At 28.9% G+C, this 72,089-nt stretch overlaps 3 protein-coding genes and 3 pseudogenes across 4 annotated transcripts; 4 read left to right on the top strand and 2 right to left on the bottom strand.

The window, feature by feature from the left end:
• Positions 1–18,249: 18,249 nt before the first annotated feature.
• LOC111276255 (epidermis-specific secreted glycoprotein EP1 pseudogene) lies at positions 18,250–19,686 on the bottom strand (annotated as a pseudogene).
• An 8,309-nt stretch (positions 19,687–27,995) lies between these two features.
• On the top strand, positions 27,996–30,415 carry LOC111276547 (L-type lectin-domain containing receptor kinase V.9 pseudogene; annotated as a pseudogene).
• A 2,526-nt stretch (positions 30,416–32,941) lies between these two features.
• Positions 32,942–37,953, top strand: LOC111275906 (phosphoacetylglucosamine mutase-like). Its single transcript, XM_022861534.2, has 9 exons — positions 32,942–33,180; positions 33,270–33,532; positions 34,831–34,950; positions 35,034–35,176; positions 35,249–35,497; positions 35,967–36,385; positions 36,463–36,638; positions 37,196–37,292; positions 37,517–37,953. Exons 1-9 carry the CDS (start codon positions 33,120–33,122, stop codon positions 37,675–37,677), a joined length of 1,689 nt encoding a protein of 562 aa, XP_022717269.2. The 5' UTR covers positions 32,942–33,119; the 3' UTR covers positions 37,678–37,953.
• On the bottom strand, positions 37,917–39,512 carry LOC111275907 (epidermis-specific secreted glycoprotein EP1-like). Its single transcript, XM_022861535.2, has one exon. It carries the CDS (start codon positions 39,463–39,465, stop codon positions 38,134–38,136), a length of 1,332 nt encoding a protein of 443 aa, XP_022717270.2. The 5' UTR covers positions 39,466–39,512; the 3' UTR covers positions 37,917–38,133.
• A 4,907-nt stretch (positions 39,513–44,419) lies between these two features.
• Positions 44,420–45,904, top strand: LOC111275908 (EP1-like glycoprotein 2). The gene has a single exon (XM_022861537.2). It carries the CDS (start codon positions 44,465–44,467, stop codon positions 45,839–45,841), a length of 1,377 nt encoding a protein of 458 aa, XP_022717272.1. The 5' UTR covers positions 44,420–44,464; the 3' UTR covers positions 45,842–45,904.
• Positions 45,905–65,889: 19,985 nt separating this feature from the next.
• LOC111275909 (protein LIGHT-DEPENDENT SHORT HYPOCOTYLS 7 pseudogene) lies at positions 65,890–68,191 on the top strand (annotated as a pseudogene). Its single transcript, XR_016333832.1, has 2 exons — positions 65,890–66,698; positions 67,795–68,191. The product of XR_016333832.1 is annotated as a protein LIGHT-DEPENDENT SHORT HYPOCOTYLS 7 pseudogene (transcript).
• The last annotated feature ends 3,898 nt before the right edge of the window (positions 68,192–72,089 follow it).

Below are 72,089 nucleotides of genomic sequence, written 5' to 3'. Positions count from 1 at the left end.
AGAGAAGTTTTAAAACCTCAAGCTGTCTGGTGAGCCTTGTAAAAATGTCTCGGTAATGGAACATGAAATAAAAAGACACATCCAATAAATTTTCTTTGTGGCATATTATTGGTTTAGTGTTTGTTCAAGATTTGCATTTGTAGGAATTTGCAAAATAGAGAGTTACGATTTTGAATTTTATCTTTTGTAGTTCATTTAATATTTTTTGTGGTTATTTCTATCATGTTTCGCATGTGAAACTAATAGCATAGTACATGCACTCCATCTTGTACCTAAATGTCAAAGTCAATTTCATTTGATTTGCATTGTAAATGCTTTGTATCCCATGCATAAAATATGTTAGTGCATAAAATATGTTAGTGCATCTCATATAAGTATGTTTCATCAATCATATTTATGCCTTTCATTACTCATGCAGTATGATATTGTATTTCATATATATAGATTCATGAATGATATGATTCTATAAAATGTGCATTGTACAAATAGCATTTCATGCAAGCACACAATCTCTCATAAAATAAGACATTGCATTCCATGTATATACATTCACATAATTTCTATTGTGCATACGGTGTATTTCATATAAATGTGTCTCGTTACTCATATGCTGGGTCATTACATACACTTGAAAAAAGATATGATTCCCATTGTATTCACATTATAGATACACTTCATTTAATATAAATATGTCCTGTTACATGGTGAACATACGTGAAAAAAATATGATTATCATCAAACTTTAATGGTGCATGCATTGCATTTCAGTGAGGTATGCCTCATCTTTATTGTACATACATTCACAAATTCATGGAAACATCATACCATTCATGTATTCTTATAAAATCTCTTCATTCGATGAATAAAAAACGCTCCCTATAGGTGAAGAAAATGGGTCCTAAGGTTCTTGCAAGAAAAAATCATAACGGAGAAAAGTTTGATGGAGCCTAATTTTTTTCAAATTACTCTTCTTTTCATCTAAATTTGGCAAGAGCATCAAAATGTTAAATATATGAAAGGATTGAACATCTTAAAGTGAATAAGCCCAACATGAAAGATAACATTGTGGACATAAAAAACATGATTAATGATTACAGACAACATTTGGCCTGTTTAGCTTTGTACCAATTCTTGAAAATAGGTTATTGTTTCTAAAAAAAGAAGGGCTTTTAATTTTTAGATTTTCATAAATAATAATATATTAATTGATTAGATTTGATTTGTAAATATTATTTTTTATATTTTCTAACTTGTGTGTGATGTAAATTTAAAAAAATTAATTCGTAATTGTTTGAGAATAAAGTCTCATCTAAGTGGTTTTCGAGATCTTCAAAAAAATTTTTTTTGGAAAACATAAGCATTTTCAAAGGAAAATATATGTTTTTGTAAATTGTGAGAATCTCAAAATAATTGGTGATTACTATTAAAAAATAAACTTATCCAACACCTTCACACTTTGTCTTGAGTGTTTCTATATTTCAATCCTTTTGAACAATTTTACTTACCACTCATAATTTTTTAAGATGTATGAACTTTAACTATCATTTGATATATTGAGATAATAATCTTTTCTTAGGCAATTAACAAAAGAGGCCAATTTTGAAAATTTTATTTTGAATTTCAAAAATCAAGCAAGATACTGTTTCAAAATTTTAATTGATAATTCAATGTGTGTCAAAATTTGCCAATATGATTAAACCATCCAAATTCTTTCGATGATCATAAACACGAAAAATGCCTAAACTTTCTTTCTCAAGTAGCTTTTGTTTCATGTCTTAAGGTATATTGACTAAAATAAGCAAAATTCCTTCTAGCCTAAGACAATTTGTTTTATGCTTTAATACTTTTCCCTTCATTTTACCAAAAATGTCAAATAATTTGAAGCCAAAATGAGCATTTTTATGAACTGTACGATCAAATTTGAGACATCTTATACAACTTGATTTTCATCGTTATAAGAACCTTGAGTGAAAAATAAGATGGGGAATTAATCATGCAAAAACGATTGATGGTTATAACATAAAAATTAAGAAAAAATAAAAAACATAAAGAAGCCTTTTATCTTTTTCTTCAAATAATTTGCTCTTCTAACTAAGTGATCGTATTTGAAATGATGAATGGTCATATTTTTTTATCATTCGCATATAGAAAAATTATTCACTTATTACCCATTTAAGCTTATTAAATTTTTTATTCCCAAAATAAACCCCAATTATCGTCTTTTACATTAGGGAGCAAAATTATGATATTTTCAAGAGTCCAACTTTAAGAAAAGTGTTTGATATTGAGAACATCTAACATGCACCTCGAAAAAGAGAGTCTGGGATAAAAAATGAATGGGACTATAGTTGAAATCGTAAGAATTCAAGAAAGTAAATTACTAAAGATGAAGTCAAATGTTAAAAAAAAGAAAAAAGAGCAAAGAAAGAAAGACATACACCTCGAAGATAAGAATTTAGAACAAAAAGTGAATAAAGTTATAGTTAGAATCCAAAAATTCAAGAAAGTATATTGCTAAAGTTGAAGTCAGATGTTTAAAAAAAAAAGAAAAAAAAGAGTAAATAAAGAAAGATATGTACCTCAGATATGAGAATCCGAGAAAAAAATGAATAAAACTTCAGTCAGAATCCCCAATATAAAAGAAGATAGAATTCAAGAAAGTAGAATACTAAAGATGAAATCAAATGTTTCTAAAAAAAAAGAGTAAAGAAAAAAAGATATGTATATCGGAGATGAGAGCGTAAGACAAAAAGTGAATAAAACATTACTTATAATTCTAAGTAAAATTATTGAAATAAGTATATTATTAGGATTTAAGACTTAATTGTCAAACTTTTAACTCAAATATTTAAAATTATATAACAATAATTACATTCAAGTGATTCAAAATTCTTTAATTTAATTTAATTTATTACTTTTAAGTTTATTTAATTTATTTATGTTATATACATTACAGCAAAATTACGTATTAGCGACAGTTTTATAGTGGCCTTTTACTTATAAACGTCACTAGCTTATGTGTTTTTATAAAACTTCAGGCGTTTATTATCCAAACGCTACTAAATATTCAAATAGCGATGTTGGTACTTATAAATGTCACCCAAGACTTGATATTAGAGGTGTTTCTCGATCAATACGCCTTGAATATTTTTTATTAAAAATTTTAGTAAATAGTTAATGCGTATTTTTGGTAAACAACACCTTCAATAATCATGTCATAAAAAATTATATGAGATTAATGAAGGCGTTGTCTACAAAAAACACCTTTAATATTTGGACCAAAAATTTCCTCAAGCTTATTGAATTTATTTTTTTCATAAATACATTCAATATTAAGCTTATCAAATTGTTTGGATCATACGGATGTTTACCATAAGGTTGTTGGTTTGATCTGTCTTAGCCTTTTTTTGGGTTTAGGCACATATTATTTGTTATTGATTATTCTATGCATTTTCTTGGCAAAAATGTCTTCACCAATTGCTTTAAAAAATTTTTCATAGAATATTAAAGGTGTTTTTCATGGAGAGACGCCCTTAATAATTGATAGAAAAAATATGAAGTCGATTCTTGAAGGCGTTTTTGATCGAACTCACTTTCTATAATCCAATCAGTAATTTTTTTTTATTTTTAAAGGCGATTTTGTAAGAAACACCTTAAATATTCCATAGAAAAAACTTGGATGGGATGGTTGAAAGCGTTTTTGGCTTGAAACGCTTTTAATATTTCCAACGATAAATTTTAATGGTTGAATTATTGAAGACGACTATATCCAAAAATGCTTTCATAAACATTTTGTTAGGGATTATTGAAGGCGTTACCTATAGGAAAAAGCTATTCATAATCCATTCAATTAATTTTTAGTTAGTATTATTGAAAGGTTTTTTTGCCTAAAATACCTTTAATATTCCAAACAATAATTTTTTTAGGGGATTATTGAAGATGATTTTGGTAAAAAATGCTTTCAATGTTTTATGTTAGGGGTGATTGAAGGTATTTTCTTGCTAAAAATACCTTCATTAATTGCATCAAAAAAACATAATTGATACTTTATATGTGAAGTCAGTTATAGGTTTATGCTAGAAAAACGTTTGCTGTCAGTTATATATTTATGCCCAAAAAAGATTTGGTTTATATATTTGATACTATGAATTACATTTTGGAATTTGCATAATAAACATTATTGTATTTCAAAAAATTAACCACACATCCAAAATTAAAACTGATAACGTTGTCATATTAATATACTTTTATGAAATAATCATACTCAATAATTTATTAAGTACACATAGTGTATTCATATTAAATATAAGAATAATATTAAACCAATACCCCCAATGTACAAACTTAAAGTTTCCATTCAACATGGCATGTTGAAAACATTATAACAATTTGTTCCATATATATTTACATTCAACCAACAATGTCTAACTTGAAGGTTTATCAACATTGATAAATGATAATACATAATCACACCATTCTTTACGGACTTCGTCCAGCTCTTCTTTCGTGAAGCTTTCTTTACCCTTTCACTAAAAAAAAATATCATAAGTAAATGTTAAGAAATGAGAACATAATGTACCATTTTATTTTTTTGAATATATAACGAGTTTATGAAATTTATACTAACCTTGAATGGTATGATCATAAAATCATATAACACTATCTCTCACATAAAACGAAGGACATAATATCCATATTCAGTATTACCAGGTTGACAAGGTACCTAAAAATTAAATTGAGTCGATTTAAAAAATATTTATCTAAACAAACTTAGCATTAAAAAAATAAATTTGACATTTACCGATAATGACACCCATTTCAATTTATTTATCTTCTTATTGAATGCAGATATCACCCTAAATTGAAAAGAAAACAATTAGTGGGAACATAAATAAAATTTTTTATGAAGAAACAGAACATATATAATATAATAAAATACTATAATACCTCTTTATAAAAATTTGAATATCAGGGTTAGGTATCATCGTTGGATTAACTGAATTAAGAAAGTATGGCGTTAAGGATTTGATGTCAATCACAATAAGCACCCAATGATGACTGTAAAATAATAACAATGATATACTCAGAATACGTATTAGATCATAGAATGAAGCAGGTTGGAGTAATTAAAGTTGGAATATAGCTTACTACGCATTATACTGGAGCAAATAATAATCAGTTAGTCTTTTCATGCATAGGATCACATGATTAGCATGATACATGATTGTGCCACTCTGCTCACTAATGAAGTTAAGGTCAATGAATCTAAATCTGTTCGTCAACTGTTTCTCTTTCAGCTTTTTATTTAGGAAGCTACATGATAACAATCAACACTGCTAGTTAGTATTACACCCTAATACTAACTTATTACATATTGAATGTACACATTTGTATTTATAAGCTAACCTCATATAAGCAACGATTTCAACAATTGATAATTCATCCATTTCACAAAATTCCTCATCCACACCAATGAAAAAAAATGATTGTTTATCAAATAAGTCTTGCTTAGACTCAATGGATATGAAGTTTTCGTCGATACAATTCTCCAACGAATATTTTGTTAACTTATCCATGAAAGCCTGGGCAAGGGTCAAACTTTGAGTCTAAACATCCTCTTACAATATTTAATGAAATATAAGTATTAAAACTAAATCAATCAATAAAATAAATAAATTAATATTCAAATTATAAACAGTATTATACTTCTTGGGTGGTAGCTGATGATGGGATGGCTTTCTTACTTGCAACAGAAGCTTCTCGTACAAGGACAATACTATCAGGTCGGGATACTGGCATAACCTGCTGCATTGCTATCAACATGGACTCCAAAGCAGCGAGTCTTTGTTGTTGGTCATTGAGGCATTAATCTTGGTCATTAATTTGTTGCTATTGTTACTCAATTATTACTTCATATTGTGCATTTCTCATTCGTGGGATTTTTTGTTGTTTAGCAAAATACATTGATGGCAAGACAAATTTACCAACCCCATGAACCCGATCAGGCCTTTATTTAGTGCCTAATGCTAAAGATAAAAGATCTTCACCATACTAGGTTGCCAGTTCACTAGATTTTACTTTGGCAGCATAATAATCTTGAAAGACAATAATAAGTTGGGTTGTTAAAACAAATCTACACAAGCTAGTATACATTCATGCATACAACCATAATGACAATCATACATTATATCAAAAAAGTAGTTATACATACAATCTTTTTTGCTATTTTTTTAGTTACTTCATCTGTGAAGGATCCATATTTTCGTAAATGTCCTTATTTTTAGACATCTTATCTAAAAATTTTTGTATTTGAGCTCACCGATTTTTATTAAATTACCACAATAAAAGAATCAAAATGTATGAAATGAATGTTCATAAATATTCATTAATGAGTATAAAATAAGTGTGCGAATACATACAAGCTCATATTTCACATTTGCATATCCTTTTCTTACTGTTCGATGGTGATATTGCTATTTGACCCAAATGTCCCGATGTTGTTATTTGATTTTCTACAAAATTCAAAAATTACGTCAATCATATATGAAGATGAAAGGCTATATTGTATAAAGACTTATAAACTTGGACTAATTTGATAATGGGTTTGTGTACTAAGAAATCTTTTGAAAGTTGATATTGAACAAAATTTATCCAATCTTCAACACTTATGACATCTGTATATGCCACAAGTGGAACAGCCAAAACATTAATTTCATCAGCCAGTGGTAAAATATATTGGGTTGTCAATCTACTTTTAAAGTCTCTGAAAGCTTTTCGACCATATTACAACACAATCATTTAACACTCAATTGGGACATTAAACCGTTCCTAAATAAGTTAACACAAATAGTATCAACCCATTGAATTTCAATTAAATGATCATATAACAAATTTTATGAAATAGTTGAATAAACATACCACAACGGACTGCCATATCTCATCATTTAGATCATAAAAAACTCATCGCCAATTGGTATACGTAATTGAAATCCTCCGATGGACGATGGCTCCAATATGAGTAGCCATCTTGGTAGTTCCTTCTGACATAAGTTAACCACTTTGATTAAAGTCAACATGAATATTTGTGCCAATCACTTTGATTTGTTTATTTGGGCCCTTTCCCCTTTTTTTTTGGCTTACACGTCTTTATTCTACATGTTCATTAGAAGGAGAATGATGTAGTTTGGAGTTTATATTACCTGTAATATTGATCATAATTATACGAATTACACAATATGACCCTCTAAATTGATCATTGTACTTAATTTAATACAACCAATATCGTACTATGTGTAGAAACAACATTTAGCACACTATTAAGCAATGTGCTCATACATATCCTTCAGTAAACCACTCAGAAACACCATTCAGCCCTCTAATTTCATTCAAACCCATTCAGTAAAACAATATTAGACAACAAGGTTCAGCAAACCATTCAGCATAAAATATTATTCAAACCCCTAATATCATACAATACTATTCGACAATATAATATCAGTCAACAAGGTTCAGCAAACCATAATATTGAATGTGTACTACATAGAAACAGCATACTTGTAATATGAATAGAATCTTGGACGACTATGCTGACGGTGATGTTAATGAAAATATATAAACGCATATGTCAATATTAAGGAACTGAAAAATTTTTTTTATTAAATATTGTAAATAATACAGTAAATTAAAAAAAAGACTTATCGATTAAAACAGAGTTCGTAGCAATGATTTGTTGAATGTCAGTGGCAACGAATAGGAGAAAAAAATAATGGTCTGCTAGAAATGTGTTTAAGGGTTTAGTTTGTTTGGTTGAATAATGCTGCTTTTAATCATTCTGTGTACCAGCCTTCTACAAATTCCTATGTTCTAGGCAGGAAAATGAATGTAAAATTAATTATTAAAGGCATTTCCATGGAACAACGCCTTCAATAATCACGTGAAAATTTTATTAAAGATTATTGAAGGTGTTTTTTTTTATTAAAAAGACGTCTTTAATTATAAGCCTTTAAAATTATCCAACCAACTTATTAAAGGCGTATTTTATAAAAAAATACCTTTTCTAATTCTTAAAAATTATTAAATATTTTTTCAGTAAAAAACCACCTTTAATAATTATGGATTTTCAAAGTTTATAACAAATTACTGAAGGCGTTTTATAATAAAAGATGCCTTTAATAATTCAAAAATTTTTTTTTAAAAAAATTATTGAAGGTATTGTTATCTGCAACCGCTTTTAGTAATTATATACAAATTGTGATAGGAATTATTAAAAGCGTCTTTCTTGGATATATGCTTTCAATAACAATGTTAGAATTTGTGTGCAATATATAAAAGGTATTTTACAGTAGAATACACTTTTAATAATTTTAAAAATATTTAGTGAGAAAATTTTGAAGATGTCTGTTATTAACAAATGCCTTCAGTACTGGATTATTAAGTTTAAAAGTATATTGAATGTGCCTTTTCGAATAAACACCTTCTATAACCATCGTGGTATATTGAAGACCTGTCATAATAAAAGACGCCTTTAATAATCCAAAAAAAATTTTTAGAAAAATTATTGAAGGTGTTGTTATCTGCAACCACATTCAGTAATTATCTATAAACTATGATAGAAATTATTAAAGGCATATTTCTTGGATATACGCCTTCAATAATAGTGTTAAAATTTATGTGATGGTATATAAAAGGTATTTTACAATAGAAGATGCCTTTAATAATTCTCAAAATTTTTAGTGAAAAAATTTTGAAGGCGTCTATTATTAACAAATGCCTTTAGTAATGGATTACTAAGTTTAAAAGTATATTGAAAGCACTTTTTCTAATAAATGCCTTTCATTACCATCGTGATATATTAAAAGCCTGTCATAATAAAAGATACCTTTAATAATCTGAAATAATTTTTTTAAAAAAATTATTGAAAGCTTTGTTATCTGTAATCACCTTCAGTAATTATCTACAAACTGTGATAAAAATTATTAAATGCGTCTTTCTTGGATATATGCCTTCAACAATGGTGTTAGAATTTGTGTAGCGGTATATAAAATGTATTTTACAGTAGAATAAATCTTTAATAATTTCTAAAATTTTTAGTGAGAAACTTTTAAAGGTGTCTGTTATTAATAAACACTTTCAGTAATGGATTACTAAGTTTAAAGGTATATTGAAGGTGTCTTTTTTAATAAATGCTTTCTATTACCATCGTGGTATATTGAATGTGTCATAATAAAAGACGCCTTTAATAATTTGAGAAAAAATTTTTGAAAAATTATTGAAGGCATTGTTATCTGCAACTGCATTTAGTAATTATATAAAAACCGTGTTAGGAATTATTAAATGCATCTTTCTTGGATACACGCATTCAATAACAGTGTTAGAATTTTTGTGACGGTATATAAAAGGCATTTTACAATAGAAAACACCTTTAATAATTTTTAAAATTTTTAGTGAAAAAATTTTGAAAGCATCTATTATTAACAAACGCCTTCAGTAATGGATTACTAAGTTTAAAGGTATATTGAAGGTAACTTTTTGAATAAACACCTTCTATAATCATCGTGGTATATTGAAGGCATGTCATAATAAAAAACACATTTACTAATCCGAAAAATTTTTTTTAGGAAAATTATTGAAGGCGTTGTTTTCTGCAACTGCCTTCACTAATTATATACAAACTGTGATAAAAATTATTAAAGGTGTCTTTCTTGGATATACGCCATCATTAACTGTGTTAAAATTTGTGTGGCGATATGTTCTAGGTGCCTATATTATATTTAAAAAATATTTATGAGGGAATTATTGTTGGCATTTTTTGTTAGTAAACGCCTTCCATAATTATGTCAAATAAAAATCTTCCCAAACTTAGCGCATTCAATCACCAACTTCAAGCTTCGTCAACATTATTATACTATTTCTCTTTTCAAACTAAGTACAATATACTTTCTTTTTTCTTTCGCTTTTAGTATTCGAGCATTATCTTTTATAACTCTATTTTGACTATTCATAACTTATTGACTTTAGCTTTTACTTCATTCGACTATTCTTTCAGCTTTTGTAATTCATAATTTTCTTTTTGATGAAAAAATTTTCTATAAAACCCACTTTATTTCACCTTATGTCAACCCCAACTACAAATACTCTTAGGTACTGTCTACATTAGTAGTAGAGTTTTAACAATTGTAATATCTGGCAGCTGATAAATTACTTTATAACAAGGAGTTTTCATTTTGTGTAAGTACTAGTCTTGTTATTATCTTTTGTTTAAAACATAGTAAATTATGCAATTGTACATGTTTATTTTCCTATTAATTATTTATATACATTTGGTTTGATAATGTAGTAACTAATAAATGGATAAGAGTTGGATGCAAAAGTCAAGATTAAGTCAAGAGTACAGAGATAGAGTGAAAAATTTTCTTAATTTTGTATTTGAGAATACAAGTGAAGATAATATGATATTATGCCCATGTATGAAATGTGCTAATATTGAATGGCAAATGCATCAAGTTATTTATAAGCATTTAATTTGTATTGGATTTCTATCCAAATATGTTAATTGGTATTTTCATGAAGAGTCTGTACCATCAAGGTCTTTAACTGTAGCTCCTTCAACATCAACAGCTCCCCATCACCAACATGATCCTTTTATAGCAGAAGACATTAAAGGCATGTTACAAGATGCTTTTAACATTCATAACCAAAATTGTCATAATCTTTCTCCTCAAAATGAAGGATTTAATCAGTTCAATGTTGAAATGTATAAATTTGGTGAACCTGGGATATGTGTATGTGACCAACAACCTAGAGGAGAAGCATCAAAGTTTTATAGGTTGTTTGAGAAGATGAATGAAGAACTTTTTGAAGGATAAAAACATTCAAGGTTATCTTTCTATGTTCATCTTTTTCACTTGAAATGCTTATGTGGATGGACGAAAAACTCTTTGACTTTATTATTACAGTTTATGAAAAAAAAATTTTTTACAAAAATTCTTGAATCTTATAAGGAATTAAAGAAAATGATCAAGATTTAGGTCTCAGATATGAAAAAATTCATAGTTGTCCTAATGATTACATGTTGTATTAGAAGGATAGAAAATCAAGAATCTTGTCATTTTGTGGTATTTCTCGTTGGGTCGATAAAAATCTCGATGAAAGGTTGAATGATGATGGTGATGAGGTATGTGTAAAAAAAAAAAACATGTTAAAGTTTTACGCTATTTTTCATTAATACCAAGATTTCAACGACTCTACATGTCTTTCAAAACTCTAGATTCAATAAGATGGCATAATGAGAAGCAAACAGATGATAGATCATTGAGGCATCCTTTAGATTCTTTGACATGGAAGTAATTTCATTTTAGGTTTTTAGACTTTGCATCTGATCCTCGAAATGTTATGCTTGGATTGGCATCTGATGGACTCAACTCGTTCTAAATAATGAGTACTTCTTATAGTACTTGGCCAGTTGTATTGATTCTTTATAATTTATCACCATAGATTGCTGCGAAGTAATAATCTTTTATATTGTCTATGATAATTTTTAGAAAAAAAAGGTCTGGATAATGATATAGGCATCTACTTACAATCTCTTATTAAAGAGTTAAGGCAATCATGGGAAAGAGTCGAGACCTATGATGCATCAAAAGTAAAAAATTTCAATATGCGTGCTGCTTTATTATGGACTATCAACGATTTTTTTGCTTATGCAAATTTATTTGGTTGAAGTACAAAAGGTCGTTATACTTGTCTATGTTATGCTACACAAACATATTTGACATGGTTACGTAATGGTAGAAAGTTCTGTTATATGGAACATCATCGATGGTTAGATGATAATCATTGATTTAGATTTTAAAAATATCTCTTTTATGGAACTGAAGAGTTGAAGAGATTGCCTTTACCCATTAGTAGGTCTAATATCTTATCAAAGTTAAAAGATATTAATTTTATATATGAAAAAATGACTCCATCAAGAAAAAGAGTGAGGAACATCTTTGAAGATGTCTAGCCTCGTATTACGCAAGTTGGTGATAGTTATACAGAAGTTGGTGATCTTGATGTTCAAAGTGATGAAAAAGATGATGAAGTAGATGACCCTAATAAGTATGAGTTGTGAAAAAAAAAAGTATATTTTTCGAGTTACCTTATTAGAAATATAACTTATTACGTCATAACCTTGATTTGATGCACGTAGAGAATAATGTTTGCAAAAATTTTATTGGGACAATTCTCAATGTGAATAGAAAATTCAAAGATGACTTAAAGAGTCAGCTTGACCTAGTTGATATAAAGATTCACCCAGGCCTTCATTTGATATTGCTTCATAATGGTAAATATCGATAGATTGCTGCTTGTTTTAGGATTTCTAAAGCTGAAAAAGATGTGTTTTACAAGGTTTTGAAAAATGTCAAAGTTTTGGATGGCTATGCATCAAATATATCAAGATGTGTGAATATGAAAGAGCGAAAACTTTTTTCATTAAAGTCACATGATTATCACATTTTGATGCAAGCCTTACTTTCAATTGTTTTATGTTTATCAATGTCAAAGCAATTGACTTCTGTGGTAATTGAATTGAGTAGCATATTTAAATCTCTATGTCAGAAATGTACGAATATGGAAGAGCTTGACAAAGTTCAAGATCGAGCTGCGATTACTTTATGCCATTTAGAGAAGATCTTCCCTTCAAATTTCTTCACTATTATGATGCATTTGGTTATCCACCTTTCTTATGAAACAAAGGTTGATGGGTCAGTTTATTATCAATAGATGTATCCTATTGAAAGGTATTATTTGTTAATAGATTGATTACATTTTTATTGATTATCAAGCCAATCTACTTAAAATAACATATGACTAATGTTTTATGTTATAGATTTTTGGGGAGGTTAAAGTTTTATTGTTTCAACAAATATTATCCGAAAGGTTCTATTGCTGAAGGATATTTAGTGAAAAAGTGTATGACATTATTTAAAAGATGTTAAAATGAGATTTAATAAACTTACGAGAAATGTTGGTATGCAGCATACTGACTCGGCCTATAATTATCTTTTTCAAAGTTTTGGATAACCCATAGGTAAAGCTAAATTGGTGGAGTTAGATGATAAATCTTAGGCACAAGCACATCGATATGTTCTTTTTCATCATGACTCAATTGAATCATTTCGCACGTAAGTTGTTTAGCAAGGAAATTATTCATTACATTAGGCATAATTTATTATGTTTTTTTATTATTGTTAATACTTTATCATGATGCTTTATAGTGAGTATAGAAATAATTTGAGATATCCTGCACATTATCGATGATCAAACCTTCAAGAGGTTGATAAGTTGTTCGCTGAAAACTTTCATGAATGGTTAGGAGCAATTGTAAGTAATGTCATACTTTCTATTATTTTTATCTACATAGAATGCTTATGGTAAAAATAACATTAATAAAATATATATTTATTCCACTTTTATAGGTTTGGAGTGAAGGCTTGTTAGTGAAGAGGTGAAGTGTCTTTCACATGGTTTGAACCAAATTGTGAAACGATACAAAGGTTTCATCATCAATGGATTTAGATTTGACACTAAATCTCGTGAGAGATTTAGAAGTACACAAAATTCAAGAGTTGTTATGACTTCATTAACCACTTGCTATGCTAGTACTAGGGACACAAACCCTTTAGAGGGAAATGTTGACTATTATGGCATGATTAATGACATCATTGAGTTAGATTATTATGACAAGTGGAAAGTTATCTTATTTCGGTGTGATTGAGCTGATATGAATAGTACAATGGGTTTTAAGAAAGATTAGTATAGATTTACACTTGTAAATTTTTCTTGATTAATTCACACTAGACAACAACTCATCGATGAACCTTATGTATTTTCATCTCAAGTCAAACAAGTATTTTACTTTGAAGATCTGAAAGAATTTGGTTGGTTTATTGTTATTTGAAACACACCTAGAGACTTATTTGATATGGGGTTAGATACCAAAGATGATGTTGAACATGAAACTGAATGTTATCCTTTTGCTGAACAAAATTTGGATGAGAATATCTCTAATACCTATGCTCAGTGGGTCTATGAAGATGTTACTGAAAACATTTACGAACCATGATTTCGTGCATCTATAATTTGTAATTCGAGTGTTCAAGACATAATATAGTAAATAATAGTATGTAAATAATGTGACATTCGCTATTGTATAATTATTGTCTTCTAAATCATACATTATATTTTGATTTAATTAAATCGATATGTTCTTTATATATCGTAGGTTTTGATTTCTTAAATTGAAAATGTCTTTATATATCTTTTGAACTAATATTTTTTCTATATTCGTTTCTATGATGTAGGTAAGCTACAATGTGAAGAAGTAGGTTGAAAGGAAAACATATTAGAGATATTAGTTCAAAACCGTCTGTGGTACTTATAAATACTGACTATGGACTAAATCATTTGGAGGCAAATAAGCGTACTGTCGGATCTAACTCCATTACTTCTAACCCTTCAACTGATATTGGATTGGGCAATACGGGAGGTCCAAGTTTAGATAGTACCCCATCAATTGATTATGTTTTAAATTTGAATGCAAGTATGATATGCTCTAATTTTAGAATTCGAGTATAATGATAAAAGTATTACGATTTTACAAATATATTTTATATTTGTTGTAGTTGATAACAATGGTCAACGGAGGACCAGAGATCGAACAACTTTGAAGGAATTATTTGCATTATCTCCTAACGAGCATATTGTAGTGTTTGCAAACTCTGATAAGCAACCAATTGGTGAAAAGGCTCAACTATTAGTTGGATTTCTAGGCATGCTAGCCCATAATGGAATGAAATTGCCTATTTATTAGAAAACATGGCATAATGTTCCAGAAGAAGTTAAGGTCGATATGTTAAACTTTATTGAGATATTAGTATAATTAATTAGATATATTCAAATTTTTTATTTTACATTTTGTTTACTTATTCAAACTTTTCTTATGGTATTATTACAGTCAAAATTTGGACTTGAAATACCAACTTCATTTGTGCTTAAGTCATTAGGAAAGAAATAGAAAGATTATAAGCATAGTTTGAAGAATAAGTATTTTGATCGAAATACTACTGTAGAGGCGATGATACAAAATCTATCCCGTAATGTGATTAGGTGGCAATATGAACAACTTGTTAGATTTTGGTTCTCAAGAAAAGGAGAGGTATTAATTTATAACTTTGTATAATATAATGAAATGATGAAAGTGTTTGATGGTTTCAGTTGGTAATATTTGTATTTCTATCATAGACGCAATTATTTTTTATGACAGGAAAGAGAACAGATTGGGATTAGTAGCAAAAAGCAATAGAAATATAGTCACACAAGTGGATTAAAAAGTTTTGCAAGAAAGCAAAAAGAAATCGTAAGTTTATGATAATTAACTTATTCCAATGAATGAACTTTTTCTGTCGTTAAAAGGTAAATATGAAAATTAACATTTATTGTTCTGTTTTAATAGATTTGATTATTTCAATACATGATATTAAACTTATCGAAAGTTTTGAACTTAGTTACATAGATGATATGTATGAAAAGTTACTATTTACGTATATTTACGCCTTTATTATCTGGTTGTTGTTATTGTTGTATTTTAACAGTTTCGATAGCTTCAATAATTGATATTAAGCTTTTCGATTGATTGAACATGGTTTCTATGATTGATATGGGAAAAAAAGTTGTCAGTTATGTTTGTTTGGGAATACTTTTGCATATAAAAGGCAAATATATAAATAAATTTTGGATGCCTTCCAACACATTGAATGGCTTCAATCTTTCATATTAAATCAGGAAAAAAAATTGAATTTGGTTTTCATGATTGATATGTGTGAAAGTCTAAAATGCTTTTATTCTTTGCGTATGTTTAAGATTATTGTGTTGTTACAGGGTCAAAATATAAATAAAAGAGATTAAAATTATTCAAAATTTTAATACTTGATTGACAGGATTGATATGCATAAATAAGTTATAGTTGATATGTATTCTATCAAATAACATATGTTTTTGTATAGAAGAATGAGATGGACGGTCCAATTAGACATGCGAAACTTTTTCGCTTAAAACATATAAAAAAAGATGGATCTTACATGAATGTCGAAACACAAAAAATTATGATAATTTGTATCATCTATTTTAACATAAAGTAAATATTAACTCTTTTTAACATATAATCAATTAATCATTAAACTTGATAATTGTATATGACAAATTCACAGGAGAAAGCGAAAGAAAAAATGGCTACTGAGATTGAAGTAGCATCTGAAGGTTTTCTCAACATGCAAGAAATGAAAAATCGGATATTCATAAAAGTTGCTGAAAAAGAAAGGCATTGACGGGTTCGAGGCCTTGGATTGGGTCCAACACCATCTACCTATTATGGACATAACTCTCCTCAATTTACACTCTTAACAAGTCAGTCTTTGTGAGACATTTCAATATTGAGAGGGAGTTACAAACTATGCAACAACGTTTTCAGCAAATTGAAGCAGAAAGAGAACAAGAGCATGCCAAAATTGAAGAAGAACATGCTAGAATGGAGCTAGAACGTGCAAAATTTCAACAGTTGCATGATCAATTCGATCATCTTATGAATTTTATGCAACAACAATTTTCAAGAAATGATCTTGGTGCTCCATCAACTCAGGTATTATATTTAGTAAATATTAAAATTTTTAAATAAAAAATAAGCATACAATGAAGTGTTAAAAATTGTATGGTATTATTCAGTAGGTTATTGAGCATGCTATTGACAAATGTGAAAATTTTTTTTCATCAATTGGCAGCCAACAAAATGTATGTAGTCATTAATTTCATACATTTTAATTTTTTATTTGGTTAATGTATTTACAATATTTGAATGTTATTATACTAATTATTAAATTTTGTATTAATTAGATGTATATTTAAACGTGAATGAAGTTAATATTAATTTCAGTTTCTGAATTTAAGCTCTTTACTGAATATAAAATTTATTATAAAAAATTTAAAAAATATATTTTTATATAATAGCGGCATTTGTGTTGGCAATGCCACTAAATGAATAATTTAGTGATCTTTGTAGCATAAAACATCACTATAAGTAACGGCACTCTTCCAAGCAAATGTCGCTAGATAGGTGGCATTTTTTATAGAAACGCCACTAAAGCAACGGCATTTTTCTTATAACAACACCACTGAATTAATGACGAGTAAAAGATACAAAACCGTAAATATTAAGGCATTTTCAGATTCAAACGCTTTTAAAGTAACGGTGTTTTCTGTTATAAACGCCGTAAATGCAACAACGTTTTTCTCATAAAAACGTCACTGAAATAGCGATGACTAAAAGATACAAACACCGCTAATATTGAGCCATTTTCATATTCAAATACCTCTAAAGTAGTGGTGTTTTAAAGATATAAACATTACTAAAATGACGGTGTTTCAGATATACACGCCGTTAATATTGAGGTGTTTTTTTCGAAAATGCTACTATTTACCACGAAGCATGTATAGGCAGCACTCTGCATGGTATTTTTTCGCAAACGCTGCAACCTTGTAGTGACATTAATAAACGCCGCTAAATGGTACAAAAAAATGTCGTTAAAAACCAAAACTCCTGAAGTGATATTAATGTAAACTTTGTCAAAATACAATTATAGTAAAAGGAATTTTTTTAACATTCCTATTTTTAACTGTTACCTTTTTATTTTGTAATGTTTTTAAGAAATAATATAAATTTTTTGAATATCAAATGTGATAAATGCATAATATTCATATATCTCTAAAAAAAATCAAAATCAATAAATCAAATAATAAAATTATACGTTAGCAGAGATGTTGCAATCACAGACTCAAAGACGGCACCAAAAGAAGGCTCGAGCTTAAAGGTGGACGTACCGCTGGAGGGTGGCTTGGAGAGGACGGCATAGGGACCGGGGCCGGCGGGGATTATTGGTGATCAGATAAGTTCTTTCTTCTTATGTGCTGCCAAGGTGCAAGAACAAGAAATAGGACGAGAACATAAAAACATTGGCCAACGGTCAAGGTTGCTTCTTGTCCGTAGCCAATGGTGCGATTTTAATTTTTTATAGTCAGATCGCAGATGGAAAAGAGACGAGTAGTAAAGACACCAAATTATCATGTCCGCCCAAATTATCTTTAAAAAGAAAAGAAGCAACCTTATAATTGCAAAAATTGAGATAATTTCTTATTAGAAAAAAGATTCCAGACAGTCAGATAAGATTAAAAGGAGTGCTTCGGAAAATTAAAAGTCATTGGTCTAAAAAAACCATACATTTTTCACTTAATTTATTGGATACAAGAAAATGCTAAAATTGTAAGCAAAGGAACCTAAGCCTGGCTTATTAGTTTTTTTGGGGCCTTGATGTAACCCGCATGGGTTGAATTAGCCACCTTTGTTAGGGTTTTGAGATCATAGGAAATCCAACACCTTGATGTCTCCTTGTTGTAAAAGTAACCCAAACACTTGCAATCCTTAGTGCATTTCTTGCCACATTCATCCTCTTTAATGGGTCCATTTCCTCTAGTATAAGTACTCATGAAATGATCAACCCCTTCAAGCTTGTAGTAGTAAAAATCATTCTCTTTACTACTAGTTAACTTCTTGGGCTGACAATCTTTGCTCCAACCCATCAGCCCCTTTGGTAATGGGCAAGCTATGCATTGACTTTCCTCGCAAAGCCCAAATTTCCCACATCTCTCAGGCAATTGGCATTCACTACGCCAAAAAGAACCTCTAAATAAAAGAGTGAAGGTTACTTCCCATGCACTCTCAAAGACAAGATCATAATAAGTGTAGATCTTAAGGTTTCCATCCAATCCAAGGCGCAGGAACGATAACGTGCTGTTGTAATTTGGTCTTCCCACCCGAAGAGTCGCTCCAATAGACGAATTAGCTACGTGATACTCTAAATTTAGCCCATAGGAATAACCATTAAAATTTTCCGGAGCAGAATAGAACTTTACATATTCTAAAGGACCCTCGTTGACATTCACCCAAGAGGGATGATTGAAGTAGAGAATTGGCTTGGGGGTATTTGGGCTCTTATAGTACAAAACTAGTGCTTAGGATACCATGACTAGGCTATAAGGTCCCTCCGAATTGTCAATATCAGAGGCCCGACTCACAAGCTTGGTTCCACCACCAAGCCGAAGGGACTGGCCCGCTAAGAGGGTATCAGTTGGATAATCAAAACTTTGCCAAATAAAATTACCTTTGGAATCATGAAGCACCATGTTACCATTCGGGAGCAATTTGAACCCCGTCACACCTTTGTTAGTAGTGTTAGTTTGCCAAGCGATCCGACTATCTGCATCTGCCAAGACAAGGTTTCCATCACGTCCGAACGTCAACGTGGCATTTTCTCGAACCGGGTTGCCACGGTTGGCTTCCCAAACCCACATGAACAGTGATTCTGAATATTCAAGTCCCATGCGTAATGCCAGGGTGTATGCATTAGAAGTGGTGTTATAGAAGCAAAGTTGGAATGGGGCAGCAAAAGGATCTAAAGTTCTATAGCTTCCACCATATTCTACAGCATAAAGACCGAATTCTCCTTCATTGACATATTGAAATGTCTTAGAGGGAGGAACAGAAGCTATAGCAATGGAAGGAAAGATGGTAAACAAGAGGAGGGATATCACTGACATTGTGAAAGGAAAGGGGAGACAAAACTGAAGGTTTTTAGCTGCTTGGAGGATAAACATATATCCCAATTTATAATGAATGACTTCGAGGGGGTTAATAATCCATTGCAATCTATTATATATTGATACTAGAATTATTCTTATCATGTGGCAAAGTCACATTCTTTTTATTCTTTTTCTTGGTGCTTGTGTCACGGGTCGAGACTCAAGCTCCGAACCCGCACGGCTCCGGGACCCGGGCATTCACCCTTCCGGCGTCCCAGATCAGCCTTCCTGCCACGGTTCACACCCTTGTGAGGTATTGTCCGCTCTGGCCCCCCTGGCCTCACGGTTTTGTCCTACAAAAGGCGCCTCACAAGGCGAAGATGGTGTGAACCCTTTTATACCCCAGGGACCTTCCTATTATGTTCGATGTGGGATTCAGGACTCCCCCTTAGGTCCGTGACATTCTCCCGCACCCAACCTCGTGACGCCCTCGTCACAGAGGCCGGCCACCCTGCCTACCTCCCTCGAGGCGCTCGGCGTGGATCGAACGGTTTAGGGCTGGCTCTGATACCACTTGTCACGGGTCGAGACTCAAGCTCCGAACCCGCGCGGCTCCGGGACCCGGGCATTCACCCTTCCGGCGTCCCAGATCAGCCTTCCTGCCACGGTTCACACCCTTGTGAGGTATTGTCCGCTCTGGCCCCCCTGGCCTCACGGTTTTGTCCTACAAAAGGCGCCTCACAAGGCGAAGATGGTGTGAACCCTTTTATACCCCAGGGACCTTCCTATTATGTTCGATGTGGGATTCAGGACTCCCCCTTAGGTCCGTGACACTTGCACATGCGCAAGTCGTAATCATTAAGATACTTTGTCGTTGCATCAATATATATGCTCCATTAAGTTAAGATGCTTATTAATTAATTAGCTAACAAGTCCAATTACTAGTGCTTCTAAGCATTGAAACTTTTTAAGGGCTTTGATAGATCTGATTGCAGTTGGATAAGAATAGCCAATCTTATATATTTGAATTCTCAATGTTTTTAATATGGGTTATAACTCTATACCAATTAGTCATGTTTGTTGAAAAATCTTGAGGTTGGCTGTATTTGTAAATTCGTTCATTTCGGTAATAAATGATCTTGTATTTGGATTTCATCATTAATTGCTTGTTGATGTTAATCTTAAATACATAATTTTTATATGATATAATATATTTTGCTTCGATATAAGAGAATGAAAAACTTATCTATTTCAAGCTACGAAAAATTAAAAAAATTAAGAATCAATGTTGAGCTTGGTTTACATTTTTTTAGGTAAATCATGTGAAGCTTACTGATGCCTTGGATCTCATGATGAATGAAGACCAAACATGCCAAAAACAGTAGCGCTTCAACTTGAGTCATTTGCATCATAGTTTTTATTAAAAACAAAAAGAAAACTTTTCTTTAATAATTCAAAGGAGATGACCTACAAGTCAATTTTTATAGATAAAAAGATTAAAAAAGCTTATCTTTAAATAATGTGAAAAAAAAATTATAAAGGCAATTTGATGATGTTTCTTTTCTCTTTCACTTTGTATCATAATTACCTCAAACTTTAAACACGTTGGTCATTTGTATTTTTATAATGCCTTATACTCTAGTCGTCTGCAGGTTAATATTTTTAATGTCAAGTTAGCATATATTAATGTATGTTGGTGACCACCTTAGTTTGCCAAGTGATCCGACCATCAACATCGGCCAAGACAAGGTTTCTGTCACGTCCGAACTTCAATGTGGCATTTTCCGGAACCGGGTTGCCACAGTGATTCTGAATACTCATGTCCCATGCGTAATGCCAGGTTATATGCATTAGAAGTGAACTTCTAAAAGCAAAGTTGGATTGGTGCAGCAAAAAAGCTCTATGGTTTCCACCATATTCTACAGCATAAAGACCGAATTCTTCTTCATTGACATATTGAAATGTCTCGGAGGGAGGAGCAGAAGCTACTTTAATGGAAGGAAAGATGGTAAAAAATAGAAGTGATATCATCGACATTGTGAAAGGAAAGGGAAAAGAAAACTGAGGGTTTTTAGCTGCTTGGGGCATCAAAATATATGCCAATTTATAATGAATGAATAGGAGAAAGTTACTGATCCATTACAATTAAAAAAAAGAAAGACAGATATTCTTTTAATTTATTTTTTTCATGGTGCTTGCACATGCAATTTATATCATAATCATTAAGATACTTTAGAACTTTTGTCGATGCATCAATGTCCTAATATATATGCTCTATTAAGTTAAGATGCTTATTAATTAATTAGCTAACAAGGCCAATTAGTGCTTCTAAGCCTTTAAACTTTGCAAGGACTTTGATAGATCTCACTGCAGATTTGGATATAAATAGCCCAAATTTGATCTTTTATATTTTAATTCTCAATGGTTTTATTATGGGTTATAATTCTGCTTTAATTAGTCATGTTTATTAAAAAATCTTGAGGTTGGTTTCATTTGTAAATTCCTTCATTTCGCCATTAAATGATCTTGTGTTCGATCTTATCAGAATCATTGCTTGTTAATCTTAAATACATAATTTTTTGTGTGATATAATACATTTTACATCTTTTTGGTAGATCGTGAGAAGCTTACGGATGCCTTTGAACTTTAGAGGAATCGAGATTGGAGACCAAATATGCCACAAACAGTAGTGCTCCAACTTGACTAATTTGCATCATAATTTTTTTTTAATAAAAAATTACTGTTAATTTAATAATTCAAACGAGAAGACCTACAAGTCAATTTTTATAGATAAAAAGATTAAAAAAGTTTTTCTTTAATAAAGTTAAAAAAATTTTAATAAGGTGATTTGGTGTTTCTTTCCTCTTCCTCTTTTGTCATAATTCCCTAAAACTTTAAACATGTTGGTCATTTGTATTTTTATAATGAAAAACAACTTGAATGCATGGAAAGCCAACCACGACAATATCTAGTAGTATATCAGTTCAACACTTGAAACTGAAATCGGTTATGCGATTATATCCAATGCCCATTTGTAGTTTGTATCTTTAATTTTTCCCTCAAATTTTCGGTTAATTTTTCATCAAATAATTAAATATAATTTACAAATTGGTTTGTTAATACTAGAACATTAAAATAATTTAAGCGATATTTGTTATGAGGTGATTTTTTTTTTTTTTAAATTGAGAATGGTATAATTATCATGATTTGATTACTATATTTCGTAATAGTGATTTTAGATCATTGAGAGTTATTAAATCATTATCAATTAGGGATTTGATTCTCATCCAAAAAAATTAGAAAATTTTATTATAGAAGAGTTATTTATAAAAGGCTAAAATAATAATAAAATTCATCAACTTTATCATTTAACTTAAATAAATTTTTATATTTTTATTACATTCAAATAAGTCTTTGACATTCAATTTGTACTTAAATAAAATTTTAACTTTTAATTTGTATTTAAATAACGCATTAATATTCAATTTGTACTTAAATAAAAAATAAATTTATTTTTTATTTAAAATAAATATTTATTTGAATACAAAAAAAATATTATTTGAATATAATAAAAATATAAAAACTTATTTAAATAAATAATAACTTTTAGGGTTTTTTTTAGTATTTTAACATTTACAAAATTAATTTAGTTAAATTTACTTGAAGTTGTGCCTGCCAAAGTTTCACTAAAATTTTAAAATTGATAAACAAAATTTCGCTTTTTAATCATTTTATACAAAACAGTTTACGTGACCCTTATGTGTGAACATGGAACTTTGAATTATGCTAATAACAACTGGTCCTACCTTATAATTTTCAAAATTGAAATTATTTTTTTAAATAGTCTTGTTATAAATAATAAATTTATTTTTGATGTTTTATATTCAGTATTTTTTTATAATATCAAATATAATTATTTATAATATTATATCAAATATGATAGTTTAAATTATCAATGATCAAATAACTTTAATAATATAATTATCATGATAATTAAATTATTACGATAATTTTAAAAGTGATATTAAAAGTTAGCTAAATGATTAATCTTTTGCTAGTATTTTTTTTTAAATTAAAAGTTATAAAGCAAGTTAAAAGTAAATGGTAAAAATTGAATCATATTTTTTGAAATAAAAATAAAAATATATTGATTAAAATAAACTTGTCATTTCAAGCTCTTGAAACCTAATTGTCGCAAAAGTAACTCAAACAGCCAAACTCTTGCAATCCTTAATACATTTTTGCAAAATTTTTTTTTTTTTAAAAAAAATAAAGATAATAGACATGAGTTCAATGTAATTTCTTTTTAAGAGTGCGATCAGTTGGTTCCATGTTAAAAATTCAAAAATCAAAATAATCCATTTTACTTGAAATAATCAATTGAATCAAATTAAAGGAACTAATTAAAATAATTAAAAACTTACTTAAGTTGATTATTTCGATTGGTTTGTTCAATTTTAATTATTAAAAATATAATTTATATTATTATATAAAAATTATTTTATATTTAAATTATATATTATACACATTATATTATGTAAATAAATTATATATTATATTATATTATATATGATTTTAAAATATTATGTAAAATTTGTTACATTTATATTATATAAAAATATATATTCCTATATATTAAAAGGATCTATTGAAGGTTAGTGATTGACATCTGTTAAATTTTATGGGTTAGAGCAATAATTGATGAGCTAGATTAATAATTAATTGTATTGGACTAGAACTTTGTTTGGTTCATTTAAGAAAAAATCCTAGCCAACTCTATGTCTCCGTCAACTTAAAAGTAAACTCTATGAAATGAGATTTTTTATATTTAAATTTTTTTCTTTTTTATTAATTAATTAGATATGATAATTCATATTTTCGTATTGTATCTCGTATCATATTTGATATTTATAATAATATAAATTATTAAAATATAAATATAACACGAATTATAAAATGTGTTTAAATTTTAAACACGAACATGACACGTTTATTATACGTATTACACGTGACACGATATGATTAATACGTGTATAACTAATCCATTTAAACAGACACGAATAAATATGAATAATAAGGATATATAAGAATAAATATGACTAACATTGATATACACGAATAGACACGATTAATACGAATATATATAAAAACATGGCTAAAAAAATAAATAACTATAAACTATCTATCATTTATAATTTAATAAATTTGGCATATTAATAATATAAAAATGTACCTACATATTAAAAAGAATAACAAAAACTGATGTCCATTTAATATGTATTATATATATAAATTTTAATATATATTACGTAATTATATTAATTTTTAGTATCAAATTCAAAATAATTAATTACTAAAGATTAAAGAATAAAATAATGATGTATAGGACTAATATTAATATTTATATTGTATTTATATTATTAATATAAAAATAATTTTTTAATAATTATTGAATGAGTATCATAATTAAATGTTTGAAATAATCTTTATATAGTATTAAATAGCTAATTAAGTATCATAATTAAAAAATTAAAAATTAAAATAATCTTTATATATTTATATTAAATTAAAATAAATCTAAAAAAATGTGTTAAACGTGTTAAACATATTAAATATGTTAACGTGTACTCTTATAATAAAATTAAATTAAACATATTTTTCATATTGTGTCACGTATTAAACTAGTATCCATGTGACATATTTTATCTAAATATGTTTTTCGTGTCTTACAAGTGTTTGACATGTCAATATATATATAAAATACGAATTGTGTCTTATTGAAATTCATGTCGATACGAATAAATATGAAAATATTTTTTTTTAAAAGACATATACAGTTTTTTCAATATTGTTTTCATATTGTGTCATTATATCGTATTTGAAAATGTCAAGTTTATAATTAACAAGCTATGGTTTTTTTTTTTTTTTTTTTTGTGAAGGGGGTGAGGGAGGAAGAGAAATTAAAATGACAAATAAAATTAAAAAAGAAATTGGTGAGATAAAAAAATATTTATATTTGATATATTGTTAGTGTATAAAATTTATACACTATCAGTTAATCGAATAATATTATTTTATTAATAAGATGAATCAGATAATATCATATCATTAATGAGTAAATATTTTTAAAATATTAATTTTTTTATATATTTATTTTAAAGTTTAATATTTACTCATTAATGAGATATTATTATCTGATTCATTAACAGTATATACATTTAAAATCTATATGTTGACAATAAATCAAATATAAACTTATAAAAAAAAGTCCCAATTCATTGGAAGAAAGGGAAGTGAAAATTTTCTATTAAGCTATATTTATTATAGAGTTTTTATGTTCTTTAATTATTTTTTTATTATATTATGATAATTTATTTAATTATTTTATGAAATTTAAAATAGATAAAAATTGCTTTAAAATATACAATAAATTAATTATTGGAAAATTCAAAGATGAGACTTAAAAAATACTAAATTTTTAAATAAATTCTTGAGAGAAAGATAATTATTTGATCCATAAAAATGTTGGAACAATATAAAAATTCTTCAATATATATGAAAATTAATTAAATATAAAAATATTCGAATATACCACTAACGTAGAGTATTGACAAATTTATCTATCTATATACCCAATATATTCTTAATATAAATATAAAATGTTGTAAATATTTATATATATTTTTAAATTTTTCTTAAAACTTTTCTTTTTATGAATCAATTGATCGATACAACATTGCAAATATTCGAATATATACATATTTCAATTTTTAAAAGAAAAAACAAAACGATATGATAGAGTAAATTTGTAATTGGGGAATATATAATTGTAATCATAAAATGAATAAAAATAATTATTAAAAAATGAAAATTGAATTAATTTAATAAATCATTACAAATATTTTTATTTATAAAACATATTTTGATTATTTAATTTACATATATTAAAATAAAAACAAATATTAATGAATACAAAAAAAAAAACTAGATTAAGATCCGTGCGATGCAAGAAATAATTTTATTTATTTAATATGAGTATATATCTGAAAATTAATTTTTTTTTCAAAATTATATTTAAATCTTCAAAATTTATAACATATATAAAATTCTTACTTGTTATTACCTTAGGATCATTTTTATCTACAGTAATATTTATATATCTGTAAGATTATATTAAATAAAAATAAATTATATTTTTTTAAAAAATAAAAACATATATATTATTGAATAATAAATTAAATAATAAAAATATTAACATACTTTCATTTTTGTAATATTGACCGAATTGCTGTACAAAATATGAAAAATATTAAAAGATATGTGAAAAAATAAATGAAAAATTTTTTTTTTGTAAGAATGAAATTGCAATAGTAATAAAATATGTTATAAACAAAAAAAAATTACAATAGTAATGAAATATATCTTGGAAGAAAGTTGCAAACTGAAAAATAAAAAATTGATACATTTATAGTTTTAAATTTGTAAAAGAATTTTGTAATGATAATTATGATTAAATAAATAATTTTTAAATTAAATTTTTTTAAATTTAAAATGAATATAATAAGAGATAAAGATGAAATCAAATTTTTTGCATATATTTAAAATATAAATTTGATAATTAGAGTTTAAATGGATATAATTATTTTAATGGTCTTATTATTTAAAGATTTAATATGAAATTTTTTTAGATGGATAGAAAAAAAATTGTTGAAAGATTTGGATATATTTAATTTTTATAATTTTTAAACATGTTTGAAAGATTTTGATAATTAAATAATTTTTTAAATAAAGTTATTTGATAAATGACTAAAATTATTTATTAAGAAGATAAAATCTATATTTCATATTTTTAATTTTAAAAAATATATTTTAAAATTAATTTAATTTTCAATTATAATTTGAATAATTATAATATTTGAATAAATTTAAAATTATTTAATTTTTAATTAAAAAATTATCTTACTATTTTAAAAAACTAACTTATATGTCATTCAAAAGAATTCTCTACATAAACATTTATGTAATAAACTTTATAAGATGCCTATATATATATATATTATAATATAATATATACATATGATTTCGTTATGAAGTGCAGATGCATTTAATCTTTTCAGTTATAATTTTAAAAGTTAATTGATTGAATTAACCAAAATTAACTGTTTTTTTTTCTAATAAATTAATTAAAACTAATAAATTAAATTAAATTAAATTAATATATTTTGATCTATTTCTATCGGCCAAGTTAATCGGAAGTTTACAACCACACGAACTACTCACCCTTATTTCTCTTACAACGTAGTCTACAAGGAACTAAAGAAGTTGTAAAAGTCAATTGGGATGACTTTTCTTGCTCTAGAGTCTATTTAATGGTCTTCTACTTAGACTGGCAACAGAAACTTGTGATTTGTGAACTAATATTCTGGCGCCAACACAAATTCTGGACCAAAAAGTCAGTCAAGAATGTAGACGATACACGCCTTCTCATACTCGTAATAAGACATTGATGAAGCCAACGATGTCAATTAGTCATTGCAGGATAAGCTATAGTACTTTCAGTTCCAAAAAAAAAAAAGAAGAAAGAAAGAATCAATCAGATTCAGGGTTCGATTTCAATGTTCTTCAAGGGAATTTTGATGTTCCTTGTTCTGGTCAAAGTGGTAGCTTCAAGCAATGAAGGTTTCATCTTCAATGGGTTTGGTTTAGATTTGGTTTATGGCCAAAGAAAGAGTTTAGAACTGGGTGGTGTAGCAGAATTGAGAAATGATGGTGTTTTCGAGCTCACAAATGGAGAATTTCAGATTGGTCGTGTTTTATATTCCGTCCCATTTAAGTTCAAGAATTCATCAAACGCTGAAGCCTCTTCTTTCTCCACCACCTTCGTGTTTGCTATAGTCCCTGAGAACTCTCGGGGCAATGGCCTCGCCTTTGTTCTTGCTCCTTCCAAGGAATTCACTGGAGTTGTTCCATCCCAACATCTGGGGCTATTCAACCGCACAAATCATGGGAAATCCTCCAATCATATCATTGCCATCGAGCTTGACACTTTCCCAAACCATGAGTTTGAGGATATTGATGATAATCATGTTGGTATTGATATTAATAGTTTAAAGTCAGCCAAATTGTCTCCTGCAGGTTATGTTTCCAGCAGCAGTGGTGAATTCAGGCCTGTTGATCTTGCAAGTGGGGAACGGATGCAACTTTGGGTGGAATATGATGGTACAAAGCATCAATTTAATGTAACATTATCTCCAATTACCATGAATAAGCCCAAAGTCCCACTTTTGTCGATGGATATCAATTTGTCATTCATCTTAGAGAATATGTATATAGGTTTCTCTTCTGAAACTGGTATGCGAGGAGCATCTACTTATATTTTAGGCTGGAGCTTCCAGATGGATGGGAAAGCTGAAGATCTCAATCTCGCAAAACTATCATCTGTACCAAGCACAAGAAAGGAAAAGTCCAGGAAAAAGGAAGTAATACTAGCAGTTGGATTGTCCTTATCCGGAGTGCTTGTGTTGGTAGTTATATGCTCTGTCATGTTTTTCTTGGCAAGAAAGAAAGCCACATTTGCTGAGATACTTGAAGATTGGGAGGTTGAATTCGGTTCTCATAGGTTTTCTTACAAGGATCTATATGTAGCAACCAAGGGATTCAATGAAAAGGAGCTTCTTGGACAAGGTGGTTTTGGACAGGTTTACAGAGGCGAATTACCTGTATCAAAAGTTCAAATTGCTGTGAAAAGAATCTTCCGCAAATCTCAAGACAGAATGAAAGAGTTTATTTCAGAGATCGTTACCATTGGAAGGATGCGGCATCCCAATTTAGCTCGTGTCCTTGGCTATTGTCGAGGTAAATATGAACTCTTGTTGGTCTATGAATATCTGCCTAATGGCAGCCTTGACAAGTTCCTTCACAACGAGCAAGAGATTGTTCTTAATTGGAACCGGAGATTTAGTATAATCAAAGATGTCGCTTCTGCGATTGCCTATCTGCATGAAGAATGCTTGGAAGGTTACATTCACAGAGATATAAAAGCCAGCAATGTGTTATTAGATGATGACCTGAATGGAAAATTAGGTGATTTTGGCCTAGCAAGATGTAGAAAACATGCACAGGAAACAACTCATATAGCTGGCACATTTGGCTACATGGCACCAGAGCTTGCTAAAACTGGCAAGGCAAGTACAAGTACAGATGTCTATGCATTTGGGGCATTTTGCCTAGAGGTTGTTTGTGGTAGAAGGCCAATCAATTGGCAAGCATCGGCTGAACAGGTGCATCTGGTGGATTGGGTGTTCAAATGTTGGGATGAAGGGGATATCTTGAAAACAGCAGACTCCAAACTTGGCAAAGATTTTGAGGTCTGGCAAGTTGATCTTGTATTAAAGCCTGGTCTACTTTGTTTACATAGTGTGGCAGCATTTAGGCCAACAATGTCCCAAGTTACTTCATATTTGAAGGGCCAAGATTCACTTCCTGAAAATTTGGAAATAATTCTTCATAAGTGGGAGTTCATGGAAGAGTCCGCTAATCAGTCTGCACCGTGGACAAAGGATTCTATAGCAACCTTTGATGTCACTGAATCCTTCCAATCTTCAGGTCGTTGATTGTATTGAAAATTTAAGTAAAGTAAATGATATAAAAAGTAGTCCTAGCAACACAATTCATTTTTACATGTCATTTAATTTGAATTGATTTCACCAATCAGATTTACTAAAAGTTATATATTGTGGCAAGTTCACATGTCAAGTGTTATGGCTTTTCTTCAATATGTATGATTATATTATATTTGTTGCATTTACTTGATCTTGAAACAACATCATGTTTCAATTATTCTATTATCCTTCAACGGCCATTTTGCCCAACCAAACATGTTATTAGTCAATTCACTACTCAATTAAATATTCAATTACCTTTATGCTTCATTTGGACACATGAAACAGCATTTGCGACATGATAAAATCCCTTTTATAAATATTCATTAGGTTGGTTCAATTAATTTTGAATTGAATTAATCAAATTGAATTAATTTTTTTTTTCATTTTCTTTGATTGAACCAAAATTATTATTTTCAAAACTAATTAATCAAATTAACCAAAATTAGCCCCAACATGACATTTTTCAGCTTCCTCAGCTTATCCCTTAAAATCAAATCACTTACCTCGTCAGTTATGCAAGAACGCAAGAACCAATAATAGAAGAACCATAGGTATTGGACTTCCATTTAGTGATAAACTGACACTAGAGGAAGAGTTGTAGGCAGTCCAATTGCCATTTGCTGAAGATGACTCCAAAGTGCAATAATGCGCAGAGGAAATCTTAACAGAGTGGGATATGTGGCTGCCATCAATATAGCAGAGAGTGATCAATAGTTGGGAGAAGAGGGAAACAGTTGGGCTCGACTTCTTGCTTTACTTGAAGGTACAATCTGCTGGTTATAAAAACTTTATTTTAGTTATTAATTTTTTTTTTGAATTTATCTAAAATTATTAAAGTTGATCACAAGAAGCAAAAAAATTGTTTTAGGAACAATAATTTACGAAATAGATCTTTTACAAAATAACTCCTTATGAAAAGATCATTGACGAAATAATTTTTTCATAGAACAATTGTTAATAAAATACTTCTTTCATAGAAAAGTTCATTTATAGAATAGATATTCATGGAACAACCCTTCATAAAATAATTATTCACATAATAGCTCTTTATGGAATAATTATTCATGGAACACTTCCTTTACAGAATACCTTTACAAAACAACTAGTCTTGGAACAATTTCTTCAAGTAATAACACTAACATTTTTATCGAAAATTTTTTCATCAAAAATTGTTTCACTTAAAATTATTTTACAAAAATTACTTCACCGAATTAAAGAAATGAAAATAACCTCAAAATATAATAGAGTTTTTGGGTTAACTTTATTATTAAAATATTCTAGACAACTTGACTTAGTAGATCAAATATGAAAATAATTAAGAGGTCTCATCTTAATTTTTTTTTAAAGTATGAGTATTTTTCTCTTTTATTTTAAACTCTCATTAGATAATACATTAACATCTTTTATAAAGGTCAATTCCACCATAATTTTTCATTATTCCTATTCAATACTTATGTTATGTAACATTCATTTTGGTGATCTTTATATAAGAACTCCCACAATTCATTGAGAGAATTTTTGGAGACCCTGACAAATTCATTTAACTCTCTTAAATTCTCTCAATGATTTCTCTTCCTAAATCTCTTTCTCAATCTTTTTTTTTTATCTACTCAATTTTGTTTCATTGGCTGCCGCTACCTATCGTTACACATAATATTTCAAAGTCTGCTCTAGTTTTTCTCTTCGCACTCTTCCGTCACATCCCCTGTATTTATTTACAGCGTTTCCTCACCTCACTAAAGAACTTGTTTATTATGTCATGACTGAACTTTAGTGTTGCTGGGATGCTTGATGGATACTTTACATTAGGCAAGGTTTTATGATTTGTTGGGAGCTGAGTCGTGTGTTAAGGAGGGAGGCCGAGCAGAGATGAAATGAGGTAGAAGGAAAATCATTTTCAAAAATCAATTAAAATTATTTCAATGATTAATCAATTAGTCAAAATATTTTAGTTCCATCAATTAATTTGAATTTAATCGAATTTTGCGGATCCCTAATGCCTCTCAGAATGCCTCCAAAGGATCCTTTAATCACATTGCCGTCATATATTTTGGATTGAGAAATTGCTAATATCAAAAATAGTTTGTGAATCATAAACAGTAACATCTCATTTCTTTTGTTCTTTACTTTACCGTTTCTTCTTTGCTACATATTTTTTTAATATTTTTTAACTTAAAATTATAAAACAAGTTAAAAGAAAATGATGAAAATAAAATCATATTGATTAAAATAAACATATCGTTTCAAGTGTATAAATTATTTTAATAAAAAATAAAATCGTAAGTTATAATTTACACAATTACGAATCGAATTATTTAAAAAGATTATTAACTCTTAAGCTGATAGCTATAGTAGGTTTTGTTTGGTGCTTTAATCAGAATAAAAACACTAATTAAAATTATGTAATTGAAATAAAAATATGTGGTAAAAATGGGAATGACACATTTTAAAATTAGAGCAAAATTTTATATTTCTCTTTTTGATTCTTTTTCTTTTTTCTTCTATATCTGGGCCTGGTTGTGTCCACAACTATTGCGGCCCTACTCCTGTCTCGGCCTATACACTCAGCCCAAACTATTTCCTTTCCCTTTCGGTCAACGGCTTGCCGTTTTAAACCTTCTGTGAGAAATTCTCACTTACTGTTCTTCTTAAAATTTTCAAGATTCATTTTTGTTTTTCAAGTCATTTATTGAATTAAAATTTTTTGTTTTTTTTTTTTAAAATTTAAGATTGAATTTTAATCAAACCCAGGATTTTTTCAGCACAAAAATTTGATTCTCTGACACCATGAAAGAAGAACAAAGCTCACTTCTTCTCAAATCCTCCTCTCTCTTTCCTCCTCCTCAAGGTCTTTCCTTTCCTTTCCTTTAAAACCAAAAGGCATTGTTTTAATTTCTGTTACTAACAAAAGACCATTTTTTGGGTTTTTGTGTTTAGGAGTAAAGCTATCATATGGGACAGCAGGGTTCAGGGCAGATGCATCAATCCTAAAATCAACAGTTTACAGAGTTGGGATATTGGCTGCTTTAAGATCACTCAAAACTCAATCAGTGGTTGGATTGATGATCACGGCTTCACACAATAAAGTTACTGACAATGGAATCAAAATTGTTGACCCAAGTGGTGGAATGCTCTCTCAAGAATGGGAACCGTTTGCTGATCAACTTGCCAATGCCCAAACTCCTGAACCTCTCCTCTCAGTGAGTGACTTTTTATGTTTTTGGATGTGGGTTTTATTTGTTTTATAGTTATTTATTGAAATTATTGTTGAAAGAGAGTGGGAATTGGCGATTTTTAGATGAATTTGCAATTTTTCCTGATGGTTTCCGTTGGGTGCTTCTAGAAGAAGCAATAGTTTTTTTTTTCTTTTTCTCTTCCCTGACGAGAATACACATTGACATTATGAATATAATTAACCAAACAAGTCCTTACTAGAAGAAGAAAACCATTTAAGATAAACTGAAAAGCCAGCATGTATCTGGAGCAAATCCAGTATAAAGCTAGAGCAAGCCTGTTTAACGTAACGCTTAAACCTAAGACCTAATGATTCTTGTGAAATTGTGAGATGCAAGAAGGGTTTATGGTTACTTTCAATATGTCTGGCAATTTAACTTGTATTTGAGTTCTGATCTTTACATTTATGGTACGGGAAACTTGGGAGATATTTCTCCATGTTTCAATCAAGTGCCCTACAGAAGGGTGTATGGTTACTTTCAATATGTCTGGCAATTTAGATGTGGGCCAATATGTAGCCATTATTGCTGGTTCAGTAGTAATTTATTTTTCAATTTAACTGTTGGTCACAATTCCTTGGCTGGTACATGTCCTCGGACTAGTGGTACACCTGATGGTATTGATGGAGCTGTTGGAGGACATGGTGGCCGGGGAGCTTCAAGTCTGAAAAATAATAAGACAAGCTTTTGGGTTAGTGATGTTTATTGCTGGTCAACTTTGTCTGAGCCATTGAGTTATGAGAGTAAGGGTGGTAGTAAGGGTAATGGTACTTCGGATGGGCTTCAGTTTGGAGGGAAGGGTGGAGGATGAGTTAAAGTCATAGTAAAGGACATGCTATATCTGAATGGATCTGTATCTGCAGAGGGTGGGGATGGAGAACTAAAAGGGGGAGGGGTTCTGGTGGAAGTATCTACTTAAGAGCTATGAAGCTGTGAGTGCATGCTACCTGAACAAACCAATTTCATATTTCTAATTTTCTGCAATCTTTAAGCTGTGAGTACATGGCAAAGCTTTGACGTTTATTTGATGGGCTATTGTGAACTGACAGGGTAGTTGTTTTCTTTAAGCCCAAAATGATAAAAAACAATTTCTACTTCTTTTTCTTCTAAGTTTTAATGTTTGTTGTCTATTTAAATAAATGGAGAGGAAATTCTGGGGAAATAGAAATTGAGTTTGAAGAGGGATTTAAATTCTCTGTGGTCTAAATAACTAAATGAGTCAGGAGATGCTATTATACTTATTTATTGTTTGTTGCTTAAAACAGCTCATAACAGAATTTGTAAAGAAGGAAAACATCCCGTTAGATGGAGTGCAATCAGCAAAGATATTGTTGGGAAGAGACACACGGCCTAGTGGACAATCTCTCCTGGAAGCTGCAAAGCAGGTATCTCTTCTTTCAATCACCATGGTATTGCAGAAACTCTGATAATTTTCTTTGTAATGTTAAATATATCTGTCCATTTTTAGGGAATAAGTTCAATTTTTGGAGCTATTGCACTTGATTTGGGAATTTTAACAACCCCACAGCTGCATTGGATGGTTCGTGCTAGGAATAAAGGCCTGAAAGCGACAGAGCCTGCCTACTTTGAACAAATTTCAAGCTCATTCAGGTTAGTTAGAGCTTAAGGGGTTTTTTAGCCATTTATTTAATCTGAAATTATACTATTTACATTATTGTTTAGGTGCTTGATAGACTTGATCCCAAATGAAACCAAATGCAACAAGACTGACAACACAGTGGTGGTTGATGGGGCTGATGGTGTGGGTGGAGATAAACTTGAAGTTTTGAAAAATATGTTGACTGGTTTAGTTATGGAGGTTCGTAATTTTGGCAAAGGTGGCGGTCTACTGAATGATGGGGTTGGTGCTGATTTTGTACAGAAAGAGAAGGTTGTTCCACGTGGATTTGGTTCCGATGATGTTGGAATAAGGTGCGCGTCTCTTCATATTTGGGGGTAAATTAGTTACAGTTTTTAACTGATTAGAAGCTGGTTATTCTTGCCTCTCATTAAATTGAAGGTTAAACGTACATTTTAATTGCAATTCGTTCTAGCAAGTGTATATGGTACACAAGATAACAACTAAACATGGAACTAATTTGAAGTCATAGTCAATTCTTTCTATAATTGATATGTGTGATATTTCATGTCATTTTTATTGGCACTTTTTCAATAGTTTGATAAGTGGCATATTAGCACTGCTTAATGAAGTGATTACTACTAGGCACTTGATCGTTCACTAAGTAGCATAAGAGCTAGTTTGCATGGTTTATTCATGAAGATTTTTTATGGTGTTTTCAGTGTGATACTTGCTTTTGATATATGTGATGTATGTTAAATTCAGTTCTTGTGCTGAATTTTTTGCTTATGGTGGGAGGATCTGAAATTTTTTATTTATTAGGTGTGCAAGTTTGGATGGTGATGCTGATCGCCTTGTATATTTTTTAGTACCAACCAGTGGTAATAGCAAAATTGATCTTGTTGATGGGGACAAAATATTATCCTTGTTTGCATTATTCATCAAGGAGCAGCAAAGTATTCTGACCAAGGAGGGCAATGAAAAATCAAATAGTAATTTTCAAGCTCGTCTTGGCATTGTACAAACAGCTTATGCAAATGGAGCATCCACCGATTATCTCAAACAGTTGGGTTTAGAAGTCATTTCTACTCCTACAGGGGTAAAACACTTACATGAGAAAGCTGCTCAATTTGATATTGGAATCTATTTTGAAGCCAATGGTCATGGGACTATCTTGTTCTCAGAATCTTACTTATCTTGGTTAGAGGCTAGGAAAAATGAGCTCGGTTTGGTGTCTGAAGGTTATTTCTGAATGATGTCTTTTTCTTTCCAAGAATTATCCATGATAGTTTATTACGTATTATGCCATCTTTTTCAGGATCTGAACAGCAGAAAGCTGCTTTAAGACTACTCTCAATCAGTAATTTGATCAATCAAGCTGTTGGAGATGCTTTGAGTTGTTTGCTTTTGGTTGAGGCTATTTTGCAACATAAGGGTTGGTCGATACATAAATGGAATGAACTTTACCAAGATTTACCTAGTCGACAGCTTAAGGTCAGATTCCTTTATTACTCTTGGAGAAAAAAAAAAAAAGAAAAGTCTTTCTCAAGTGTAGCAGGAACCATATCTACCCTTTCTCACTAGTTCTATGTAAATTTGCAATCTGGAATGTTTTGAATAAGGGCTTTTTTGCACCGTACACCTAAAACCCTTTCTAAATTGTGAATATTTGTTCGGCATGCTTCTCTTGATGTTGGTTGAAGAGGTAGGCATCATTTTATTTTTCCCATACAAGGGAGAAAAGATGATTCATGTATGTGAAGATTGAAAATGCTGCATATAATCCTCATGATTATCAGTTTAGCTAGGTGATGGAAAGAAAGGTTGAGGTTTGACATGACTTATAACAAAAACTAGTAAATTTTGTCTAATGTGACATTCGCTTAAAATTCTTAGATTTATTACATCAAAAAGAGAAAGAAGGAAATCCTGGATACAGCTGATTCTGCATGCTGGGTTCACTTGATATTGTTTTGCAAGTAAACTTTGCCTTCCTTTAGCTTTACATTAGCAATGCTCATGCTCATTAATGCTTCCATTGATTGTTTCAGGTCAAAGTCGTAGACAGAACAGCTGTTGTCACAGCAAATGCGGAGACTGTGGTTGTGAGCCCCCCTGGCATTCAAGAAGCCATTGATGCTGAAACTGGTAATATTTTGTTATTGATCTTTTCCTGATGCATGTTTTTGTGCATATTCTCAGTATCCTAGTAGTTTCATTACTTTTCTTTTCCTTTTTTTTTTTTTTTTTTTTTTTGTAATTTCATTTACATTATTCAGTTAACATCTGTCCTAAGGGCATGATCTCCTCTTAAATCTTTTTGAGGCCACATGTCTATTAACCACTTTTAAAAATCTTTATATGAAATGCAGCAAAGTACCCTAAAGGCCGGTGTTTCATACGGCCATCAGGTACAGAAGATGTCATTCGTGTTTATGCAGAGGCGTCCACACAAGAAGCTGCAGACAGCTTGGCCAACTCTGTTGCAAAAGTTGTTGATCAATTTCTAGGATTTGGCAACTCTGGACAGTAAGCTTCCCAAAAAATTTTTTATAATGTAACAGAAAGTCACAAGATTTCAAAAAGGTGGTTCTTATTTAACCTACTTAATCAAGTTGCAGAGTTCATGATTCACTACCGGAGTTACAGATAACTACAGATACTTTATACTTTCTATTGGTTTTAGTAAAATTTGTCATCCTACATGTAATCTGTAATTCAAGTAGATTAAATTTAATGTTATGTAGATTTTGCTATGGTCAAACTTAAGTATCATAAAATTATATCAATCTCAAAACATTTCAAGAAACATGAACTCTTCACACAGTCACTTCTTTTGGGATGATTCAAACATGCATTCGTTTATTAGCAGACAAAAAAAAAAAAAAGGAGGAAAAACTGGAAAATACAATAGGGAGAAGGTGAGGAACTGCAAACAAAGTGCAAAGTTCAGCTTCGGCTTTCTACTTTGGCTGGCTCTTACGCTTCATCACTTTTTGGGTGTCTTTATAAAACCAACGTGTGAAGAGTTAGAGGTTTTAGCCAAGGTTTTCAACTCGTTAGCAGTCCAACATTTGGATGCTTCCCTGTGGTAGAAGTACCCCAAACACTTGCAATCCGAAGTGCATTTCCTCCCACAATCACTCTCCTTCATGGGCCCTTGTCCTTCATTGTACTGGCTCATGAAATGATTGACTCCTTCAAGCTTGTAGAAGCCCGAATCATTAGGCCTACAAGAGGTAAGCTTCTCGGGCTGACAATTCTTGCTCCAACCCAATAATCCATTTGGCGATGGGCAAGCAACACACTGGTTCTCCTCACAAAGCCCAAAGTTCCCACACCTCTCTGGCAATTCACATTCTGAACCCCATATTGAGTCCCTAGAGAAGAGAGTAAATGTCTCTTCCCATGCTTGTGAATCAACCTTGTCATTGTAGGTAAAAACCCTCAGGTTTCCGTCTATCCCGAGCCTAAGAATCGACAGTGTGCTGTTGTATTTTGGCCTAGTCAATATTAGATTTCCGGTGCCGAAGGAGGAATTAGCCACAGTATAATCTAGAAGAATATTATAAGCAAAGCCATCATTAGTAGACTCAACATTTAGTATCACAGACTGTAAAGTACCATCTTGGCTACTGGGCCAAACAGATGATTTGAAGTAGACAAGTGGCTTAGGAGAGTTCGAGCCCTTGTACTGCAAAACCAACCCTTTGGGCTCCATCACCAAGCTATAAGCCCCGTCAACATTATTTTGGGCAGAAGCCCGGCTCACAAGCTTTGTAGGGCCTCCAACTCGAAGAGACTGACCCACCAAGAGTGTATCGGTTGGATGATCAAAGCTTTGCCAAATAAACTTGCCCTTGGAGTCATGTAGTACCATGTTACCATTTGACAACAATTTGAACCCTACTACACCTTTGTTGGCAGTGTTACTTTGCCAAGCAATCCGGCCATCGGCATCGGCCAAGACAAGATTTCCATCAGTCCTGAGGGAGAACGTGGCGTTCTCTCGAACAGGGTTTCCCCGGTTGGCTTCCCAAACCCAACGGAATAGTGATTCGGAACGTGTGGTAGCCATGCGTAACGCAAGGGTGAAGGCATTAGGGGTTGTGTTATAAAAGGCAAGTTGGAATGGAGCATTAGCTATACTTAAGACACGGTAATCCCCAAGATATTCAACCACAAATGGCCCAAATTCCCCGTCATTGACAAACTTAAATGTAGCTGAGGGAGGGACAGCAGCTCTGACATTGAAAGAAAAGAGCAAGAAGAAGGACACCAAAGACAGCAATGACATGGTGAAAGAAGGAGAAATAGACATTAGCTATTAAATTTGTTAGCTTGGCAAGATGTGGAGCTGAAGCAGCCAGACAGGTCTACATTTAAAATGCGTCCATGAGGGCACTTTGGATATTGGACAGTTTGAAAAAAAAAAAAAATCTTTTCCTTCCACTAAATGTTGTGTGTCACGTCAAATCTGATCCACAATGTTTGACCTTATCAGGTCAGATCTGATCCACAATGTTTGACCTTTTACCATAAAATAAAAATAGAATAATGCAAGAACTGCGGTTGATGTTAACATTGCTAATTCTGGAAGTTAAGGGATTTTTCAGCCAGGGTTAAAATAAAGGCTGCTGCAATTGAATTACAATCACTCTGAAAAACATCAGCACCAACTGAACAATTTTCCTTTCCAATTCGTTGAATTAAATGTTAAATTAGTTTTCATAATTTGAGCTATCAATAGTCTTAAAAGTTTAAACAGATAGAAAAGAGATCAATTACTTATAATTAAATTTTAATACATTTTTCACATAAAAATCGAATGAATGATTAATAAACTTGAATGTTGATTCAATTGTAAAGAAAAAAAATGCAATTGAGAAAAAAAATTAAACACAAATTGTATATCTTAATATACAACAAGATTAATAAATTGAATCAAATTTAAATAATTTTTAAATATAAAAAAATTATAATTTTGAGATAAAAAATGATTATATATGTTAAAATTATCAAATTCAAATGAATTTGATAATTTTAACATCACGCTAAATTAGGTTATAAATTTTTAAGTTTAAAATTTTACAACAATCACCCTCTCAATTTTTGTTTCAAATTTTATATCATTCACAAGTCATTTATCATTTACCACATCTATGATATCAATGGTAAACTTTAGAAGTAAAAAATGTTGCATCAAATTGAATATAGAGTGAGTTCATCTACGAGCTATAAGAGGGTTGGGAGAATTTTTTAGCATTAAAAAAACCATTATCTTCATTTAATAAAGATAATTAAAGTTTGTTTGACCAAATGCTGGTTTGTGGGCCTCTTGCTGTCATATTCTGTCTCAAAACATCAAGGCCCGCCATTTTAATAATTGTGAAAAGGCGTCTGCGATTGAAAAGGATCCAAGCCAAGTATCAATCATTTTTTCCCTCAAATGACCAAATTAGAAGGTGAGACGCTCAAAAAAGCTTCTGCAATTTTCTAAAAAACAATATTTTATATGCCACAGTTACGTGCATGTATGATGTATCTGTCAGATTATTTTTCAACTTCGTTTTTACATTTATTTTTTTGAATGTCAAAAATCTTAATAATTAAATGAATAAGAAATTTACTCGATTGGTAAATTCTTTGTTTTGATAAAAATAATTTTAAATTATTAAAATTAAAAATCGTACCCTTAAAACTTTGAATTGTGACTCGCAAGCAAAACAACTTTGAGCTCAACCTGTTGGCTGGACATTATTGTTTTTTGTTTTCATTGATCGAAAAACAAGGGAAAAAAAACAGTGGATCCAACGCGACCAGGCAACAACTTGATCGAGTCTTTTCTGATGGCTTTGAAATTACATGGGGACAGCTTAGCTGTGCTGCAATTATTTCTATGGCAGGCCAAAAGATAAGCAATTGAGAGCCACGCCTGGGCACTCCTACGGGGCCCTTGACAAGTATTTAGTATCAAGGTTTAGGTAATGCATTAAAGTTCATTCAAGTTCTGATCCGCTCATTAAAGTTCATTTAATGTTATTTTATTTACATTTAACATCAAATATATTTTTATATAAATAAAAATTAATTATTTAATAATAAAATATTTTATAGAGCCGGCCGAATAAGGCTTTCGAAAATTCACGTGGACATATCTAGTTTTGATTTCGAATTTTCGTTTGACAAAATTGACTTGGATAATGTTAGGAGCACTGGATCAAATTGTTGAGGTTGCTTTCCTATTCCTGCCCCTTTTTGGCGAAATTGAAGTCGTTTTCGAAATAAATAAGAGTGCATAAGACAAAGGTAATAAAGGTATGTGAGAATTGGATAAGTTGCGTAAGCTTCTAGTTGGAGTAAATAAATATTCAAAAACTTGACTTTGACTTGATAAATTGTTAAATATTTCATTTTATAGAGATAGATTGAACTATATATTTTATTATATATAATGTTTAAAAATGTAAATAATTTATTAATATTTATAAATTATTTAAATTTAATTTAATTAAAATTTAAATTTAATTTGATTATTATCGAATCAAACTTGAATTCGAGTAATCTAATTTATTCATCGAGTTAAGTTTTAATATTTTTATATTCGGTTAAAATAATTTAAGAATTTAATTGAGTTTTTATATTTAAATATATTTTTATTATTTTAATTAATAAAATATTTTAAATTTGAATTTGAGTATAAATAATCGAATTTTTATCGAATATAAAAATTATGTTTATTTTTATATATTAATCGAAATTAATCGAATGAATTCAAGTAATGTAATTTTTATTTCAAATCAAATTTAAGCTAAAAAAATAAAATTTGATTGAGTTCAAATCAAATTTCAAACTTAAAATTTTGAATTGAGCTCGAGTTTAATATTGTATTAACTTAAATTCGATCGATTACATTTATAATAATATTAAATATAAATATATGCATTAATGAATTATATACTTTTACATTTCTCTTAAATTTATTTAAAAATATATCTTTTTTTTTAAATGAAACCAAATTTAAATTCAATCTAAATTTAAAACTTAATTAGATGCTTTGAGTCTTTGGATTGGATAGGACTTGAAATTAGATTTATAGTTCGGATGGATCTTAGATAAGAGATTCGAAACTTGAGTTTAATTTGACTCAAAATGTTAAAAAATTAATAATTTTTTTACTTGATTTTAATTTTAAAATATATTTAAAATATTTGAATATTAATATTTAAATATTTTAACTATTTTATTATATATTTTAAAAAAATCAATTCTATTGGTCTCTTTGGGTTGGGTCTAACTTTCAATAAAGATTTTTTAAAGTCAGCCAGACTTGTCTCTATTCAACTCGACCTATAGACACTTTAAATCAGGTCAAGAAATTCGAAACAAAGAAGGGTTCCATTTGGCCCATAGGAAGGAAAAGAAGAGAGAGGTTACAATATTATTGTCGACAAAGAAAAATATAAAAAATTAAGTTATGTTTACATTTTAAGTATAAATGAATTAATGTAAAGGGATAATATTAAGAATGCTTTCTAAATTATAACAAAATATTTAATGTGATATTTAAATTTTAAAAATATATAATATGATATATAAATTATAAATTTATTAATTAATAAGATATTTGAAGGTTTTTTGTGTGTAAAATATCATTATTTAAAATTAAACATATTAAAAATTCATAATTCATATATTATATTAAAAATTTTTAAAATTTAACTATTTTATTAAATATTTTATTATAATTCAAAAGTCTTTCATAACATTAATCTCAATATAAAATAATCTTAAAAAATATTTTCAATTATCTATAGTATTTATAAAATATGTAACTGAGTTTACTGTCATCACTACGAGTTAAGTGGCATCAAGTATCAACTGAATTGGATGCAATGATAAAAACACCAAAAATAACAAGTAAATAAAAAAGAAACATATAAATAATTTCATTTCAAACAACATAAAAATACCACTAAAAAATTAAATGTAACTTTTCTACCTATTTTTTCACATTTTTTTTAAAATTCTTCACTTAATTTCTTCACATAGCTTTAACCTTATAAACTTCATTAAATAAAGCAATTTTTTCCCTTATGAACCACAATTGTATAAAAGTCTTTTTTTTTTTTTTGGTCAAGCTGGATTTTTTTTACCATTAAATTTTAGAACTTAGTTAGGATATCTTGATTGAAATATTGATTGAAACAGTTTATTTAGGTTCCGTTTGAAAGCACGGTAAGAGTCCTTTCATTGATTGAGTTTACGTTCTATAACTAGACTCTTAAAATTTTTTTTTTGGTAAAAAAGTAAACTTGTAAATGATTCATATCAAGTTAGTTAGATTTAGATATTTTCATGTTTTGCATTTGCAAAAATATGGTATAGGCAGATCACCAGAGGTGTGCTTATCTTTTTGCCGATAAGACTAAATGTAGGGTCTCTTTATTTAATGGTACATTATTAAATTTTTACCAGAAATGCAGCAAATTGAAGATGAAATAGGACAGATTTTCAATGCGGTGGACCATAGCTTCTGTAGCATATGCTTTCCGATTCCAAACAATGATGGATATCAAAGATAATTCCCTCCACCAAATCTATGGTCCATTTGCTTACGATACAGTTCCTCGATGTATAAACTTTATAGAAGAATGGTTAAATTTTACTCCACCAATGAGCTGATTCAGCAGTTTGAATCAAGTTTTTCTAAGGAAGCTTAATTTGGGATAGATAGGTTGCGTGTTCCAAGTTAGGAAAATTTGTATTGTATTTCGAGTCATTTTAAGTTTAAATTATTTTAAATTTGGATTGTTCAGGATTTATATTTTTTAGATATTTAAATTACTTGTATTTGGATTATTTAAAATTTAAATTATTTAATTTTAAAATTAAATCAATTTAAATTTAAGTAATTTTAATTTTTAACTTTCTTTGATCAGGTTTTTTTACGTTTAAATCAATTTTCCTAGCTCAGAATTTATACTTTATAGGAACTGTTATGCATTTGATATTAGCTTTAACGAGCATTTCTGGTAATGCGCACTCAATAAAAACGACTTTGCCAATTAAATCAAAACACTTGTGTTAAGATCTCAATCAAGAAGAGCACATTGGATATTTTGTGGCAGGATCTGATAACGATCACTAAGCCCAAATGCCTGACTTGACCAATTTCGCCGTAAACAGCCAAACCTACTTATCTTGACTTTCAATGCCACATTGAATTCCTTCTGAAAAGTATTACTTACCTACACAGTATATGTACCGGTCCTAGTATCTCATTCGAACCAGAGTCTACAGACAAATTTTGGGCACCAATGGCTTCTAAAATATCTGGACCTTTTTTTCAATTCATTTTCCTTTCTCTCTTTGCTTTTGCTACTACTCTAGCCAAAGTACCTGCAAACCAGACCTTCAAATTCATCAATCAGGGTGAATTTGGAGATCGAATTATCGAATACGATGCTAGTTACCGAGTAATCCGAAACGATGTTTACACTTTTCTTGCACCCCCTTTTCGCCTTTGCTTCTATAATACCACTCCTGATGCTTTTATTTTTGCCATTAGAGCTGGCTTTCCTAACGAAGAAAGCCTAATGAGGTGGGTATGGGACGCTAACCGCAACAATCCGGTTCGCGAAAACGCCACTCTTACCTTTGGCGAGGACGGGAATTTCGTGCTTGCGAATGCGGATGGTCGTGTGGCTTGGCAAACCAACACGGCTAACAAAGGTGTCACGGGCATTAAGTTACTAACAAATGGTAACTTAGTACTATTTGACAAAAATGGCAAATTTGTTTGGCAAAGTTTTGATTACCCAACTGATACTTTATTGGTGGGTCAATCTGTTAAAATCAACGGTCGAAACAAGCTTGTTAGTCGAACATCTGACATGGACGGCTCTGATGGACCCTATACTATGATACTAGACCGTAAAGGGTTCATCATGTATTTAAAAAATTCAGGTCGGCAACTTATTTATGGGGGATGGCCAGTAAAAGACTTTGGAGACATTGTGACATTTGATGCCGTGCCTGAAAATGATAATGCGACAGCTTACGAGTTAGTCCTACAGACAACACATTTACAAGCTCATCAGGGCAATTCTCCGGCAGGCAACGGTGGTCGACGACTTCTTCAAGTTCGTCCTATAGGCGGAGGCGGCCAATCCTTCCTTAATAAACTGAACTACAATGCCACAATTTCTTTCTTAAGACTCGGATCTGATGGAAACCTGAGGGCTTTCACATATTATGACCCGGTGAGTTACTTAAAATGGGAAGAGACCTTTGCTTTTTTCTCACCTTACTTCATTAGGGAATGTGCTTTGCCATCAAAATGTGGCTCATTTGGGCTATGTGACAAGCGAATGTGTGTGGCTTGTCCGAGTCCTAAAGGTCTTGTAGGATGGAGTGAAAGCTGTAAGCCACCAAAGCTAGCACCTTGTGGGACAGCAGCTAAGGTTGATTACTACAAGATTGTGGGGGTGGAGCACTTTTTGAACACATATTTGGATGATGGTGAAGGTCCAATGAAGGTTGAACAATGCAGAGAAAAATGTACCAAGGATTGCAAATGTTTGGGTTTCATTTACAAGGAAGACACATTCAAATGCTTGACTGCTCCACTGCTTGGGACACTAATAAAAAATGTGAATGCTACATCTGTGGGATATATTAAGTACTCGAAGTAGATTATATTTTGTCATGTGTTTTGCTCTTGTGCCCTTTCAAATGAATAAACTTTTATTAATTTATATGTAATGCTTATATTTATAGTCGTGGGATCTACTAAAACCAAATCCAAATTCACTTGAATTTTATGTAATTGAATAAAACATTTGTGAATTTATTTTGTATATAGTTCTAATTTTGGAGGTATATTTATATGTGTGTGAATATATACACAGTTACACACACCATTTTTAATTAGTTATACATATAAATATTTATCTAATAAAGGAAAAGCGAGATTTAACTATCCATGCCATTTCTCATGTATTTACTCAAAAAAAATATTTTATACATTGTTGATGAGAAGAATTAGAGAATTATCACATAACCCATTGGCCCAATATTTTCATGCAACAAACCAATTGCCAAATGTCTAGGCTTATCAATTTTTGTTCTCTTAAGGGGTGCAAATTGGGCTTTTTGTTTTTTGCTTTTCACTAATTGGGGCAATGGAATTCCATCCGTTGGGCCTACATATGATTATTTGGGTTTAACCCATTAGAATGCGCTATGAAAGACATGAATGAGAAATATACCAAGTATATCAAATGTTATCCAAAATATATCAAGTGATAATGACAACGGGAAATGAAATTGAATATGAAATTTAAGGACTATTACATCAAGGAAAATTAAGATATATTTTTAGTCCTGCCTGAAACACAAAATATTTGTTCAAGTAGTTTTAGATTACTTGTACAACAAAATTAATTTTAACAGCTTTACTTGATTTTTTTAGGTTAAATTTGTCTAGATAAGACCCTAGAATTTTGTTACAAGTTACAAAATTGAAATTATAGTTCATGGACAGTTGTAATGGTCAGTAAGCTAAATATTAGCTTGTAGGTTTTATGGGTTTTCAACCCCCCAACTCAATATTAACTTTCCTTTCTATTTTGTACTTCTTTATTAATAAATCATATATATATATATATATATAAACAAATGTTGACCCAAATAATGAGAGAGTTTGCTAATTTTTTGACTCTCTGGATTCAAATTTGTTGAAAAGATATGAGAATGTAATTTTTAATGAATTTTTTAGACTCGAAATAAATAAATTTAATTGAACTTACTCAAAACATGATTGTATTGGGTAAAATCTAAAAATCTCTTAATAAATTCTACTCCTTCTATACCAAAAAATTTGTTTTCAAGAAATTTTTAAAAAAAGTTTTGATTTTAATTAAAATTTAAATTTTGGATAATAAAAAAAATAAGATATAATTTTGAAACATTTAAAAAAAAAAGATAGACAAAGAACGTAAGACAAAGAGAATAATGAACAGAAAAAAATGTTTGAATTAATTTGCTTAAATAATTATGTAAACAAAGAAACAATATACATACGATTCATGCATCTAAACATAACCTTGAAAGGATCAACATGACAATAGACGAAGTTTGCCGCTCCCAATAATTTGAGCATCAAATCAATCTTAATGGTTCAATATTATAAAATAAAAAATTAACCAATCTGAAATCTCTCAAGATTTGGATGACAAAGGTGGATCACATTTTTGTCCCAAGAATATTTTAAACCTTCACTACATGGAATTAACCTTTGATTATAGGTTTATTGGAAGAGGATGTTGACAATTTTCATTGTTTAAAAACTCTACCACAAATACCTTTTTATATTAATTAATTATTACATGGTCAATAGCCAGCTTTGAGTCATCATTTCTTTAGAATTATTGGCTTAGATTCCATCCTAAGAAAGACTACTACCGCCTTACAATTTCCTCAACTTTAATGCAATGCAATAGTCATGGGTAGGCATTGATTCTCCTAGAGAAACCACAGTAATTCTTTTCTTTTCTTTTTCTGCCACAACTTTTTTGCTCTTTTTTTTTTTATATTAATATATTTGCAAAAACTCTTTTTTAATATAAAAGAATGGTTGCTTTTTTTTCTCCTTCTACCATCATTCCAAAATCCCATTCAATCTTCAATCTTTTTGGTGATTGTGATTGATGATATGTATTCTTTATTGTAGCAAATAATAGCATCCATTGCCTTTTATATGCATGCATCCCAAGGAAAATGAAATCCCAACAAAGCATATGGGAATGGGAGAGTATATCAACTTTTCTCCTCTTTTTTTCTTCCATTTGAACACCAAAATTTTGGTTGAGAATCCAACTTTTCTCTCCCAATATAGGAGGCTTAAGATTTGTTGTCAAAAATCTTCTTTCCCAAGCTGTCATTTGCCTTTTCTTGTAAAGATATGAATCCACCCTTCTCATCGATTTTAGATTTAAATCATCTTGATTTAGAGTCTCAACAATTGTTACATCTCTTCAAAAATAGATGAAGTTTATAATTTCAATCCTTGTTTCCTCTTAAACTTCATTGTACCCAAATGTGTGTATAAATAAATAAATATTTATGTATATAAATATATAAATAAATAAATATATATATGTTTGACTATAAAATGCTTTTCCATTATTTTGTTTCAAAGTAACACAAGATGGTTATCATGATACATATATATATATATATGTTTGACTATAAAATGCTTTTCCATTATTTTGTTTCAAAGTAACACAAGTTGCTTATCATGATCGGCCTATCTTGATTACAGATGTACATAAGTAAGGTTGGGTTCCAGGCTAGGTTGACATTTTTAAAGGCTTGCCCAAGCTCGATCAACCCATTAAAATTCATTCAAGTCCATTATTATTTAAAATATATTTTTAATATTAATATTTTAATATTTTTAAACATATTTTAAAATTTAAGCTAAATAAGAAAAATTTTTATTAATAAAATACTATTCTAGGCCGTGCCAAGCTTAAAAAATTTTAACGGGTTACTTAATTTATAAATAGGTTTAATCTTGATTAAAGATGTTTATTGAAATTTGATTGATGATTTTAACAATTTGTTCAAAATTATTTTTATATTAAAATAATTTAATATTTTAAAATATATTTAAAATTAAATTTAAATAAACACTAATTTTTATATTAAAATAGTAATCGAATCGAGCAAGGCTAGACCTAAAGTTAAACTCTTTGTCCAAGGCAGAGGACAACCCAATCTGTAAGTCTGACAAGCAGCTCAATCCATGAACCGATCTAATCTTGATCCATGCAATATATCTGAGTGCTGTCTATTTAAATTCAATTTCGCCACTTTTCTTTGCCAAAAAAATTTTCGTCCCTTTCCTAGTTTTCCTCTTGCTAGAACCGTAAGTTTAACTAGTGAATCGGTAGTAATTTCTAATACATTTGGTGATCTAACATGGATTCTACCCAAAGATCTTGCTTTTTTTTTTTTTAGTGAAAATTCATTTTTAAATTGTTTCGATTCCTTCATTCTAATTATAGATAATAATGGTGTTCACTAATTACTTATGAAATTAGTTGAAGAATGAATGCAAATATCCTAAAATCTAGCATAATGTTAAAATCCATCAATATGTGAAATTTAAACAACTATTGTTCAATTTATTGGAAAGATATATATATATATATATATTTGTATGTATATATATAGGTCCCTAGTTAATTAACTTCAAAAGGATGAAGCAAGATATTCTAGCTCAATCCTAGCCTATGGGATAGCTACTTATGTCATCTTAATTCTAATTGTCGCTTATACCAAAATTAAATTGAATACGAGTTATATGCTTTTGCAATTTTACCAAATTTGACAATAAAAATAAATGCTAGTTGGCAAAGACATAAAAGAGATGCGTGCGGATAAAAATGACTCAAGGGGTTTTTTTTAGATGAGGAAGCATTGTAAACAAGTAGAACATGATATGCTAGGAGATTGCAAATAAAAATTGGTGTAGATTTTAAAGTATTGAGTATAGCAGCGAAAATTTAAGAAAGAATTGAGCAAATTTGCCGAAAGTCTCTTAAAAAATCCCTCAATGAATTGTGAGAACTTCTATTTATAGATTTCAAGAATATGAGTTACATATCTTGAGTATTGAATAACAATAATGGTGAAATTGACAATTATAAAAGATGTTAATGTATTAAATATGAATAATGGGGACTAATGGCAGAATTGGCTGTTACAAAATGTGTTAATATACTGGTTAATAAGAGTTTAATTAGCTTTTGGTGATAGGCATAATGAACATAAAAGTTCACTGTTTGTTCTAAAAGAAAGGGAGAAGCACTCATATTTTTAGGAAAGGTTACGAGGAAATCTTTTAACTATTTCAATATCTAATCCATCAAGTCAAGTTTTCTGAAACATTTTGATATTTAACCTAAGAACCTTGTCATATTTCGAAGTTATTTTCACCTTTTCCATTCAGTAAAGCAATATTCGGTGAAGCATTTTTTGTGGAATGCCTCTTAGTAAAGCAACTTTTGGTGAAAAAGTTTTTGGTAAAAATGTTGGTGTTGTTTCTTGAGGAAGTTGTTTCAAGAACAACTATTCTGTTAAGATGTTTCATAAAGAAGTTGTTTCTTAAATAGAACAACTATTTTGTGAACGAGGTGTATACTTGTTCAATGAATAATTGTTTTGTAAAAAACATCCACTAAAACAACCTTTTCTCCTGTTTAATTTATCATCGACTTTAATAATTTTAGATAAATTTATAAAAATAAAATATTAATAACTAAAATCAAGTATCTACAAACCTCAATACTATTATTTAGATTCATGAAAAATATTGTACTAAATGCTGTCAGTGATTAAACTCTACTATTGAAATTAATAATCTAACATTTTGCTAACATATCATAAGATTATTAGCTTTTGATAAAAAAAGTACTAATGAAATATATTTATGGACAAATCTAAGAGTAGTTAAGGAAATGGTAAATGATAAAAGAGGAGGGAGGTGAAAAATTGTGGATCTCGCTATTGATGGTTTTTGTAATATAAAGAAAAGAAACTTGTGATATAATGTAGTTTTTAAATTGAATTGACAATAGAATGTAGTTTTCAAATATCCTAGAAAGTAAAGAATAATAGACAAAAAAAAAAAGAGAAAAAAAATCCTTTTTGATATTATTATAAAAACTAAAAAATGAGATAAATCTAGAGAAGGTATGTGGGTTTTTTTTTTTTTGTATTTTTATATCTCTAATATAATATGGTAATACAAACAAAATAGTAGTGAAAATAACCTTGCTTTAGAATAGAAATTAATAGAATTGTCCAATACATATATCTTTTTTTTATACTATATAAAATATTTATCTAATTATCTTATAATTTTATAAAAACATTTGATATTTGAATTTCTTTTTGACATTTCCTTTTGTTTTTAGCAATCTATCTCATAAAAACTCACTATAACATCCTATTTAAGCACAAAGAAATTAAATACTCTCAAGGTAGAATTGCATCTTTCCTTCTATGAAAAAGGAGATTATGTAACTCCATTTTCATATGCAAAAAATGAGAGCTATGCAAATCTTAAGCTAACTAATAGTTTTGCAAGTGAAAAAAGGGAGAGAGAACTCATAGATATTATATTATATTATATTATATTATAATATGCATAGTTATCAGATAATATTTGTTGATATAGATACTTACGTGGATATCTTTTTTTTTTAACATGTAAGATAATTTTTAAAACTTCTCATTATGATAACACATAAGATATTTATTAATTTTAAATTATTTATAAAAAATATATTTTTAAAATTATTAAATTATCTAAAATTTTAAATTTTAATTAATAAATCAATTTAAATTATAATGAATTATCTTTCTCCTGTACCCATCTCATCTCAATTTAAAACCAATTTTAAAGTGATTTATCTTTTTCAATTTATCTACACTTAACATGATTATTTAAATTTATCATAATTTTTAAAAATATTATTTAATATCTTTAATTCTTTTTATAAACAATCCTTATATTATCTCCAGTTTTTAAATATATTAGTTATAGATAAATATAATTTTAATAAACAATCCACCAACTTTGAAAAATAGATTTAGATATATCTGAATTAAAATAAAATTTAAATTTAAGTCAATATTTGCCACAAAATTTTAATATTATATTTTAAGAAAATATGGAAAAAAAAGATATAAATACAGAACAACTTCAGGAAAGCTTTAATTTGTTGGTAGTTCTTAGTTATATAGTTGTCCTAACATATAGATCCAAAAATCTATAGCTAGATTTAACAAATGAATGGAGTGGTCACCAATATTTTATTAGGTGTGATTGGTCACCTAAGGAATCTATTCTTTTAAAGAACTCCTAATCTTGACTAAGGGTCCCTAAAAGAATAGGTTTGGGTCTATTAACCAGAACAAAGTTCAGGAGTTCGGTTACATATGGGAAAAGTTATAGCACCCCCACATGCCCATCTAAGGGATGGTACCATATTATTTTGAATTTATCCTAAGGTTTAGAATCTAATGGCTTCAAATTTTATGTTAAATATTGAAAACAATTTTTAAGATTCTCCATCAATCTGGTAATACTCTAAAAAAATTCTTCCTCACCTCAAAAGTATTTAAGAATCCCATTTGATTTCTTGAAGATGCTCTGTCATTAGAAAAAGATTTATTTATTATTATTTATTAATATCAATTTTCATTGAAAATAAATCTAATTATTCCACTGTTTGGGCCAAATTAGAAATATTTTTTCTTTTGAATTTATAAAATTTTCACTATTTGGGCCTATTTAGAAATTTCTTTTTTTTTTTCTTGGAAAGAAAATAATATGACAATTATTTTTATTGAAATTTCATCTAAATTATTTCTCAATTTGGGTCAAATTTAGAGTAAATCTCTTACCTAGAGATTTATTAAAAATCTACCATTTGAAATTTTTAAGAATCTCATATTTAGATAATTATCAAATATTTTCAATCTAAATTTTTATTTGAAAAAGAATACAATTACTTGTATTCAAATTTCATCTAAATCATTCCACCATTTGGGCCAAATTTAGATAAAATTTCTCACCTAGAGATTTCTTAAAAATTTATCATTTGAAATTTCTAAGAATTTCATCCTTGGGTAATTTGTATTTAATTCCAAAAATTTTATATTTTTATATTTTTTATTATTTTTAATTTTTTAATTTTTTTTGGTTTCAAAATAAATATTAATTATTGTTATTGAAATTTTATCTAAATTATTCCACCATTTGGGATAAATTTAAACAAAATTTCTCACTTAAGAATTTCATAAAAATTTGCTATTTGAAATTTTTATAAATTTCATCATTGGATGATTAATATTTATTCCCAAAATTTTTATTTTTTATTATTTTATTAAATTTAATATCAAATAATGAAAACCATAAAACAAAGTGAATAAATAAATAATTATGCATAAAATAAAACAAATGAATAAACAATCAAATAAAGAGAAAAAAAATAAGTACCAAACAATTAAAGAATTTGAAAAAAAAAAAAAAGCAAGTAAAAGTACCAAAGTTGACGTGAGCCTTTGGGATGAAATTCTACCAAATCAATGTGCTAGCCTATCACATGACACTAAGGCATCAAAGCACACTAAGGCACTTGCTCCATACGCATGTGGTTCTTTTCCACTATTGCCTTACATTGTTTTTTGGTTCCTGTTAGCTTCTTCTGTTCTTGCTGCCTAGTCTTCTTTTTGGTTCCTTTTCTTTTTTTTTTGCCTTCTTTTGGTGCTAGTAGCTTCACGTTCTCTTGCCTGCTGTCAATTTTTTTCCTCCCATTCTTATGTATTCTAGCGTTTATTTATAAGAATTGATCAGGAGAGTTTCTGATCAATCTCAATTCCTTCTTGTGATTGAAATTCAATCTTTAAATTCAATCCAAACTCCACCAGCCCAGTTTTATGCAAATTCAAACACATTTTTTTTGTTTTTTCATTTTTATTTATTTGTTTTTAATTTTTTAATTGTCGATCTTGTAGACCCCCAGATAGATTGGGGTGTCTACAATAGTTTTACTAATGTCCCATGAAGTATATGAGCTAAATGTATTTTTCTTACTATTAATTTAATCTCTCTTTGTTAGTCTATTCTTGCTATAGAAACTAATATACTTTTTTTAATGATAGGTATTATTTTACTAAACATACTATTCACTCTATCAGGTAAGATTTTTTTTTTTCAAATTAGCTATAACATATCTTTTTTTTTTTTTTTATTTCTCAATTCATAATAAATGTAATTAGAACCCACTTAAGGTAATATCTTTTTTATTATGATTTAAAAACAAATAATAAAATAAACTCAATAAAATTGTTTAATTTATTTATGCAGATGAAATCACAATTCATAACTAAATAACAATAAGAAGAAAATCTAAATAACAGTAACAAGAAAATTTATGTTAGATAACTTTTAAACTCTAATAAGCCATGTTAGTCACTTTGATGGAATTTTTTAGGTCTAGAGTTATCAAGTAATTATCTAATTAGATATTTCTTTTCGGAGGATAAAAATATAAAACACCAAAATTTAAATATTATTATCTGATTAGGTATTATCTATAGATAAAATTATTATTTAAATATATTTACGGATTAAAGTTTATCAAGATTTAAATGAAAAATCAATTTAAATATAAGATAATTAATAGATAAAATTATTATTTAAATATATTTATGGATTAAATAAAATTATATAGCTTGATTCTTTACTGGCTTCCCATTCAACTTATTTTCCAAACAATATTTCATCTTCTCATAGACTTTAGCATTACTCTTTTATTGCTCTTACATTTAGGGTCTTCCATTTAAGGTAGATTTATTTTTTCTTCCATTCAACTTATTTTCCAAACAATATTTCATCTTTTCACAGACTTTAGTAATACTTTTTTTATTGCTCTTTTATTTAGGGTCTTCCATTTAAGGTGGATTTATTTTTCCTTTTCTATTTGGTTTAAATAAGCTTTTTTAGTTTAATTTTGACTTTTTTTTTTCATATGTTACAATATATAAAACTACAAAAACATATATATTCTTATATTTTTACCAGTGTTGTGTGCAGATTTTTTATTCTTTTCATAGATTCTTCACTCAATCAAGTAATATATTTTGTTTTTTTTAACTAATTATTTATTCAATATTCCTTATTCGTATAAAATAAAAATAATGCTTTGATTAATTGGCATAATAGAGTTGTGTGCCAATTTGATTTATTTTATTTTTTTCGATTAAAAAAGTTGTGGAATTTTTTCTTTTTCTGCAGATGTTTTATTCTTCAAATTTTTGTTATTGAATAAAATTTCCTTTGCTATTTTTTGTACAAGTATTATTTTTTCTAAAATTTTAAAGTTTTGTCAAGTTGAATTTTTTCTTTTGTTTTGAATTTTGAGGTGGATAATAGATTCAATGGAGGTGCAAAAAATCCTACTATCATCGAGCTTACTTTTGGTTCGTTTCACATGGTATATCTATTCTTTCTCTCCCTTTTTTTTTCTCTTAAAATTCCTATCATATTTAGTTTTGCTCTATGATTAGCTTAATAATTGTTTTTGCCAACTTTTATCGGTTATGCCATAAGTAGCTGTAATTTTAGAATCTCAACCCTTAATTTGAATTCTTATCCTAAGAATTCTTATGTGTAAATAACTTTGAAAATCACTAGAGATAACATGTAATGAATGTTATTCCACCATAGTATAATAGTTCCTTGAAGTTCCTAACATAGAACAACCAAGTTCCATCACTATAGTACACATAACAACAAAAATTAAAGTCACAATAAAAAAAGCTTACGTATTTTTGACCCTTCCTCCAAGGAAATAATTAAACTAAAAAATTGTCACCTTAATTAAAGAAAAAAACTAGAACACGAACAAATCTTAACCATTCTATATAACCCTACAAAAATTATATATATATATATATATTATATTACAGCATATATACATCTAATAAAGTTTACCACATGGATGCTTATGTACATAATTTTTTTGAATGACATGTAAGATAGCTTTTTAAAAAAGTAAGATAGCTTCTTTCAATTACAAATTAGGTAATTTTAAAAAATTTCAAATAACAAAATTATATAAATTATAGTTAAAAATTAAATCAATCTAGATATATTTTTTTAAAATTAAAATCAATAATTTTCACGCAATACAATTGACCTTATAATTTTGCGATTAATGTTATATTTGTCATTTTTAAAAATATAAATAAAAGTACTTATATATTTTTATATTATATAATATATATTTAAAATTTTATTAAAAATATCAATTAATTTTGTTGATTTAATTATTAATTTTAAAAATAAAAAATAATAAAAATAAATAAATAAATTTATTTAATCACTAATAATTAATCAAACTAATCAAATCAACTTGATCAAATTCGATTGATTTCGATCAATTAAATAGATTAAAACTTACTTATAATCACTCTTAATAATACCTACTCGACTTCTCTCAAACTTAATCTATGCTTTTTTAAAATAATTTTTTATAATTTAATATTATTAGTTACTCAAAATTTAAAACTATTTTATTTTAGTTTTGCAGGAACATAATTCTATATCATATGTCAACCTCAAAACAATTGAAAAGCATAAATATTTGAAAAATCATATAGATATTGAAGATTATGATATTACTGTAATTCTTACAACAAAATATGTACAAGCGAATAAGTTATCATGTATATTATTTAAATATTTAAAATCATTATTTTTCTTAAATAAATAAAATTTATTTTAAAATTACATAAATATGCAAGTGTATACAAATAATAAAAGAAGCTAGAGTTGATACAAATTGAATAAAATTCATTGGAAGTGATAAGACTTTTAGTTTCTATTTAATATTTTATTGGTGTACTTAATAATATCATCTACAATATCTTTTGGATTTTTTTCTTCATCCAATATTGTTAATCATATATTTTAAAGTTTGTTAATTTTTTAATTAAAAGTTTTATTTTTATTATGATTTTATATTTTAATTATATTATTTATATTTTACATATATTTTGAAAATGTAAATAATTCAATAATATTAATTTATATTTTTATTTAAATTTAAATAAAATAAAAACAATTCGTGCATCGCACGGATAGTAAGTTAATTAGTTCATAAAATTAAATTTAAGAGTGGAATTTAACAGATTTTGAATTCAAAATTTAATATGTGTAATCCCTTCCCTTATCCTGATTTTTTTTTATAACATAAAAGAAATGGAAGGTTAATTAATTCCATTGTTAGGGGTCTAATCAAAATAACTTAGTTGATTAATATAGTTGCATTTTTTTAATTAAAGATAAAACTTTTTGAATTCAAAATTTCAAATCATATGTGAAGTTAATGAAAAAAATATCAAATTAAGATCCAAATTAAAATTTGAACACGCATCTGTCACAATCCTCAAGCACGCAGCCAAGGATACACTTCACATGCATCATCTCAATTTGGAGTCTTGAAGAAAAGACATGAATGGTAAACCGTGATGGTTGTGGGTTTTAATCCACCCCAATTTGGCTAATCAAATCATAATACAATTAATTAATTAATTAAGCAAAATTTCTCATGTCAAATTTCAATGAAAATAGTGTAGATCAAAACTATGTTAATAGTTTGAATTCAAAACTTAATTCAGTTGCAATCACTCTTAAAAAGATTTTATCTAGTAAGTTTAGAGTTTAAATCGTAGTATCATAACCCATTTTCTTATCAATAGCTAGGGTGTAGTTTCTTTTGTACAACAAACTATATTAATAGTTTTTCTATGAAATGCATACGTAATGTGACGTGTATATGTAAAAATAAAGTCTTAACTTATATCAATGAGATTCATGCATTCTCACAAATAATTTCATATAAGTACTATATATAAATATAAAATATACTAGAATGCACTTGTATAAACAAAAAGTCTTATCTTAAATTTATGAGATCCACGCGCTTTTGCTATAGATAGTTAGCTCGTAGACATGAAATTCGAATCTTAAATGTTCGATGGCATATGTTGATTGAGATGGAAACTTCTTTTACTATTAAGCTTCTTTGCTGATGAAATTGATGTTAGAAATTTGTCAAAATTTATTAATATTTCATAGTACCAACTTGGTAAATTAAATCTTAAAAGATTGAATACTGACTCCACTAATAAGATAACAGTAATTCCCACCGAAATTGTGCAAAAAGATTTCATTCTTTAGTTTCTTGCTAAAGTAAGACAAATATATATCAGCAACGAGTTTCTCATGGAGATGCATATTTTCTTGGGCGTCTTCAAGCTGTCAAACGACAAGTGTATGCATATTTTCAAATTCATTGTACTTAATTAATTAACTTGAATTAACAATTGCTACATTGTATTAACTTTACATAGAAAAAAATTAAAGATTGATGTAAACCTCTTTAAAACGTGTAAATATTTAAATCTTTCACGAACAAATACTATTTTATTTTCATTGATACAATGTATTAATATCATTTTATCGATTTAAAGCATTTTCACAACATGCGTTCTATTTTTATATTTATTTCATCTCTTTGTTTGGTACATTAAATAAATAAATGAAATTCGGGTTATTATTTGACAAAAATTTCATATTCAACTCAATCTCCCTCTAAAAGGAATTTCTTTCATTTTTTTTTTTTTATGAACCTACTATATATGTTTAGTAGAGAGGATGGAAAGCGGGAAAAATGAAAAGTTTTTACTTTAATTTAATGAAAAGTTAATTTTATTTTCTTCCTAACAAACGGAGTTGATGGTAATGAGGAGAGAAATTGGGCTACAGAACTATATTTGATGAGCCCAGAAGATGTATTTATTGGGCTTTGTCATTAATAGAGTGAAAGCCTGTTACTGCATGCATGCACTCAACAAGTTACTAGAATTCTTGAAACATATTATAAGGGGGAAATCTGATATGCAATAGTTTGTATGCATGTTTCTGATTAAAAAAAAAAACCAAATTAATGTCAAATTATAGAAAGAATAAAGTAAAAGGAAAACACACAAGGGAAACAACAAAAACATCACTAACAACTGGTACAAAATTTGATAATTATTTAAGAATCATATAGTATATATTTGCATTAACAGCAGTGGGAGGTGGTGGTGGTCTGGTGCTAGCTATAGTGATGGTAGTGACTTCCATATTCAAGAAAAATTGTTACAGATACAGGCTGATTCTCAGAACACCATGAAATCCTCCATTGAAGCTTCGAAACGTGGCGGCAGCTTAATCTTTTCATGTCATAATGCATTGCCATTGGACATTCAAGATTTTTGTATTTGATTAAGCTGTTACTTGATCACTGTTCATTATAATATACAGAGAATCTTTGAGGGTCAACCAACTCATCTAAAAATACTGTATTTTGCCTACCCCATCAGCTATAAGAGTCAAAATCAAACTGTTGAAAAGTAGGAGGGCGGAATTCAGATTTCTAAGCTGTATTCATCACTATTTAATTGGTTTTTTTGTATCTTACAAAAGTGTTTTTAATAAAGTTGGTAAAGGATATAAAAAAGAAAATTGATGAAACAGTCCTGGAAAATTCTACTAAAAGTTATCTGAATTGAATTGATATGGACTTAACCTAAACCAAATTATGAAATACAAAAGGCTGCCACTCCCAATACAGCATGGATATAAGAGTATTAATTTAATTCTTAATTTATAGATCAAATCCAGAAGGAAAGGATGTTTAGATGCATATAAAGAATTAAAAAAAAAAACACATGAAAAAAGGTGCAGCATTTCATATCTTATTATATATTTTTCTATCCATATTGTTGTAGGCAATGACCATGACCTTGCACCACAAAATCCTCTACAAGTCATGCTAAACAAGGTATCTCCAACAGTTAATAATAGATGAGTTAGACTAACTTTGAATTTCATGTTAGAGATTTTCAAAATAAAATATGAAAAATAATCTTACATTGAAAAAAAAAAAAGGATAGTTAAATCTATTCAAAACAAAAAAATAAGTTTGTTTAAAATAAATAGTTTCAATTGTTAAAAAATAAATGGTTTTTGTTTATTCAAAATAGACAGTCATATCTATAGGAAATGATACTTATTTATTTATAAAAGGCTTTTCTGATTTTTTGAAAATATACAGAAATAATTCCTGGAACTCTCCATCTTTCTTAAAACTTTAGATTTCTTTTATAAAAGTTTTGCTGTAGAAAACCTTTATAGAAGTTTAGTGATCTTGTGTTACGTTAGTGATTGCTCAGTAGATTGATTTCATCAGTGCAAAATGCAATCAATCACTGGGCTTTATTATATCCTCAAGATTTATTGTTTGCAATTCTTTTACACACCTACTAAGTAAATAATATGGTAAAGGCAAATAAAACTTTAAGAAAAGTGGCACCGTTATAAATTTTAGAACCTTTCTTCAAAATTTTAGATTTACTAGAACAAGTAGTTTCCGTTTTTTAGTCTTTGCTCTAATAATCATAAGGTTTTATTCATTTCAATAATGGCTACTGAAGCAACGCTCAAGGAATTAGCTTCTAGTCTTGTCAAATTGGATTCTTTTGATGATGGCAGTTTTTGAAGATGATAGAAGAAGATGCATTTTTTGCTTTCAATCTTGAAGGTTGTATATGTTCTAATTATTCCCAATCCAGAAGAAAATAAAATAGAAGAATTTGTTACTGCAACAATATAAAGGTAGAAATGAGATAATGCAGACTACATATGTAAATGTTATATTTTGAATGATCTGTCTGACAGCTTGTTTGATACATATCCAAAACTACAAAGTAGTTATGAGACAAATTAGAGATCAGGTATATGACTGAGGATGCAACAAGTAAAAAATTTCTCGTTAGTCATTTTAATAATTATCATATGGTTGATGGATATTTTGTGATTGAACAACTGCATGAAATTAAAAGAATACTTAATCAATTTAAATAATATAATATGAGTATGGATGAAATAATTATTGTATCCTCTATGATAGACAAACTTTCTTTATGATGGAAGGAGTTTAAAAAAAAGTCTGAAACATAAAACAAGAGAAAATCACTCTTAAGGCTATATCTAATCATTTTCGAATTGAAAAGAAATACAGAAAACAAGAACATAATTTGGTTTTGGTGATGCCAATATTTATGTTTTGGAAGAAAAATAGATTATAGAGCCTAAGATAAAGATGTTCAAGTTCAAGCAGATTGCTAATGGGCCTAAATTTAAGAAGAATAAGAAAGGCTTATGTTACCATTATAGTGACCCAAGACATTTTAAGAAAGAATGTTGGTTGTTACAGATGAAAAATAATTCCTTAAAAGGGGATACTTTTAAAAATTTGGTGCCATGATTTTCAAAATCAACATGCTTGAAAATGATGAATCTTCGTCAGTTGATTCTAAGGCAATAAAACATGTGTGTAAGGATAAAAGCATGTTCACAACATTCAAACCAAATGAATATGATAGTCTTCTTTACATGAGAAATTATTTTATAGAATAATCAAAGGCAAATGTACTATTGATCTTAAATTCAAGTTCTGAAAAAACTCTAACTTTATATGATGTTTATTGTGTACTAGAAGTTAGGAAAAACTTAGTATTTGAAAGTTTATTGAACAAGTTTAGTTTTAAACTTGTGTTTGATGTAGATAAATTTATTCTGTCTAAAGAAAAAGTTTTTGTTGGAAAAGGGTATATGTATGAGGGAATATTCAAACTCAATACTATTAAAAAAAATAAGAATGTTGTTTTTGTTTACATGATTAAATCTTCATATTTATGGCATTATAGATTAGGTCATTTAAATTATAAAAAATTGTATGATATGAGTAAGCTTTTTTTAATTATTGAATTTAGTCAAGACATTAATAAATGTAATACATACATGTTGAATAAGATTACAAAAAATCTTTTTTCTAAAGTTAAAAAAAATATAAAGCTACTTGAGTTAATTTACAGTGATATTTGTGATATGCATAGCATTCCTTCATTATCTGAAAAGAAATATTTTGTCATATTTATAGAAGATTGTATTGGATATTGTTATACTTATCTGTTATATTCCAAAAATGAAGTACTTGATAAGTTTAAAATATATAAATCTGAAGTTGAACTTGAATGTAAATTTTTTATCAAGTGCTTGAGGTCGGATAGGGGTATAGAATATTATAATCTATGTTACTTTGAATGCACCAAAATAATCTATCAAGTTATTGCTCCTTATACACCACAATAGAATAGTGTAGCTGAAAGGAAGAACATGGTCTTAACAGAAAATAATAAATACAATGTTATCATATTCTGGTCTTGGACAAAGATTTTGGGGTGAAGCTTTATTAATGGCTTGTCATATACTAAATAGCATTCCTAACAAAGAAACAAAAATAACCCCAGATAAGCAATGGAAGAAAAGAAAACTAAATCTTAATTATTTAAAGGTTTGGGAATATCAAGCTGTAGTTAAAATTTTAGAACCTAAAAGGAAAAAGTTAGGTGAAAGAGGAATATAATACATATTTATAGAATATGCACAAAATAATAAAACATATAGGTTCACAGTTATTGAACCAAATGATATAATTTCAGTTAACATTATTATTGAATCAATAGATGCAATTTTTCATGAAAATATATTTAAACCTATTTCAAGACAACTACAAGCAATTCATCCTACAAATGGAAAAAAAATTCCAAATCCATTGGCACAAACTAAAATTAGTGATGAATTTTGTCAAAAAATAAGGCCAAGTAAATTGGTTAGAAAGGTAAAAGATTTTGGACCAGATTTCTTTATGTTCTTTATGGAAAAGACTGGTGAAAGCATAAATAATAAAATTTCTTATTGTTTTAATACAGAGTCTAATCTTGTTACATATGAAGAGGCAATGAAGTCTCAAAATTTTACTTTTTGAAGAGAAGCAATAAATGATGAAATGGATTCAATAATGGAAAATAACACTTAGATATTGGTTGACCTTCCTCCAGGTTCTAATCCAATAGGCTATAAATGGATTTTTTTTTTTTAAAAATGAATGTAGATGGAACCATAGAGAAATTTAAAGCAAGGTTGGTAGCCAAGGACTTTACACAAAAGTAAGGGATAGACTACTTTGATACTCATGCTCCAGTAGCTAGAATTGTTACAATTATACTTCTAATTTCATTTGTCTTGATTTATAATTTGATTATATATCAAATAGATGTAAAGATGACATTTTTAAATGGTGGATTAGAAAAGAAAGTATATATAGAACAACCGAAAATATTTATCATTCCAAGTGAGCAAAAGATTTGTAAGCTTGTAAAATCCTTCTATAGACTTAAGCAAGCACTAAAACAATGACATTAAAAGTTTGATAAAATCATTTTTGTTAATAGTTTTAGAATTAATGAGTCATATAAGTGCATATATAGCAAATTTGAAAACGACAAAGAAGTCATAGTTTACTTATATATGAACGATATGTTAATATTTGGCATTGATTCAGAACAAGATAAGGAAACAAAAAAATTTTTATCAAATAACTTTTTAATGAAAAATATGGGTGTAGTGGATGTTATTCTTGAATTAGTATAATCTAGAATGATAGTGGCATAACCTTGTCACAATCGCATTATATTGAAAAAATACTTAAAAAATTTGATCTTTTTTATTGTATTCCAATATCTACACCCATGGATTCTCAGTTGAAATTAGTATCTAATACTGGTAGAGCAATCAATCAATTACAATATACAAGAGTAATTTATTATTTGATGTATGCAATGACTTGTACACTACCAAACATAGCATTTGTTATTGAAAAATTGAGTAAGTACACAAGTAATTCAACTAACTTGCATTGACAAACAGTTAAAAGACTACTTCGATATTTAAAGAAAACAATCAATTATGAATTGTGTTATAGTGGATATCCTTTAGTTATAGAAGGATATTTTGATGCTAGTTAAATTACTAATATAGAATATCATACTTCTACAAATGGGTAGATCTTTGTATTTGATGCGGGTGCCATTTATTGAGGTTCCAAGAAATAAACATGTATAACAAATTTCACAATGGTAGTCGAGTTTATTGCATTAGCCGCAACAGTTAAAGAAGCTGAATGACTAAGAAATTTATTATATGAAGTACCTTTATGGCCTAAACCAATTTTTTCAATTTTTATCCAATGTGATAGTGAAGCAACTCTAGCAAGGGCATATAGTCAAGTATATAATGGAAAGTTTAGACATATTAAATTAAGACATAGCTATGTTTGACAATTAATTTTAGATGAAGTCATTATTATAAATTATGTGAGGTTAAGTGAAATTTTGATGGATCAAAAGTCTTGCTAGAGAGTTGATAAAAAAAACCTTAATAGGGATAGTGCTCAAGCTCATCAAGTAAAGTCACCCATGATGGAAACTCAACTCAACTCAACACTTGATATAACATCAAATCTTGAGTTCAATGAGACAAAGTTCATCATCTGTATGTGACTGCTAGCACTATAGTAATATTTAATGTCATCCCAAGTAAAGTGTCACATACTCGTAATAGTAAAGAAAGAATGAGTAATATACTCTTAATTAACCCATAACATAAATATGTTAGAGTGTTATAGTTATGAGAACAATCTAGATGGGAGCTACTTATGTGAGTGTGAAATGTTACCATTTTTTGAGCTTAAGAGCTTGACTCTAACAGCACTTATGAAAAAAAGATACTAACACAGGGCTATAAATGTGTCACCGAATACCAAGCATTCATTGGGTGTTGAAATCATTGTGTGAGATAAGTTCATATCAATCAAATAGAATAATTGGTTCAAAGCATAGTCTACTATGCGATTTCGGTTAACTTTAACTTATTTTCATTAAGTGAAGGTTCAAATCGAAAGATACCTTTATTTATGCAATTGATTTCAAAGGTCATCATAAATCTAAATTATTTTGAAAATGGTGGGAGATTGTTAGAGATTTTCAAAATAAAATATGAAAAATAATCCCACAATGAAAAAGAAAAAAAAAAGACAAATAGTTAAGTTTGTTCAAAATAAAGAGATAAATCTATTCAAAATGAACAGTTTCAACTGTTCAAAACTAGACAATTTTTGCCTATTCAAAATAGATAGTCATATCTATAAGAAATGAGACTTATTTGTTTATAAAAAGGTTCTTTTGGCTTTCTAAAAATATGCAAAAATAATTATTGAAACTCTCTATTTTTTCTTAAAACTCCATTTTTTTTATAATAAAACTTTTATAGAAATTTAATGATCTTGTGATATACTGGTGATTGCTTGGTTGATTGATTTCGTTTAGTGCAAAACTCAGTTAATCACTGGACTTTATTTTATCCTCAAGATTTATTGCTCGCAATTCTTTTGTACACTTACTAAGTAAATAATACTATGAGAGCAAACAAAATCTTAAAAAAAGTGACACCGTTACACATCTGAAAGTCTTTTCTTAAAATTTTAGATTTACTAAAAATAGTAATTTCAGTTGTTCAATATTTGCTCTATCATTTGATTGCTCTAGTGAGAATTAGAAAGATCAACATGTGCTTAATTATTAAGTAGTATTGTTTTTCGATACATTCTTAAAATTGTTCAAAAGAAAAAAAATTAAATTCAAGCAAAATTAAGAATATTCCTAACAGTATAATAATAATAATAATAATAATAATAATAATAATAATAATAATAATAATAATAATATTATTATTATTATTATTATTATTATTATTATTATTATTATTATTATTATTATTATTATTATTATTATTATTATTATCGTTCTTTACCTATTTGAAGTATTTTGTTTCTCAATTTCTAAGTGATTAATTGTTTTCCATCAACATAAAAGTTGCTGGTAGAGATGGGAGAATATAATTAATGCAATCCTTCTCATCTTATAATCCTATTCTCTAAGATCATAGATTCTATGCTGTCCAATTTTTGCATCCCAAATTGGAAAATTCTGATTAATCAACTCACTCTAACTCGGGTTTAATTCACAGTGAAAAAACCTGGTCAGAATTTTTAAAACGTAGTGCTAATTACGCTAATGTACTGGATAATGATTGCTTGGATGATGGAAGCATAATTATAAATATATAGAAAAAAGTATAGTTAATGCTAATAGTACAATTAAAGGAAGAAAATAATGTGACAGCAAGAAAAAGAAGAGCTAAAGCACTTTCATAGGACCCATAGCTTGTCCCCTCAGTAGCCCCATTGATTGATTTTCATTTTCCTCTCTTCTGCAAATTTTTTTCTTTTCTTTTCTGTTTCCTTCTTCCACCCTTTCTTCCCAAGATTCTTTTCCTTCTTCTTTGTCTAGGAAAATAGTACTAGAGACAATGATGTCAATCAACAAAGGAAAAGAAATAGCTGAAGGGTCTTCAAGATCAACAGCTGTTGCTGCTGCTGCTTCTGCTGCAGATCATCAGCAAAATCCTCCTCCCTTAAGCCGGTATGAGTCACAGAAAAGAAGGGATTGGAACACTTTCGGTCAGTACTTAAGGAACCAAAGGCCACCAGTTGCTCTTTCTCAGTGTAACGCCAATCATGTGCTTGATTTCCTTCGTTACCTTGATCAATTTGGCAAGACTAAAGTGCACTTACAAGGTTGCGTGTTCTTTGGGCAACCTGAACCACCAGGGCCTTGTACATGCCCTTTAAGACAAGCTTGGGGTAGCCTCGATGCTCTCATCGGACGACTTCGAGCTGCTTATGAAGAGAATGGTGGCTTGCCTGAAACCAACCCTTTTGCTAGTGGTGCTATCCGAATTTACCTTCGTGAAGTGAGGGATTCCCAAGCTAAAGCTCGAGGAATTCCGTATAAGAAGAAAAAGAAGAAGAGAAATCCATTGAAGACCAATGAAGATAGCTCAAGCTTCCCTATTCAGCAATCTTGATTTCTCTCTGGTTTTCCCTCATAAAAGTGGTAATTACTTTTTCTTTTTCTTCAGCACAGTCATCCCTGAGTTAGCTCAGCATAAAACTTTGACTTCGTGAAATGAAAACACAAGAAATAATTGAACTTTACTTTAATTAATAGATAAAATAAGCTTTAATTGTCAGCTGATTACTTTAGTTAAGCTGAAAAATACTTCGGAAAAAATATTGAAAGAAAGAACAATTTTTTTTTTATTACAAAAGCCTGTATACAATATTGACCTTTAGGCCTCACTATTATTCATTGATGATAAACCCTAGAGGCAAAGGCCTTGAAAACCCTAATTTGTATAGTAGTTTACTTTAAGAAAGACAAGACACAATGACAGTACTTAGTAACTTTACCTTAATATCAATAACAAACATTAATTGCTATGATAATGAGAAGCTCTTCTTCTTCCTCTCTTTGTTTTTCTTTTTGTTTTCTCCCTCTAACTCTCTCTCTCACATGCAAAAATCTCAATAATTTTAATGGTCTCCAAATTTAATATTAATTCCCATTTTCAAGCTTCCTTTTTTCTCTAGTGAGTTCTGGCTCCTTTAGGATTCTGCGCTATCTTGTGTCCTCCATGAATGGCCATAACACTTTGGATTATATGTATAAATAAATATATATTTATGTCCTTTTCATATAATCTTGAGAAAAGTTCATGATTGAATATTTCAGGACAGTAGGATCAACCCAAATGCTTATTCATTGTCTTTGTTTTTTATGTGAAGATAAGATAAGCCATTATATGAATGTCCTAATTTTATTTTGTTAATAATTCTATATGCAATTGACCTGTGTTTGCCTGAAATCAGATTTTCTTTTGTCCTCATCAAAAAATTGCTAATTGTTCCCCTATTTTATTAACCCAACAAATGCTTTGCAGCTAATATTAGTTTCAAGCAATGTGACAAAAAAAAAAATAACTCTGCAAAAACATCATAATTATGCTTATCTATGATGTGAAATTACCCCAAGTTATTAACAAATTTCACCACCATATCTTTTCAAATTAGCTCTAAAAACCCAAATTTGATCAAGCTTATTAATCTCATGATTTACTCCTTTCATGATCATTTCATTTGTCTTATTTCAGGTCCTATAATAAAATTACAAGAGTTTGAATCAGTTTGCTTCTACATCATCATGTCAAAGCTCCATCTTACTCGAAAGCGCAATCATTTCCTCCTTGGATCAAGATAATATTGGTGATTTTATAGATAGCTAGATGATGATCAGCACTGTGTTTATTGTTTTAAATGAGTATCAAAGCGGGAAATGGGGCAATATATATAAAAAAAACTGGAGTTGAAGAGGGTAAGTTGCTTTTTTTTTTTTTTTTTCTTATATATATGTTTCCTTTTTATTTCAAGTTATGACTTAATTAGTAATTTGTCAAATGCAGTCAAGTTTGTTCCATGAACTATTCTCCAGGTATATGTATATGGATGCAAATGATTATTATAATAATGTATTTCAACTGTTCCAGCAAATTTTTTTTAATGATTTTAGATAAAATGTGTTGGATCTTCTTCAACATTTAGTATTAGGTGGAGATAATACCTTAAATTATTAGGAGAAAAATGATTGAGTGGTTGCCTCTCTATGACATATCATAATATTGAATAATGATCTAGTGTAGATTACTAAAAGGTACAAAAAAATAATATATATATATATTTTAATAAAAGAGGCCACGGCTTGAGGATAAAGATAAAGATTGTGATATTTTGATTTGAATTTTAGATATGTTGAATATCAATTCTTAAGGATAACAGTATGAATAATTGAGTAAAGCCTTGAGTTCAAAAAAAAAAAAAAATTTTGTAAGTACATATATTTATGAATGCAAAATAGTTATTTGTATTTGTATCTTTATAATTATAAATTAAAGAAAAAAATATTTGGAGAGTTTATATTACCATTATTGCTATATATTTGAATACACCTGAGTCATTAGGCATGTTACATTATTTGTGTTTAAAATATTAGGATTTAGGACTAATGTCAAATAATATAAGATTATTAGGGACTTTTTTTAAATCTTTTTTCCAATTTCATAGTTTCCAGTGGTATCCCCCACTTATATAATATCTTGTCCCACATCTTCATAATGTTCTTGGATTTACAGTACATCATTGGATTCCTCTTCAAGGGTTAATAAATAATTACAGCTAGTAATTACTGTGGTTAATCTTCCCTCTCCCACTCAATGGTCAAGTTCTCCTTCCACCATTTTGATCTTAACATTTCAAACCATCTATTTCAAGATCCTTAAGCTTTGGATTACCCTGGACAACTCTTAATTATCTGCAATTCTTGTTTTTTCCACTGTAACATGGTCAATTTTTCTGATATTTTAAACAAAAACATTATCCCTAGCTTACTTAATGTACCTCCCTCTCTCTCTCTCTATCTCTCTCTCTCTCTCTCTATATATATATATATATAAATATATATACATATATATATGTATATATGTATATACACATACATTGTTGTACTTAGACCACTCTTTAGCAGAGTAAGGTCAAGTGTCGGAACCCCATCCACTTGGGAAAAACCAGCTCGCAGGTTCAATAATCCATTTAAAATGTTTTCTATCAATAGACAGAGTATTACATAGTATTATTTCTTTTTTGATCATTTTGGCCAAATTTAATGTTGCTCATACTGCCAGATGGATTTAGAATCATATATGCTATATGCTATATGCATTTGCTCTTGTTTTTCTATCCAAATTAGCAACAAATTAAATTCTATATCTGCCAATTTCTTTCTTTTCTGCATTTATGATGAAATGAGCTTTACCTCTTATTTATGTTCATAAATCTAGGATTATCAACCTCAAAGAATTTCCTCTTCTAGTTTTTTGGAATAAAAAATTGACAGGAAGCATATTAGTAACCTAGATTTGAGTCCAAGCTTGATCATAATAGTAGAATTTGTTACAATTTCATTAAATTTTATAGTATTAGAAAACATTATGGGGAGCCCCAGTGTTCTTTGTGAAGAAAAAGATGGTAGTATGAAGTTGTGTATTGATTCCTGTGAGTTGAACGAGGGAACTATGAAAAATAGGTATGTGCCTTGGTTTATTAAGGGCCATAAAATAGTAATGATAATGTACATTCTACACTTTAATTCAGATGTAATCAACACTAAGATATGTTAAAGACTAGAAACATTAAATTTGAAATTTAACTTAATTGGTTCTGCATTTGTTCTTGAAAGATAATATTTAATAAGTTTGATATTCAAATCTCTGCACCTGTAACATTTTTCTCAATTCTTTGATTGTGATCTCCTTTTAGAAAAACTATAAACATTAGTGTTAAACTAGTAAATCCTCTAGAACATATATAAGAGAATAAAATGAACCTCCAAAGTTCAAATTGAAATTTGAATTGATATGATGAATATAAGTGTAGAGATAGTCTAATGATTATTTGCCGCTTGTGTTTTGTCTTGCAACCTGTATAGAATAATTCCAAAATTTATAAATATTTGGTTTAGAATTAATTATAGCAAAACACCATGGCCCCCATTTTCTTTTCCTTTGAATGAAAACAAAATATTAATCATTAAATGCTAAGAAAAATTATAACATCAAAATCTAAGGAATAAAGAAAAGCTATAGATCTCTGTGCATGTATCAAGTATACAGAATTGAAATTCAGTCAATCATATAAAATTCCTGGAAAATATACATGTACTAGAATTCGAATGTCTAGGAAACTTGAGAAAAAAAGTGGGACATTGAGAATATAATGTACAATTATCAAGGTAGGAAGAAAAAAAAAAGGAAGTGGCAAAGTAAGATTCTTGAAGTGAGAACTTAAAAAGAAAAAGCAATTCAATAAAAAGTTCATAATTTTGTTGAAAATTATTGACAAAGATTAGGCAGAATTGCAATAACCTAATACAACTTTAAAGCAATTTCCTTGTAACCAGGAGAGACAGATGCTTTAAGGGGCCATGGAAATCAAGGCTACTCCAAGATGCATAAAATCCCAAGTTTGAAACAGTTGATAATAGCCACATAGAGTTGTCCCATTTTCCTTATAAAACTGCAGTATAATTTCTCTATCATTTTCTTTCTCATATGCAGTCAATAACAATATCAGCTTCTCTCAAACTAATTGAGTTGCTTACTATTCTTCTGATTTCCCCTTTCGTGATTCATTAGAATGCCCTCTAGTTGGATGCCAGGGCAGCCATTGTACTTGTCCTACAATAGTTCTATGATGTTTTTTTTTAAGACATTAATTCAATTTCTTCCCTAGCTAGTATCATAGCCAATAGAATTGGAATTACCTACCCAGATTGTACTTGGAAGATGCCATTAACGCTATTAGTAGCTGCTGAATTTTAGGTTTTCTGATGGATATTTCTTTATAGTCATTGCAGCACTATTTTTTAACCAATGCGATTGCATCAAAGTACAACAATTGTTCAATTCTTAGCACTACCAAAGAGTGGGGCAGTTCATAAGGCTAATGGCTCCTTATAAATCTGTAGTTGTTTCCTGTGGAATTTGGTGAAGTAACCATGACATGCAACATTCATAGTCTCCACAATTTTCTGTCAAACAGGTGATTAGACATGTATCTAAAAGAAAGGAAAAGGGGGGGGGGGGGGGGGGACGGTATGTAGAGGAGATTGGGGATTGGCTTCATGTTACTTTCAATAACCAAAGGTTCCATTATGGTGAAAGAACTTGAAAGAAAATGCTGCCATAGCACTAAAGCAAAGATCAAATCAATGGTACAAGAGGACTAAGAAATATCAGATGTAGAAAATTCGATTCTTTAATCTTTCCAGCATCAAAATTACAGCATAAAATATCAAAACTTCAACAAATCTAACTCTTCTATCTTTTCATTTTCTTTGTTAAGCACTATAATTCACTAAGAGAGAGTGCAGAATTTCTTGGCAATTAGACCATATTTTTTGTTGATGGGAGATAATTAAGAAGTACATATTCGATTCCCAATCAATTTCCTGTTCATCTTAACTTTCTATTAATTAATATTTGTATCTATCTTGTATGCATATTGCATAATTTTGCAGCATTTAAGCTTGCAATTAAATGACAATATGTGTACAGGAAGATTCATTGTAGGCTAGTAGGAAGATGCAATTATCTCCTTTCTAACTATAGGAGAAAGAGGAAATCATATTAGCAGTGTTTCAACTAATCATAAGGGTAGTTTTGTTGTGCATACAGTTATTTATGGGAGAACTTCATACAGGTTGATGATCTGCTAGGAAGCATGAAAATCTGCATTAATGAACAAATAGGATTAATAAAATTCTTGTGTAATTATTTCCTTCAAATATGTATCTACCTCATAAATGCTTTTTTATCTTAAGATCTTAGTCAATTTT

The sequence above is a fragment of the Durio zibethinus genome, chromosome 25, assembly GCF_047325235.1.
Source record: "Durio zibethinus cultivar Kanyao isolate XHJ-2024 chromosome 25, ASM4732523v1, whole genome shotgun sequence".
NCBI classification, from domain to species: Eukaryota; Viridiplantae; Streptophyta; class Magnoliopsida; order Malvales; family Malvaceae; genus Durio; species Durio zibethinus.
The sequence above is the reverse complement of the archived record's forward strand: the minus strand, read 5'-3'. Positions and strand labels throughout refer to the sequence as shown.

Coding starts and splice junctions, on each gene's coding strand:
- LOC111275908 (XM_022861537.2), top strand. CDS start 44,465: ATGGCTTCTAAAATATCTGGACCTTTTTTTCAATTCATTTTCCTTTCT.
- LOC111275906 (XM_022861534.2), top strand. CDS start 33,120: ATGAAAGAAGAACAAAGCTCACTTCTTCTCAAATCCTCCTCTCTCTTT. Junction 33,181..33,269: donor TCTCTTTCCTCCTCCTCAAG/GTCTTTCCTTTC, acceptor TTTTGTGTTTAG/GAGTAAAGCTATCATATGGG. Junction 34,951..35,033: donor TCCTGGAAGCTGCAAAGCAG/GTATCTCTTCTT, acceptor GTCCATTTTTAG/GGAATAAGTTCAATTTTTGG.
- LOC111275907 (XM_022861535.2), bottom strand. CDS start 39,465: ATGTCTATTTCTCCTTCTTTCACCATGTCATTGCTGTCTTTGGTGTCC.